Genomic DNA, 72,089 nt, shown 5'->3' with positions numbered 1-72,089 from the left:
GATTGATTATCGAGTCCTGACAGGACTTCATCATTACTACAGGAGGCATGCACGATGGGGTCGTCTGTGCTAGTGCGAGAGAGTTGGACAGAGACAGACTTTGTTCTTTCAACATGTTTATTGCCGACACAGGAGGCATCAAAATTAACATTTTCATTTCCCCGACACGGGGTACCGAAAAACGCCCTCGTTTGGGGGGAGGGGGACCGAGAGACACCTCGGACCCCCGCCCCAGCACAATTCCCCTCTTCAGAGTGTCATTTGCGCTGTCCCCTACCGCGGCCACCGCGGTATGAAGACTGCTGCCTGCCATCCTTGGACGGGCGGCGCGGCTGAGCGCGCTCGGGAACCACAGCCTTGGTGCGGGGCCTGTCAGGCGCCCTGGCTGCAGAGGCTCCCCTGGAGGAAGACGAGTGCTTCTTAAAAGAAGCAGAGCGGCCCCTTTCCTTGGCGCGGGAGGAGCGGGACGTCCTCCTAGCTTGCTGCGGTTCATCCTGTGGCACTGTGGTGGACTCGACGATGTCCTTAGCCGCCTTGAAGAAGGTAACTCTACCCTGCAGCAGCTCCAAGCCCCCACCCATGAGGGTGGTGGGACTGTTCTCCATATTTATGAGAGACTTGTACATCTCCCCGCGAGGACCTAGAGGCTTCTCGCCCACGTCCCTCTTAGGCTCGAGGTCGACATAGTCGAGCCAGCGGGCTCTCTCAGACTGGAGGTTGTAGTCCATGGACCTGCCCATCCACTTAACCGCATGCCAATTGACCTTCAGCATGATGTCAAATAGAGTGTTCAGTTCAGCTGTGTGCTCCCCCGTGGGCAGACCTTTGACCAGGTCCTTGGAGGAAGCGAGCAAGAGCTGGATCAGATTTAGGTCCTTAGCGGCCAGAGCAGCGGACCGGTAGGCGTTACGAGCCCTGTCCGACTGCAGCTTGTCCTCCAGGACAGTGAACCCCGGCGGGTTGGTGCCGACGGGGCCAACAAACGGCCCGTTTTTAGCCGTGCCTACATCTTTGTACTGGGGTCTGACGGAACTCAGAAAAGATTGTGCCAACAGGTGGTCCAGGTTAGGGCAGGTGGACATGCCTGCCTCCGCACCGCCCACCAAATCCAGCACAGAGAAAGGCAGCTTCCTGGGGTCTTTATGTGTCTTCCATGAGGAATGGAGGGCCTTGGTGAAACCTTTCACCAGCGGCAGCCTGGAGAGGACATACGGGGCGGGAACCGAAGGCTCCTGCCCGGGCATTTCATCATCATCCTCTGCCTCTTCAGAGGGGAGAGGAGGTGGCAACTCCTCTCCAACTCTGGCCAGAGCTCTCATGTAGACTGTGAGATGATCCAGCATTTCTGCTGCAGAATCGACGTCCTCTGCTCCCGCTTCACTCGCTTGACTGGCGGGTGGAGGGGCAGTGGTGCCTGAGGAGGCCTGGGAGCTCCCTGCGGCGTCCAGTTGACGTGCTGGAGCCGCAGGGGCATTACCTTTCACAGTGACCGTGAGTCGAGAACCCTCGTCCTCGACGGAGTCCTCCTCCTCCTCGGCCGTGTATCCAGAGTATTCAGAACCAGAACCCTCGCTCTGACCGGAGCTCAGGTCCGACTCTCGCCTGAAGGTCTGGACTGTTTTGGTGATGCTCACGTCGAGGGGGACGTCCCCGACGGTCACATCCAAGCGTTTCTTTTTGGGCACCGCGCCCGAAGGGGAAAAGGCTACCGGAGATTTCGTCTGGGTGTTAGCCTTCTTGGTCGCCTTCTTAGCGGCGACTTCACCAGACCCGCCAGCTCCAGTGACAGTGGAGCTAGCTGCGGTCGGTTGCGCGGCAGGCGGTGTCTCATGTAGCACGGCGCCATCTTGACTTGGAATGGCGCGCTGGTTGTCAAGCGGATCTCCAGAAGGCAGCGCCGCACCTTGACCAACGGTGCGGGTCGCCTGGGGAAGGAAAGACTGGGCTGTGGGGTTGAGAGCAGTGGACCCACCTGGTGGAGCGCAGGCCCCGAGGCCTGCCCTGGCTAGGAAGAACCGGTGTATCAGTACATCGTGGTCGTAGGCCACGCAGCAGTCACAGAAAGGTCCTGCTCTCCCCTGAGGACTCAGTGCAGAGAAGGCGTGTGCAACGCCCATGCAGCCGACACAGAGATGGTGAAGATCCTGTCCGTCGATGAGTCCTGGACAGCCTGGACATTGCCTCGGCAGGAAGGCCAGAGGATCCATGGCGAAGCACTGTAGATAGAGTTAACCAGAAGCAGACGAGCTAACAAGCTAACGGCTAAGGCTAGGCCACGCTTGATTCGGGCAGGGCCTGAACAAGCGGTGAGCAGTGTAGCTAACGTTAACAATAGCAGACGAGCTAACAAGCTAACGGCTAATGCTATGCCACGCTTGCTTCGGCGGAGGCCTGAACAAGCAGTAATAATCCTTTGTTATAAAAGGAAATAACCGTCGATTTAGGACGGAACAAGAATAAGTATTCTTAAGTACGGGTTAATTCAACACTCGCCAGTGGGCGACTCCTAATGCCACCGCTTTAGGCTAATGCGCGAAGAATAATAATACAAAGGCTGAGTTTCAACTTATCTGAATGTGATATCGCAGAGAGTGAAAAGAGGATGTTACTTCCGCCTCCGGGGGCTTATATAGCCTGGAGGCGGGTCACTCCGGTTTGAGTGACAGGCCCTTCCTACCTACGTTAGTACGGGAGCTGAAGTAGTTTCTCTGAATGATCGCCAGGGGGCGTCATTACCCAAGTGGGAGGTCATCCTGGAATATTGACAGTAAACAATGGCTTCCACTTTAACATTGCAACTTTTCAGGAGTAGAAAGCCTGCATTTTCTATTAGCTTGGATTCCCAATCGATGATGTCACAAGACGATGGGTTTGTGACCTGCCCACAACCCTCCTCTGAGGAAAAAAAAAGAAAAAGCTATTTTTTAGTGAGGACCAATTATATGAAGATAGGTTGAAAAGTGGTGAAGTACTCCTTTAAGTGGTTAATCAAGTATAGACAAATCGCTAAGGATATAATCGATATAGTTGCAGCCCTACACACACAGTAGGATATGGTCAGTACTAGTAGTATTATTATGCACCGTATAGCATACTATAGGGATCATTGTTCACATTGTAGTACTTTCCCTTAAGCCTTAGCATTCTTTATTCTAGTCTGAATAATATAATGTAACATAAGTATGACGATTATAGCTTCAGGGAAGACCAACAGAAGGAGAGGATGGAGTCTGTTGTGTGTGTGACAACTGTTAGCACTCCATGCACAAACCTGTGTAATGAGTTTATTGCACAGTTGGGCTATTCATGATGGCTGCCATCCTCATCAGCTGTTAAGCACCTGAACCCCAGCATCCATATTCTGGGGGGAACATTAGCTAAAAGATAGCATATCTACAAGGTCACCACATGTTGCGTTGCGACGCGTTGTGAGCTTGTAGATCGGCAATCTGTAACAAAGAGATTTGGTGTAGTACAACTCAGGTTTATAGGGTTTAAATTGTTAATTGCAGACAGGGCTTTTGGTAACACTTAACTTAAAGGAGTAGTTCACCCCCAAAATGACCTTTTTTCTATTGATTACTTATGCCATGGAGACTTGGGTTCAATAATATATTTTGGTATTTTTCGCATTCCTAAGACAAAAAAATGGATTATAGTAAATGTACCCCCATGGATTCCAATTGTAATGAAATTATTGTCTTAGGAATGCGACTAAAACAAAAAAATATGATTGGACTCAACTCTCCATGGCATAAGTAGAAAGAAAAAAAGTCATTTTGGGGGTGAACTACTCCTTTAAAGGTCGGGTCTATAATGCATTATGATCACATTTATAATGCATTAGAATACGCTGTGAATGTTAATAATCATGTATGAGAACTTAAACTTATAACCTATTATAAGTGCTGAGTGGAACAGCACATTATGAATACCTTAACATAGTTATAAAGTGTCTTTGTAACAAGTGTTATAATGCCTTACAAGCATTATCACTACGTATTATAGACCCAACCTTAATATAACGTCTTACCGAGCTGTTCAGGCCTGATTTTCCTTCCTTTTTCTTGAGTGTAATCACAATGACTCCACTCAAGGCTCGCTTGTAGGGCAGTGAAAAGGTCAGCCAATGATATTGAATGACCTCAGAGTCCCCGATTCAGAGCTTGTAGAAATGATCGACCTTTTCCAGGATCCAAAAACGTAATTTTTAATTAAGTGCACAGAGAATATTGGCAACCACTCATGACATGTATATTTGATGTGTAAATTGGTTGGTAGTATAATTGTCTGTATGCATAATATCAAGGCCATATCCCGAGTCTGTGGGCCCCTGAGTCTGAGACCAGGCATGTGCACACATAGGGATCAAAGGGGGCTTGAGCCCCTGCCCTTTTATCCATGTGTAAAAAGTGCCCTCTCAAGACCATGAATGCAGTTTTTACTAAGGTGAAAGAAACGCAAATGCCCTCTTTCCATGCCATACCTGAAGGCAGCATTCAAGAGAATTAATTGCCTTGTTAGTCAGGGAATTTTAATAAAACCCTGGGAATAAATTCCTTACCAAACAATTTCTTCACCAATGTGTTCGTAAAGGTGTCTAGTAACATATTTAACAAAGATTGAAATTCAACATCCCTAGCAAAATATTTGACAGCTAGGGTAATTCTAGATCTCATTCACTTACTATACACTGTACTATAAGGGAAAAAATCACTCCCAAAAATATGCTTTAAGTAGCATGTTAGGGTTCTAACTAGGTGATTTTAATTATTCTGAATCCATTGCAAGCATTTGTTTTGCACGAAAAACAGTCATTGGGCCAAAATGAGACGCACAAAAACAATGGTTTAGTGATGAGTCATCACTTTTGACAAGGCGTATGGGGTCCATTTTTGGCCCAAGGAATGTTTTTCGTGCAAAACAAATGCTTGCAGTGGATTCAGAATAATTAAAAACACCTAGTTAGACCCCTCACATCCCACTTAAAGCATATTTTTGGGAGTGATTTTTTCCCTTATAGTACAGTGTATAGTAAGTGAATGAGACCCAGAATTACCCTAGCTGTCAAACATTTTGCTAGGGATGTTGAATTTCAATCTTTGTTAGATATGTTACTAAACACCTTTACGAACACATTGGTGAAGAAATTGTTTGGTAAGGAATTTATTCCCAGATTTGACAGATATTCTGCTAATTTTCCCTGACTATGTCCAAACTCTCCTGAACTTTAATGCAGCTCTTATGTTGAAAGAATTGCCCTCTCTGTGTAGAAGTCAAGCATTGAAAATACCTCTAAGTTGTGAGCTTGGAGGTCTGCTATTTTCAATATTTTCTCCAAAAGGCCCTTTTAGAAATTTCAGCCCCTGCCTCTCTAACATTCTCTACAGGTCCCTGTCTGAGACCACCTCAAGGCCCCACCAAACACATACACTACACCCAGAGCCAACTGACTGTGTTAGACCATCGAATGTGCACACAATCTACACAACTGTAGAAGATAACAGCGCTTAAAAACACGGATAATTTGAAATGGGATTAGCCTAATACAAAAATATTCAGGGTCTGGAACAGTGCCCAATAGTTGGCAAGGAATGGACACATACTGTATACTGTAAGAAGGTTCTAAAATCTCCTTTTTCCTAGACTAAAACACATCTTGCTGCAATAAATACACTGTGTTTCATTGGATGATCTAGCTCTAGTCACTGAAATCAGAGGGATACAGGTACAAAATAAGTCCTGTGTCTTGTTCCTCATTTTGTATCGCCTTCCTGTTTCCCTTTGGAGCAGAGCGTTGTTTTAATAACAAGTGGAAAGGGTTAGTGTTTGTGCTACGGGCAAGGAATAGACTTTGTTGACCTTGCTTTCTCGCAGCAAGCTCATGAGTGCATGATGAGTTCTGAGAGCTGGTGTCATGAGGAAGGCATGTCCAATCAGTGCAAAACACAACTCAGGGGCGTCACAAGGGGTAGGAAAGTGGGACTGAGCCCAAGGTGGAGGGGCCCTAGTAACTTTAGCTATTGAAAAATAGCAGATATACAAGCTCACAGCGCGGCACCGAGCGCCGCGCTGCAAGCTTGTAGATCTGCAATTTTTTGAAAAGTTGTTAAAATGTGTGCAAATCTTTGAATATGTATTTTTTAAGCGAACATTTGTAACTCAAGTTTTGGAAGTTTCTGGAACTAAATATTTAGAGATGGGGGTCCGTGGCCAAATTCATATCATTTTTTTGGGGGGGTCCTTGACATGAAAAAGTTTGAGCATCACTGAGATAGAAACATAAGTTTATTGCACACATTTTCTCAATTTTTCAAAAATAGCAGATCTACAAGCTCGCAGCGCGACACTCGGTGCCGCGCTGTGAGCTTGTATATCTGCTATTTTTCAATAGTTAACATTCATGGGGGGCCCACAGTGAATCCTTGTACCCACCCAGGGCCCAGAATTTGGTGTGACGCCCCTGCACAACTCCTCACTGTTGGGTGGAAACCTTGTATGTCCAAAACAAAAAGTACCCGACTGTGTTCAATGGATCCAATGTAGTTATTATTCAGTCACAAGCGCGTGTTAAAGATGGGGTGCCATGATTTTTCCCCCCCTCTAAAACATGATTATCAGCTATTATGATTATACTAGGAGGAATATTTTTTTTTTCCAAAAAGGTGTACAGAAAGAGTTAAAATTAGGTTTTTATGTGGCCACACCCACCAGTTCATTAAGTATGCCTGGTTGTCATGGTGGGTGGTGAGCCAGCTGAAGTTAGCCACACCCACAGTGTTGGGTGAATGGTAAAAGGGGAGGGGTTGATTATATGATGTAATTGTATCTGTGTTTTTGGACCGGCACTTTTGACCCACAAGGTGGCAGCCTCCAGGAAAGAAAAAAAAAATACAAAGGGAATACATAGTTGCTCATAACAACCACACCAGTGGGTCTAATGAAGTATTGTCAACCTCCTAGACACATGTAAACCAGAAAAAGTACAAAACTATGGCACCACCTCTTTAATACTTTTCACTTGTTCAACATTTATAAAACCACCACAAACACACAGTGGCAAATGCAACAAGATCTACGGTCCCGGCTTTCAGCCTTGCCGAGATAATGAAATAGTATGTGTTCTAACATGATCTGTCACTCTTGCTCTGTCTCTGACTGACTCTCTCTCTCTCTCCTCTCTCCCGCTCTATCTAGTTCTCTCCCCCTCCTTCTTTTACTCACAAACACACTCGCAGTTAAAAGAGCCAAACAGAGAGCAAGATTCATCAAGGCTGCCCTAAAAATGTCAAATAGCATTTAACACCTTCCAAATTCTCAGCAGGGGCCATCATGAATTCATGAATGAAATTACGAACGTAATGACACCAGAAGAAATATGAATTCATCCTCATTCATGAATTATTTTACATGATAGGAAAGATATTAATATACTATTTGAAATATAAATATTAATACCGCTGAGAATGTTAACATTTGCTGATTACCAAGTTTCATTCATTAGTCATTGGTTTATCTTTTAGAGTTTTAGACTTTGACCATCTTGTTTGATGAATATCGCATATCAAACTCTCCTCAGTGTTTTTATTTCCTCTATGGATTTGATTCAGTAAATTTATAGAGAATCATATTAAGTATAATAAAAGAACACTCACGATAAATGTTGTGTTGTACTGATTGTAACCAAACCATGTCTCTACGTTTTGTTTTCCAGGCCTACTCGTGGCTCCAGAAAGAGATGGGCCCAGAGACGGATCCAGTGGTCATTGTCCGTTTCATCGGCTCCACCCAGCTCTCCAGTGACCTTCGCACCCTCTTGCAGAGCATCTGTGAACAGATTGCCATCAACTACCGCTGCCTAATCCACTTCCTGCCTAACAAGATCGAGGAGATGAGGGAGCTCCTGATCAACTTGCTCGGGGAGTCGACCTTCCACAGGCCCCTTGTCATCGTCCTCGACTCCCTGGAGCAGCTCTCAGACGCGGACGAAGCTCGCAAGCTGTGGTGGCTCCCTGGCCACCTGCCTCGGACAGTGCGCATCGTGGTGTCAACCCTGCCCAACAAACACGGAATCCTCCAGAAACTCAGAAACCTCATCCACGATGAGGGACGCTACGTGGAACTAATACAGAGGGACCGCAAGGTCTGCAGTCAGACTCTTAAGCAGCAGCTGCTGGGCGTGAAGAGGAAAGTCACTTCAGGACAGCAGATCTATGTCAACGAGGCACTAGCCAAATGTACGTTGCCCATGTTCATCAACCTGATCTACAGAGAGGTGGTGCACTGGAGGTCCCATAAGGATGTGGACGACAGGTCCCTGTGCTCCACAGTGCACGAAAGCATTGAGCAGCTCTTCTACTCAGTGGAAAATAAGCTGGGCCAAAGATTTGTCTTCAGGGCACTGGGCTACGTCACCATGGCCAAGGCCGGCTTAACAGAAGTGGAGCTGGAGGACATTCTGTCCCTGGATAACATTGTTCTCGGTGATGTCATTGTGGCCTCGTACCTTAAAAACCCCTTGAGGATCTCTTATGACTTGGTTGCCAGGCTTAAAGAGGAGCTGGAGGGTTATCTGGTGGAGCGGCAGGTCCATAATATCACCCTGATGGTCTGGGCCAACAGACACCTGCACCTCATTGCCCAGAAGTTGTATCTCAGCAATGAGGAGGATGTCCACCAGATGCACAGCCTCCTGGCCGAGTACTTTCTTGGCGCATGGTCAGGAGGCAGGAAGAAGATCTTTACCTACGACAACAACCACTTCACTTCCCTCAATATATCCCATCATAAAAACCCCCACCACCAGCAGTCCCATGAAAAAACATCCTCTGACAAGTACTCCTATGACAGGCAAACTCCCGAGCAGCCCTGGGTGTTCCAATGCAACCTTCTGGAGCCTGACATTTTCTTTGTCAACCATAGGAAGATGACAGAGCTGGTGTACCACCTGACGAGGAGTGGCCGCACCGATGACCTCATGTTCGGGGTCATCATGAACTTTAGCTGGCTCTATACCATGATCAAGATTGGGCAGTTTGAAAAGGCCCTGACGGACATTGATCTAGCCTACAGCTATTCCCAAGAAAAGGAGCTGAAGTTTCTGGCCGCCACTCTCCGTTGCATCAAGGTGAAAGTGATGAAGAACCCAGCGTCATTGTCAGCAGAGCTGCAGCAGAGGTTGCTGCCGGTTGTCACCTCCCTCCCCAAGCTCAGGCACCTCCTCCTGGAGTGTGACAAGGACGGCCCAAAGTACTGCTCTATCGTGCCTCTCCACTCCTCCATGGACGTCTCGTACAGTCCAGAGAGGCTTCCTCTCTGCTCAAGCTACATGCAGATCGTGGAGATCCTGCCGACTCTCGCCCCAAACATTGTCATAGTAGCTCTGGAAGATGGATCTGTCAGCACCTGGGATGTAGAGGGCAGACAACTCCTAAGACAGATTGACACAGCCAGGTCTGTTGTGCTGGGCATTAGGCTAACTACAGATGAGAAGTATCTGGTAGTAGCCACGACCAAAAACACACTGCTCATCTATGATAATCACAAGTCCTGCTTGCTGTCTGAGGTTGAAATCAAGGGGTCCAAGCATGGTAGCATTGCCGGAGGGGTGGCATTCATCAATGGTTTTACCTTGTCCAGTCACCATGCTTTGGCTTGGCTTGAGGCAAGTAAAGATGTCAATGTCATCGATCTGCTCTACGGTTGGCCTCTCTACCAGTTCCACTGCTGGTATGAGGTGACTTGTGTGCAATGCTCTCCTGATGGAATGTACGCATTCTGTGGCCAGTACCTCAACACTGCATCCATCTTTCATCTAGGAAACGGGGATAAGTTGGCCACGGTGACATCTGAGTTTTCCGGGGGCTTCGTCAAGTCCATCCTCGTCCTCGACACCATTCTGCAAATGGTGATGGTTGATAATGAAGGCAGTTTGTCAGTGTGGAACACCAAAGAGATCACCAACCCAAAGCTGATGGAGGATTACGATTGTCGAGGTGATGACAGCGAAGTGGTGGGTATTGAGTTATCTGAAGACCAGCGATCCATCCTCATCTGCAAGGCCACGAGCATTGAGGTCCTGGACACCAAAGTGTGGAAGATGGTGGAGAAATTTAAAGCCAAACGTGCTGAGCGATTTGTGGCTGCTGTCCTCTCCAAGAATGGACAAAGCATCGTGGCGTCCATGGAGAACACCTCCTCCATTTTTGTCTGGAGGAGGGACAGCGGACAATGCATGGCCAGCCTGATTGAGATCTCAGGGGCTATTGTCAAACTCATCAAGTCCACCCACCACAATTTGCTCCTGTCTGTGGCCAGCAGTGGAGTGTTGTCTGTATGGGACATTGATATCATCACTGCCATGTCCAACATCGATAAAACAGGCAAGAAGATCCAGACCTTAATGTTGTCTGGCCGAGAGGACTATGTCTTCACAATGGACGGTTCAGAGTCTATCCACAAGTGGAACTTCAGCACTGGCTTTATTGAGACCATCTTCAAACATGAGGGCTTGGTGGAGAATTGTGTCCTTACCTCCTCCGGGGATCTCATGGTGACATCGGATGACAAGTGTAGTCAATACATATGGCAGACAAGCACTGGGGAAAATATCTTCCGCATCAACGGCCAGAAAATATCACAGCTCCTGATGACACACAACGATCAGTTTGTAGTGTCCCTCTGTGAGCAGAATGCCTCGAGAGTCTGGAGGCTTAATACTGGGCACAAAGTGTGCAACATTCTGGTCAGCCTGCAGAATGCCCTGATCACCACCGCAAACACCTTCCTCGTTGGAGTCTCCAAAAACAAACTCCTCGCCGTTAGCCTGTGGTCAGGCAGCGTGTCCAAGAAGTTTGTTTGCGACGATGGCATTAGCATTGTCAACTTTAAACTCATTCCTGACTGCCCTGACTGTGCAGTGTTCATCACATCCACGGAGACGGTCTTCATCTGGAGTGTGGCAGATGAGTCTGTCTGTAGGCGAGTCCAGCTGCCTGCCAACTTCCTCAAAAACCTGGACGACTTCCAGATCTCGCCCAACGGGAAGCTAGGAATTGTCTCTAAGGGCGATGAAAACATCAATGTGCTGGACCTCCACAGTGGGAAACTAAGGCTCGTCCATGCCGCCGGTATAATCTGGCGGCAGAAATTGTCAAGGGATGGCCGTTACCTGGTGTACATCTGCTTCAGGAGCTGTGATGAAGATGACGAGGCTGGTGTTGTGTCCAATCTGATCGTGATGCGCCTAGCAGACGGCAAGAGCATCGGCACATGCTCCCTCTACAAGACACCCACTTTCCTCTGCCTCTGCCAGAGAGCGCTGAACATCATCATTGGCTTTGAAGACGGCAGCATTGGCACATACACGGTGGTGGACCGTGTGGACGCTGCCCTCAAGATCAAGATCGCCACCTCAAATAGTCGACAGATTGTCAACAATGCCTCACAGAAGGTACGGCCCAAGTGCGGAAACCATTCCTTTAAGTCCATCGCCGACTGCGTATGGCGGGAGTCAACCGAGGTCTTCTCTAGGGATAGCCCAATCAACGTCTCCGATTCGGGAGAAGCAGAGACCACCACCCCAACGAAAAAGAGCGAACTGCTGCAATGAACCTGGGTGACGTGGATGGAGTAGTGGGGATAAGCAGGGGCAGTTGATTCGTGTTTACAGCCACCTGATTCAGCTGCAGACGTCAGCCCATCGGAGTCGTTTATGGGCCGACCACTATAACGCTGCACTCAAGTCATGTATTACTTACTTCCAACCTATTGTTTCTGTATTACACAGGGAGACTGTTATACAACAGACTAGTTTTTTATCCTTGAAGACAAAAAAAAGTGGGAGATACATTGTATTAGAGGTATTAGTTTGCCATTATGTGTCCTTCTGCATTTGAAGAACGGTTATAATTCAAGTGTCTATATGTTGAACATTTCCAAAGCCATTCCAGTGAGCTTAACCACTCTTCCTTGTAGATTATTTATTTACATTGTGCACATCAAGCCATATTGTTATTATTTATGAAAGAGAAAAGGAAAAAAGTTTATTTGTGTTTGTTTTTATTACATCAATTGGTACTGTACAAAAAGGAAGAACTATGAATATGTGTACATATCTTTTTGGCTGCTGCAATTTGTGCAACTCCTTAAAAATGTTTCCGTTGTGCTTAATGCAATCAAAATGAGTGCCTGGAATTTAAGATGTTCTTTAATGTGCAGATTACAAGATTTATGAAGATGCAGGGAATTTGTAAAAACACAATAATACGTATAGTTATACAATACAATACTTGCATTCATGTCAAAATCTTAATGATCAATGTATGGGAGGCCAGTCAAAAACATGAGCGACAAATGACATTGTTCATTGTTACTTTACTATAAGTTGGAAGATTATTTATATTATTGAACTGTTTGAATGCACTTGATGTGAATTTATCTGCAGTTCCATGAATTTCTGTCTTGTTTTGTGGGGATTTGGGGAAGTGCCACTATGGAGCATACAGTGTAGCATATTATCATTATACGCATTCACGCCTTAAACAGTGTTGTTGCTTTAGGTTCAGTGGAGTTGAATTTGTTCTATTTAGATGTTACAATAGAAAAGGACAGGGTGATTAGTCCATTGTTCCATTGAAACAACTTGGCCATGTGGATAGATAGCAGTTTAAACTGTAAGTGGAAGCACTTTATGAGTGATTTGTGAGAAAGATTCCTTCATATAAAGCATAAACAAATGGCTAAACTTGTTTTAATTGTTATAGTGTACACATTTAACATGGGTGTTGTTTTAGCCTATGGATACACACAGGAAATACAGGTTCATGCTGGGTACAGCTCATTCACTGGCAATCAGGAACGTGCACACATAGACATCAAAGGGGGCTTGAGCCCCTGCCCTTTTATCCATCTGTTAAAAAGTGCCCTCTCCAGACCATGAACGCAAGTAGTGAAAATAGCCGACCTCCAAGCTCCCGTTGTGAGCTTGGAGGTCTGCTATTTTCACAATTTTCACCAAAAGGCCCTTTTAGATATCTCAGCCCCTGCCCCTCTAACATTCTCTGCACGTCCCTGCTGGCAATGCAACCAGACAGTATAGTTTGTCTATTAGCATCAGTGGTGGAAAAAGTACTCTCGTTTTACTTGAGTAAAAGTATCAATGTAGAAATACTCTGTTAGGGTGCCCTACTGCCCTCACACCAAAATACCTATGAGAGTGGAATCCGCGTTCTGCCAATGCATTTCAATGAGAATGGAGCGGTTTCATGCCAGTAGAGGATTTCTGCAAAAACCGCTCCACTCTCATTGAAATGCATTGGCAGAACGCGGATTCCACTCTCATAGGTATTTTGGTGTAAGGGCACCCTTACAAGTAAAAGTACAGAATTCAAAATGTACTTGAGAAAAAGTACAAAAGTATTGCCGTCAAAATGTACTTAAAGTACCAAAAGTAGAAAGTATTAATTATGCAGAATGTCCCTTTTCACAAGTTTTCAAATGTATAAAAAGTATTCAAATATTTTGAAAATGGCAGACCTGTAGATCAGCTATTTTCAAATGGCCAAAATGTATATACAGTATGGCTGAAGTGGTTTTATGTTTTGCAATAGTACTCAAAAGTAACTAGTAACAAAATTGGACATCAGTACAGTACTTAAGTAAATGTTACTTTCCACCACTGATTAGCATTACAAAGTTACTGTCTATTGGCAGCTGAGGCATGGATGGCAGGCCAGCACATGACAGGCCAACAAAAACACAAATCGTTGGCCTCATAACATAAATGCCCACGTTAGTTTTGGCCAAATTGAAATTTCTGCTAACTCTACTCCCCTAACACTGCTGCTTCGTTTCCCTTATTTCCTAGCCTATCAGAAGGCTTGTTACATTCCAAAATGACTTAGGCCGAAAGAGCTTTTAAGTAAACTCTTTGTTAATGTACGTAAGCATTCTGATAGGCTGAGGACATCTAGGCAATAAGGCAGGATGAATCAGCAGTGAAAGTAGAGTTAGGCGCATATAAATAAAGGCAGATACACATAAACATTGATTACCCAAGTCACCTATGACGTTGACAAATTTTCATTCTTCATTTCTTCTTTCATGAAAACCTTAAAAATATGACTTAAAGGAGTAGTTCACCCCAAAATGACTTTTTTTCTATTGATTACTCATGCCATGGAGACTAGAGTTCAATAATATTTTTTGGTTTTTGTCACATTCCTAAGACAAAAATTTGATTAGAGTAAATTTACCCCCATTGATTCCGGACGAATGGGGGTACATTTATTGTTATCACATTTTTGTCTTAGGAATGCGACAAAAAACTAAAAATATTATTGAACTCTAGTCTCCATGGCGTGACTAATCAATAGGGGGAAAAAAGTCATTTTGGGGTTGAACTACTCCTTTAAGCTATTATGCTACGAGGCTAACACAATTAGATGCTTAGCTGCGGTTAACCGACAATCTAAAAATATGTGGGATGGTATAGGGCACTTTATGTGCGCGTGACAATAGTGTACAGTACCTTTCTATTGTATCTTTTGGTTTATTTGCGCTTAGCCCCTGCCTCTCTCTCTCTGTGTGTATCTATGGTTAACCTCAACTCCCAGTTGAATTGTAGATTTCTAAGTTGTGATTGGACAAATCATTTGTGAGGGATGATCAAAAAATACCCACACACTTACAGTACACGCATTCTCTTCGACGTATACTTTTTAAGGGCTACTCTTGTCTACTTGTGTGTTTACTTTGTCTTTAGCTGTTTGAGATGATGGCCCTCGGATAATTTCAGACCAGTAGCTGTACTAAGCTTTAAATTGTTTCATTGTCCCCCAACTTAAAGCGTTTCCCCATATTGAGAAATACCCCTACCATGTAATTGCCAAAGTTCCAATCTTAGTTTGGTGTTTTAAGTTGTTGAACATTGATTTTTATTCTTTTTTTTTTTGGCTTGTACTGTAATGACATTGTTACCAAATTTCTTCAGTGTTATACCGTGATTATGTTTTAACATGATAGAGAAGATGTACGATCTTTACCAAGACATTTAAATGAGTCCACTTATGATATATTGGAATGCCAGTTCAAGAGTATATTTGAATGTGTCATTATGGAAAGCCAGTACATGGTATTATTATATGTTATGTAACTTGAATGACTTTTAATAACTTACATGTTTGCAACTTATAGTTGACATACTGGTAATGAATGTTTCTATGGTAGTCTTTGTATCGTCAGGACTTACTTACCTGTTTAGAGATTTATATTTTCATAAATGTTGTACTTACATTTTGTTACAGAGTTGTTTAACTGGAATTCTAACAGGAAAAAAAAATGTCTGAAGCAATATGAAGTAGTGTGTATGCATTGTTTGTATGAAACATTTTAATGTAATAAAATGGTTCGCTTTTTGCCTCCACACCTCTGCCTCCGGATATGTTATTTCATTTGTGTCTGTAAGTCACAAGTCTGGCAGCAAGACACTGCAATTTTGATTCCGCTTTTAGACATGAAGGTATTTACCGTGCTGTTTTTGGCTTCTACCTGAGTGAGTGACTCATGTGAGCATGTATTATACCAGAGGTAGGGAGGAATTTAGGTTGACGGCATCTCTTTTATGCAGTTCAACACATGTAGCCTACAATAACCTTTTTTCACGGCTGCCATATTAACATATTAAGGTTACTTCCTTTACAGGTGTTACCAATGATACTGTTAACACTCAAATGAGTTTAATTAATTGTTCAAATTAGTGTAACAGTCATTCCAGTGAGCTAACAAACTATAAGGCTATTGTACGAGAAGCCAGTCTTATACTCCCTACAAATACTGTACTACATACTGTACATGCTGCAGCAAAGTGGAAAGTCATTTAATTCACTTGCACATTGAGCCCAACATCCTCCAGTCAAAAAGTTAAAACAACACTGCTCCTATCATATTCCACAAACAGCCTTGGTTCCCACAGGCATTCACAGGAAAAGCGTGACACCCTGGAGGCAAATAGTTTTGGGATGTACAGTATAACCAATCAGCGAGAGGCTGAGTTGTGAAACTGCCCACTTTCCGGACCGGATGTAATAGATACGAGGGGCTCCACAGGGTTTGATGGCGAAATACGTTGGCAACAGGCACCTTTCTAGAAGGACCAGACAAAACTGGCTGTACCGTGGGGGGGGGGGGGGGGACGTAGGATATTGTAAGAAGGGTCAAATCGGGAGAAAATGGGCGTGGGATGAAATGATCGAAAAGCATCACAGACCAATAGTAACTGTTTGTGAAATGTTCAGCAACCAATAAATGATGAATACTCCCACTGTATTTTAAGGGCTGACAGAAGTCTTTTGGGAGAATTCGGTACGGCGTCCACTATGCTTAGCTTATAACTGCGATGCTATATCTGTGAATGCTATCTTTTCTGTCTCAAGTATTCTTGTCTTTGTTTCTACTGAGTGAATAAAGCTGACGGCCCGTCAGTGACGGGTTCACTCATACTCTCCATTGCTTCCCAATCTGATGACATATTAAGTAATGGTTCTTCCCCAAGAAGTAGACGTACATTACTACGCATCTACACTATTTTAAGAAGAAACAAATGACGTGTGCCATTACCCACCTGGGAGGCAAACTGGAGTCTGATGTTTGACAGCTCAGGAACAAACAATATTTTTTCAAGGAATGATTGCGACCTTTGCCAGATTATCAGTTGAGGAAAATAAAAGAAGACGTTATACTTGTTTTCTGATCTAGTGTTTTTCGATATGCACACTTTATAATTTAATTGAGGTATATCCATGCAGAGCACAGAGCAGGTTTCTGACTAAAGAGAATTCGCCGTCATCGTGAGAATTGGTTGACAGGCTGTCAATAATTGACAGTGTCACAATGACAGCGTATACTTACTGCACAGTCAGAAATGTGCGCTATGCTTTTAAGATACCTCATTAAAATTATATAGGGTGCACAGCTAAAAAACAAGACAGCAGGGATGATAAGTATGATAAGTGTTCTTTTGTGTTCCTGCCCTAATATTACTTAACATAATGTTGAAATCATTCAAAATGGTGTTTATTCATATACACTTGTCCACCCGGTTCTTATGCATTTCATTACATGTTTGGCTCCTTTTTGTCTGCCAGTAGGATTAGGCTCCATGCACAGCAGCCATACTGGAAAGAAATTGGGCCTCTTCCTTACTTCCTTCAAAGGTGTTACTGATTATACTAATGAAGACTAATTTAGTGTAGCAAAGTGGGGGCCCCATAACTCTGAGAGCAGGCCTGGAATTCCATCATTTTAGGGGCAAGGCCACTTGGCCTTTAGTGTTGTAAATTTCTTTATAGGACACAAGGCCAAATGCCAGGGCAGGAAGGCCATCAAATAAGACAAACGCTTTGTCCATTGAAATAATTAATTGAATTTAAGGGTAGACTATCTGTAGTGAAATAAATAATAATTTACAATCTGATCCATGCTAATTGCTAAGCCCTGCACCAATCAAATTCACTGGATTGATTTATATTGACAAGAAAAGATACAGAGGAGAAAGTGGTACAGTCAGCTGGGGTATTAAGGCCACTGTGGCCTCAGGTCATGCCATTTTTTTAGGGGCTCAAGGCCAAACTCAGGGCAACGGCAGCCATGTCCTTCATGGCCTCCCTGAAATTCTGCCCTGTCTGAGAGTGTACAAAATGGAACCAAATAATGGACTTGCTCCATGTGTACCCTCTCAGAGTTACACAGCCTTAAGTGTACATTTGGAACCCGCTCGAGGAACCATGAGGGTCCCTGGACCGCAATTTGAGAGCCACAGGTGTAGCAGAGTTTTTCCAGTGAGCCAGCGTGCACTATTTCAGCACCCTGACTCAGCTGTTTGACCAGAATGGAAAAGCACCTTCAGTATCATCGTTAACGCCTACACCATGGCCTTGGAGTCAATCTGCACAATAGCCCCACCATGCCCCTGTTTAGTAATATAATTAGTACTAGTGGTAATTAAGGTTGGGCGTTCTCTTATGACCGCAAATCACTATCACAAATATTTCAAACTTTTGCCCTGATTGCGATTAATGATTAATGAAAATTTAAATCACAATGCAACAGGGCTTAAGTGGTTAATCAGACTAATACATTTAGTCGATTATTTAAAAAAATCTATTCAATTTCTTTGTGTTGTTCGTTAAGAAAGAAAAAAAAAACCTTGTTCTCGATTATTAAATTATATTTCCAGTTAATTACCTTACTGGTAACACCAATTTAGGCATCAATATGGCTGCCTTGAAAAAGGCCTACTGCGAACAGTGCAGCGATGGAAAAGCTGCAGGTTCTCCATTCACACACTCAACAATGAGTCACAGCTACCTCTGAATAGCTCACTTTTTGATCTCTTTAACCCTGACATCCCTGTTCTGGGCAGGATATCATACCTGGAAATTGTACATGTTTGCTATACATCATACTATATTGTTGCTGTTGGCATGGGCATCATCCTACAATGTCGCACAAGCAGATCCACACGCGATGCGTTTTGAGCTTGCTATTTTTGTATTTATTTTTCATTTTTTTCATTTGAATCCTGTAGTAGTAGTTTTGTACATACCGTACAGTCTGACCACCCAACAGAGACGATATAGGGCTTAAACGGTGAACGCTGACATCTTAACCTCTTGAACCCTCTAGGTCAGTGGTCCTCAAAGTGGATTCCAGGGACTCTGTGGGTTCATTTAGGGGGTCTAAATTGACCCATAGAAGTCTGTAACTCTGTCAGTGTACACATGGAACCAAATGAACCCTGACGGGTCCATTTGGTTCCAATTGTACATCGTCAGAGAACCATTGCTCTAGAGTAGACTTAGTAAACTGGACCTGAATCGGCCCTGAACTTGGACCACTTTTTTGCTACCTAATAATAATAATAATAATCTTTTTGGGTAACTTTCCCCCTTAGAATATGGATGCTGGGGTTCAAGTGGTTAACCAAGTTTCCCCAAGTGTGAAAATTCTGATAGATGTTGACAGCCTCTGTTGACCTCATGGTTGACACATATCTCACGCACACGCGCACAGCCGCACACACACACGCACACACACACACACACACACACGCACACGCACACGCACACACACACACACACACACACACACACACACACACACACACACACAAATACATGACGTGCACAACAAACAGTGTACACAAACACCTCTCTTTCTCCATTTACCGAAAACACAGATGTAAAAATGATTTGACGGGCCAGTAATTGCTCTTTCTGTGCCTGACACGGCGAACCAGACAAGCGTGCCGAATATTTTTCCCCGCACCGGCTGCTGACTTTGTCATTATAATTAGGCAAGGCATGCACATGCAGAACACCTGGATTGTCAAACTGTCACTTGCACTGCACACATGCATACAATACACGCAGGGGCGTTACAAGGGGGGGAAAAGTGGGACTGAGTTACTAGGGCCCAAGGTGGAGGGGCCTTCATTATTTTATACTTTAGGTATACTGAAAAATAGCAGATCTACAAGCACCGAGTGCTGCGCTGTGAGCTTGTCGATCTGCTATTTTTGAAAAGTTGTGAAAATGTGTGCAAATCTTTGAATATATGTATTTTTTATTCTGGAAATAAATATTTTGAGATGGGGGCCGTGGCCAAATACATATCATTTTGGGGGTCCTTCACGTGAAAAGGTTTGAGTACCACTGACATAGAAACCTTAGAAGGATTTGAAATGCACAAATTTTGTATATTTTTCAAAAATAGCAGATCTACAAGTGCCGCGGTGCGAGCTTGTAGATCTGCTATTTTTCAATAGTTAAAGCACAAAATAATGCGAAATAATGCGTTCCCAGTCTAAATGGGTTAATCCCCCTCGCCCTATGAGGAACATTCATGGGGGGCCCCGCAGTGAATCCTGGTACCCAGGGCGCAGAATTTGGTGCGACATACACCCCTGCACACACGTACGCACACACAGAAGCACACAACACAAGCGCATGCAAGGCAAACCCATCTGGGAAGGGAAGCGCCAGTGATTGGCCAATAAAGCCTGTTGCTTCGGGAAACCCTTTTAATTTCCCCGTGGATTTCTCTCCAAGCTTGTGTGTGTGTGTGTGTGTGCGCCTGTGTGTGCGCCTGTGTGTGTGTGTGTGTGTGTGTGTGTGTGTGTGTGTGTGTGTGTGTGTGTGTGTGTGTGTGTGTGTGTGTGTGTGTGTGTGTGTGTGTGTGTGTGTGTGTGTTTGTGTGTGTGCTGTCTCCACGGCAACCGCAGCCGTTCCAGAGCGGGGTGGCTGCCATGCAGGCATACACGCTGGCCACGCCCTTCATTGTAGTGATGGTGGTGAGGTCATGTCTGTTGGCTGGTAACGCTGCCTCGGTCCTTATGACAACACGACCGGCCCAGCACACATTCCACACACACACACACACACACGCACGCACGCACGTACGCACGCACGCACGCACGCACGCACGCACGCACACAGTGGCGTCAGTTCAGCAAAAGCTAAGGTATGGTTCTCTTGCGCTCATGCAAGACACCAGTCATGTTGCCATACCTTATAGCAACAGGCATGATGAATTTATTTTAAGAAGTACATTTAATTTACTTTCCCCTGTAGCCAAGTATACACCTTGCCATACCCAATTGACGCCTCTGCACACACACACACACACACACACACACACACACACACACACACACAGGTGTCCTTCCTGCTTCCCGCTAGAGCACCCCTGGTGGCCGTTAGCTGTACAAATCTATATATAAATCCTTGTTAAAGACCATTGTAAAACTAACAAACTGGCCATTATTAGCTGTAAAAATCTCTATATAAGCCGCACTGTTGTATAAGCCGCAGGGTTCAAAACATGGGAAAAAAGCTGCGGCTTATAGTCCGGCAATTACGGTACATAAGTATTGGTTATCAAAATGTACTTGAAGTGGCAAAAGTTGAAATGACTCATAATGCAGAATGTCCCATTTTCAATTTATACAAATCTGATCGGCTATTTTCAAATGACCAGTGGTTACTATGTGTTTTGTAATAATAATCCAAATCCGCAAAGTAACTATAGTAAACTAAATTTTTCAAATAATTGTAGCGGAGAAGAAGTAAAAATACTGACATTTTTAAATGCTCCATTAAAGTAAAAATGCCTAAATGTTTTAGTTACAGTACAGTACTTGAGTAAATGTACTTACTTTACACTACTGTTTAGAGTACAGTGAAAACAGGACAATAACCCTGGGATCAACGAGTACAGTACGTACGGTTTAAGTGGTTCAACAGTAGGACTCGCTTGACCGCCAAGTCTAAGTGTGTGTGTGTGTGTGTGTGTGAGTGTGTGTGTGTGTGTGTGTGTGTGTGTGTGTGTGTGTGTGTGTGTAACCTGCAGTACTGTAGGTACAGTATGACATTGCCTCTTATTTGCCCATAGCTTAAAATAACAACTTACTTCATTGTTGATGGCATTTACTGCCTGCCTTTCGTCATTGTTATCTCTATCTCATCCATGCATTTTACAACCTGTATTTTCAGCAGCAGGATAGGCTTTGAGTCACCCTAATCTCTCTCTCTCCCTCTCTCTCTCTCTCTCTCTCTCTTTCTTGTGCACTCTCTCTCTTTCTCTCTATGTCTGTCTGTCTCTCCTCCCTCCCTCTGCCCCCACCTCTCCCCTTCTCTCTCTCCCCCTCTTTCTCCCCCTCTTTCTCCCCCTCTTTCTCCCTCTCCCTCTCCCTCCCTCCCTCTCCCTCTCCCTCTCCCTCTCCCTCTCCCCCTCTCTCTCTCTAGCTGGCCAGATTAAGCCAACCAAGACTAAACACATTAATCTTGCCGGCAGGTGAAGTTTTAATGGAAGCACTGCCCTATACCTATCTCTCCACCTGAGAAAGAAAAGCAATCCCCCTCCACACACACATCCTTGTTGATACCAGCAACTGTCTCGCAAACACCTGTGTTGTGTTTACAATGCATGCACGCACGCACACACACACACACACACACGCACACGCACGCACGCACGCACGCACGCACGCACGCACGCACGCACGCACGCACGCACGCACACACACACACACACACACACACACACACACACACACACACACACACACACACACACACACACACACACACACACACACACACACGCACACACACACGCACACACACACGCACACATGCACGCACACATCCACAATTGCATGCACGCACAAATTTATGCACACACACACACACACACACACACATACACATGCACACGCACACGCACACGCACACGCACGCACACACACACACACACACACACACACACACACACACACACACACACACACACACACACACACACACACACACACACACACACACACTTGAGCACGCACGCACCTTGCCTTTGTTTGATTATGTAAAAGCCCTGACGGAACGTGGAATGTTTACAAAGGGCATTGACACCAATTCTGGGCTACACCAAGACAAAGCTGACATTCTTACAAGCTGATCTACTCCCAGGCATGTGACAACTGCCTGTGAAGAATTGGGGAGACATCAAGTTGCCGGTTAGTACAAGCGTGCACACATCTAACGTTGTGTGGAGGCCGGGCCCCAGTAAAACACAAACATTTGGGACAATTAGCAGGCCATTTGGGCGGCATGTAGTGTCGTTCTTCTCCGCAGGTCGCTGCTGCCCCAGAACTGGAACTGTTGGGAGCCATAGCTTGCCACAGGCCTCGGCCTAATTTTCCCCAAAGCATGCTGAGAGCTAAGACGTGTGCAGTGCAGTGCTGGAAAAAGTACTACATTTTTTTTTTTGAGTGAAAGTCTGTTATTATAAATTTACTTGAGTAAAATGGTGTCAGCTACTTGACGTACTACCTACCAAAAGTAGAACGTTTTCAAATGAATAAAATGTATAAAGATCTTTTGAAAATAGCACTTCAAGCTCACAATGAGCTTGTAGTGGAGTAGTACACCTGAGGTGTAATGGAGAAGTACTGAAAATTGGAAATGCTCCAGCAAAGTAAAAGTACCTAAAAATTACTTTCCACCATTAATGTCTGTGTGCGTGTGCGCACTTCTGTGTTTGTGTCCGTGTGTGTGTCCGTGTGTGTCCGTGTGTGTGTGTGTGTGTGTGTGTGTGTGTGTGTGTGTGTGTGCGTGTGTGTCCGTGTGTGTGTGTGTGTGTGTGTGTGTGTGTGTGTGTGTGTGTGTGTGTGTGTGTGTGTGTGTGTGTGTGTGTGTGTGTGTGTGTGTGTGTGTGTGTGTGTGTGTGTGTGTGTGTGTGTGTGTGTGTGTGTGTTTGTGTGTGTGCGCACGTTTGTACATGCGTGTCTAGCCCATCTGTGGATCTATTGCTCTGTTTTGATGTGGAGTGATCAGTAGGAAACGTAGCAGCGTGTGGGAGGTCACAGAGATTACAGCCACCACTGTGTGCACTGCTGCGTTGACACATCTGGGGCTTTGGGCAGAGACGCAGAGGTCGCAAATGGAACACAGCGTGGGCTACGCTACTCCTGGCACTCCTGCCAAATGGCCAGCGAATGGGTCGGGACCCTTTTGTGCATACATGGGCAACTGGCGGCCCGGGGGCCACATGCGGCCCCCACCTTCACTTAATGCGGCCCTCAGGTTAATACCGGAATACTGATATATTATTTCAGCTGTTACAGTTCCAGACATGACCTGCTTTAATTCCGTCAGTCTATATTAGTAGCTTAATGACTAGTATAGTAGTATTAAATTGTAGTTTTTATGTCCAATGTATTTGTATTTAGGTTCATAAAGTTAACATGAGTACCGTATATAACTAAATGCGTTTGAAATTGAATCAAAATGTTAAATTTCAGGATACCAATTAAAAGAAATAAAAAAATAAAATCAGGATTCCAATTCAAAAGAGGCAAAAATAGCCGATCTACAAGCTCAAAACGCATCGCAGCGCGATGCGTTTTGAGCTTGTAGATCTGATATTTTTGCTTCTTTTGTATGAGATATGACAAAGTAGGATGTAGCAATATGCAATGTGGCCCTCTGGAGTGAAGGTGGAAATATAGTGGCCCTCGCCATCATCAAAGTTGCCCACCCCTGCGTATGTGGGTCACAGACACATTTTTATGGGTCCCTTAATTTTTTTGTTTTCTACATTTAAAAAAATATGTTATTTCAAAACATTTTGCTATAAAGCTTAAGATTTTCATGAATAAAAGAAAAAGTCAATGAAGTAATTTCATTAATAAATAAAAGAAAAATCTAAGAAATTCCATAATAATTAGAAAACAAATATTTAAGAAGTAGTGAAAATAGCCAATCTACAAGCTCACAACGCGACGCTTTGCTGCGTCTTTGCGTCATGTCGTGAGCTTGTAGATCTGCTGTTTTCACGAGTTTGGGTCCCGAGCAAACGTCTAAAGTACTTAGCTAAAGTACTTCATTGCACTTAGTATGAAAACCTGCAGATCATGTCTGTCTGTCTGTCCGTCCGTCTGTCTGAGCGTCATGCCTCATGTCACGCTCCATATATGACCAAGATCCCTGATGTAATCAATATTAAGCCCATATCAGGGAATGCCCATATATGGCCATATTTTGTCAGTCTCGTGTGGTCTATGACGTCATCATACATCTATGATGTCAGTCATCTCCATATTTGGACCGCAACGCGAGTAACACTTACAAATTAATTCCGTCTATGTCCCTTTTATGCCCATATATGGAGATCCCTGAAGTCATCAATATTAAGTCCATATCTGGGAATGCCCATATGCCATGGACTCTGCTTGTCAGGGGCATCCTCATCCATGAGCCAAGTTTGCACCTGATCGCATACCTGAATGGGACTAGGTGTTACTGTTTATGCAGCAGACACGTGCACACATACTGTAGACATCAAAGGGGGCTTGAGCCCCTGGCCTTTTATCCGTCTGTAAAAAGTGCCTCTCCAGACCATGATTGCAGTTTTTACTATGGTGAAAGAAATGCAAATGCCCCCTTTCCACGCCATACCTGAATGCAGCATTCAACAGAATTGCCCTGTCCAAACTCTCCTGAACTTGAATGCAGCATCGTATGTTGAATGAATGGCCCTCTCTGTGTAGAATTTCATGCCGTACGCTACATCTCTATTCACTTGATTATGCTTAGTTTGGTGTGGTATCATGCGTCGGAAATAGCCGACCTCCAAGCTCACAACGCGTCGCAGCGCGACGCGTTGTGAGCTTGGAGGTCTGCTATTTTCGATATTTCCACCAAAAAGACCTTTTAGAAATTTGAGCCCCTGCCTCTCTAACATTCTCTGCACGTCCCTGTACAGTACCTTGAGTACCTAATAGGCTGGTAGGCTCCTGGTGTAGCTATTCTGATGGAAGACCCCTGGCCAGTGTTGGTGGCAAGTTTGGCGCAGATCGGAGCAACAGTGCACTTCTGGGGGTCCCTGGCATGAAACTTTTTTCAGATGGGGGTCTGCGGCCACATAAAATTTCGAGAACCACTGCTTTTTCTAAATCTCTTCCATTCTCCAGAGTTTCATTCTGATCCTTTTTTAAGCTCTATGCAATACTTTGTGATACAATGGTGTCACAGTCCTGCAGTGACAATAGCCAATCTACAAGCTTACAATGGTACTGTGGCATGTTGTGAGCTTGTAGATCTTCAATATTTTAGCTATTTCAGTTTTTTTGTTTTTTAATTATTATTATTCGTTAGTTTTTTTGCCTTTAAAAGACAACTTAGTTTTTTTACAACAAGGGTTCATATTTTAGATTGTAATTAGAGAAAAGAAAAGATGAGTGTTAAAATGTTTTCATGTACTGCTTTCTATCGTTTTAGCGATTTTAATTACTTTGATTTCAGTGTTTGGGGCATGCATGCAAGTGGCTAAATGTGTCTTTTTAGACACAACAAGCACATTCCCAAGATGCACCACAATCTTTCATGGGCAGATGTGACTTATGGGGGCTAGTAGTTTTACTGTAAAGAAATCACCGGCTTATTGTGTTTAAAAAGACACATTTAGACACTTGTACGCATGCCCCCACCCACTGAAATCAAGGTAATTAAAATTGCCAAAATGAAAACATTTTAACACTCATCTTTTCTTTTCTCAAATTACAATCTAAAATATGAACCCTTGTTGTAAAAAAACTAAGTTGTCCTTTAAAATGAAATGCCCAGAAAGGACACCAAAGTTGAAAGTACAAAGAAGCTTTTGCAGGAGGAGGCAGCACATTAAAATGAGGTGCCAATGGCGGCAGACTCTTTGAAGGTGTCTGGAAGGGGCCTGTTTAGCATCTCACGTGTCTCATTGTTGTTGCCTTGTGTCTGTGCCAAGTTGATGACCGCCGTCCCTGTCGAACCACAGCTGAGTGGAAAAACATCTCGGGTGTCATGAGAAGAAAATCTGATATTCTGTTTCTGTCTTTTCCGCACACTGTCAGAACACACACACACACACACACACACACACACACACACACATGCGCACATGCACACACGCACGCACTGGCGCGCGCGCGCGCACGCACGCACGCACGCACGCACACACACACACACACACACACACACACACACACACACACACACACACACACACACACACACACCACAGTATACCACACACACACCATTATACCAACAGCAACATGGGCACAGTTCCACACACAAAACACTTTCATATGTATGAGAGTGTATCAGTGGTGTAAAGCAGTGGTTCTCAACATATGGGTCGGGACCCCCAGGGGGGTCCCCAAATTATTTTGGGGGGTCCCCAGATGATTAACTTAATGTGCAACATTGTTTTACAGTAAACAAACCAACATAAAGTTTAAGTGTATAGAGCATATATGCACATTTCTAAAGTGACCATTTAAGGACATTTTAATACTTCTGGCCTGGGTGGGTGGGTGGGGGGGGGGGAGTCCCCAGTTAAAATGTGATTATTTTGGGGGTCGCGGCCTGAAAAGTTTGAGAACCACTGGTGTAAAGTAACTTGTTACATTTACTTGAGTACTGTACTTAATTACAACATTTTGGGGAGTTTTTACTTTAACAGGGTACTTTTTAATTTTCAATAATAATTTTACTTCTACTCCAGTACATCTCAAGGGCAAATGTTAGCACTTTTATGCCACTATAATTATTTGAAAACTTTACGTTACTTGGTAGATTTTGATCATTATTACAAAACCACTTCAGACCTATACTGTAGTGTACACAGTATATTTTGGCAATTTGAAAATAGACCATCTACAAGCTCACAGCAAGAGTACTTGAGCAAGACTCTGAAACCCTAGTTGCTCCCGGAGAGCAGGTTGGTGCCTTGCATGGTTTCCTATGAATGTGTGTGTGAATGGGTGAATGTAATGCGCAATCTCTGTAAAGCGCCTTGGATAAAAGCACCATTTACCATTTACAGTACACACACGCACACTGCAATAATAAGTAATACAGTCCAGGGCAATCCAGTCAAAGTAAGACTATGAAACATGAACCAGAAGAAATGTGGTGATGTCATCAAAAGGTATGTAGACTGTAGTGAATTTTGAATCTTGTCTGTTGACCACAATCTTCTAGTCTGTTGACAAACAATATATATTTATTCTATATTAAATAAGATTTTTTAGTTTATTCCTAAAAATATAATATTCGAGTGGTTTTAACATGTCAGTAAGCGTGCTTGATTCAAATGTATTCAGTGAGAATCTATGTCAACTGAACAACTTTCCTTGTTCATTTTCCTTTTATTTTTAATGTCCTGCTGACATCACTGTTTCAGGTGTCAGATCACTGGTTCTTGCTTCAGAAGAGAACAAGGTTACATTTCTGCATGAGAACCTGATTATTATTGACTAAAGGAATAATGTATTTTTAAACTGAAAACCGATACTGTGTCTAATACTGTCCTACACTTACAGAGTGGAATGGTAATTCAATAAAAAAAAAAAAACAAGCTTGAAGTACATCTTCCATTCATTTCAGTCAAAAGCAAAGATCGAACCAAATCTGATAAAGGTGAATTCCAGTTTAAGGATACAAAATAAATTGCCTGCTTGGGTAAACAGTAAAACAGGTTGGCACAGAAGCTGTCATCTCTTCCATAGTAATTTGTCTATCTGATCATGCCTCACTGCATCCATACAAGACAAGTTCCCTTTACCTCGTGCCTATGTAAATGTTGGAAGTGGAACCGTGTTTTCTTTTTAGTTGTACATGTATACACAGATCACTCCTGTTTTGGATCTATTGGATTGGCAAACAAGTACAATTTAGCCATCGTTTATTTTCAAATGTAACCTTTTGTTTTTAAAGACCTTAATGGATTAGCTCAACTATACATCACTGATCTGCTATACACCACTTTCTGGTCATCCTTTCAACACCCTTTCATTTCCCCTAAAAAACAACGATGATAGTGGTGCATTCAAGCTTATTATATTCACAATATAATGTAATGTTTGTTTTATTCTGATTTTCTCAACCTTGAATTTGACTGTGTTTTAAACTTGCTTTTGTGGACGAGGATGTATTATGTATGTATTATCCACGATCGTAAAGCACTTTAGTTTAGTCTGTTGATTTTAAATGTGCTATATAAATACAGATGACTTGACATGACTATTCTGTCTCAATGAAATGAGTACAGAGGACCCCAACAACTAACAAGCCATAGTGCTTTCTTGGACTTAAAGGTCATAGCTCAGTGGCCTTGTGGTTAGAGTGTCCGCCCTGAGACTGGGAGGTCGGGGGTTCAATTCCCCGGCCGGGTCATACCAAAGACTATAAAAATGGGACCCAATGCCTCCCTGCTTGGCACTCAGCATCAAGGGTTGGATTGGGGGGTCGATCACCACCGGACTACAGATGAAAATTAGCCTGTGGCTAACTCTGGCTCATTTACATTGAAGTGAAAACTGACATGTCCATTAATGAGTACTGTCCCTGTCAAATAAACAAACTTTCAACTTTCATATGACATCATTAATTATTATTATTTTTTTTAATTTGTAGGCATGTTTCCTGACCTCAATTACACCCAAAAAAGCAGAACTTTCAACATTCAGTGGTTTTTCTGCAATCTGTAGTTTTAGGCTCAGAAAAGTGAGTTCATTGGCCTCTGGACATACGCATCATCGTCCAGGGGAGGGTGTGGTTTTTATCAACTTTGCTGTTACTTTACACTGTGTTTGTATCGTTCCAATTTACCATTTACCTGTTACTTTCCACTGTGTATCATTGCAATTTTTACCATTAACATTTACCACTGTGGTTGTTACGTTCCAAAAGAGGCGACAGGAAAGCTCCTGAACTACGACACCTACAGGAATCTAGATATATTATCTTTGCAAGTCAAAATGTAACAGAACACACAGAGAGAGAAAATCCTGCCATGGCTCATGTGGAGTTTTCAGTTTCTTTTTGTAAGTACTGCATGTCATAATTCCTTTATTTCCTATTAGTATACCTTGTATCTGAACTGTACTGTCTTGTGCTTTTCCCTTGAAACTGCTAATAAAGTATTCCATCAATCAATCGATCAATCAATCAATCAATCAATAAATCAATCAATCAATCAATCAATCAATGTCATATTGTTGGGCAGAAACCTCTTAACATTTTATGTTTTTTCCCCCAAATGAACGCCCTATTTGATCATACTACACTAACTACAGCATCACAGAAAAGCATAAAAAATAGCAGATCCACAAGCTCAAAACACAGCAAATCAACCCGCTTTGAGCTTGTAGATCTGCTACTTTTTAATATCATGAAACAGTCCCAATCCCATAGTCTGGTGGGACAGTCTGCACTGTGATTGGCTAGTGTCCAAAATGCTCTGCACACATTAATATTGAAACTATTATGGCATAACCTAATTTAATTTGTTCACTTTAATAAAGTATTCATTATGCAGAATGTCCCATTTCACAAGTTTTCAAATGTAGGCCAAGAACATGAATAGAAATTGATTGATTGATTGAAGGCTTTATTAGAAGTTTGCATAGGAAAAGGTACAGTTTCATGACGGTACAGTTCACTGGTACAAGGTCTACTAAAAGGAGATCCTGAAAAGACTAAGCTTATTTCAACAGGAAACCATTAAAGTATCTCATATAACATTGAATGACAGACGAATAGAACACAGTACTATGCAGTAGATATGTAAATAAAAGAAAATGAGAGAGAAAAAAAAAGAGAAAACAGTAAGTCTAAACAAACAGTAAGTATATACAAAGAAGGGGCAGGGGAAATTAAGTCACCCAGAGGCGGCACAGCAGTTAAGGTTACAGGACAGTAAGAAAAAGAAAAAGGACTGTTGTGTACAGCCGAGCGACAAAAACAAACAAGAAAGAAGAAACAACAATACAGGAGAATCAACCATACAGAGCAAATTAGGCTATATAAGTCTGGATGAACTGCTGAAGTGGGTAATAATAGGCCTATGTATTAATTATATCAGTGTTTAGTTCTATATTTACTTTGTTAGCCTACACCACTGTAGGCCTATGCCCTATTACAAATAGCTACAAATACAAAAACAAACTATTGTTGATGTTTACATCTGGATTCAACTCAAGCACTAGTGTTTGGGACATCAGAAGCAATTGAAAAATATTTGTGCCCCTGTAATATATTTTATAAATGTGTGCTAAAATAAAGAAATAAAATGTGTGTGTGTAAAGCCAGAGTTGACTACACTTGACACACACATACGCACACAGCGGCCCGTCTCTCCGGGCTATGGGATGCTACAGCTATAACACCGTCTATTCAAACGGAGACATGGGACTACAACAGTCCACACACACAACAGTGAGTCACGGGGGGTTCCAACCTACTACTGAACTACACAGCAGCAGTCACACCACAACAACACGGCGCTCTGTCTGAGTGAGCGAGCGCACTGCTGTCTACAGCAACATGACGGCTGCCTCACCGTTCAGGAGCACCGACTCCTCTTGATAGTTGGTCGTTGAACTTCAAAACGGGACTATTCAATGAACTTTATCTAAATGACAACTGAAGTTATCCGTGAATTTTTGATACCTAGGGCAAAGTGCCACACCTTGGCTTGAGAAGCGCAACAGGTAAGTTGAAACTACAAAACATCACCGTAGTGTTATTATAATAGCCTATAGCTGCGGTGTTTCCTCTCCGCTTTCTCTTGTTAAACGTTTATACGTTTATTTCGGGAGTGTTGTGTGATGATACACCGGTATAAACTGTATAGTTGCTAACTACATTTACTCAGTACTGTACTTGAGTACAAATTTGAGGTAGCCCTACATTTACTTAAAAGTATTTCCAATTTAATTTTCAATATTTCTACTTCTACATCGCTGAGGCAAACATTGTACTTTTACTCCACTATACAAATATGTGTAAACTTAAGTAGTTACTTTGTAGATTTATTGTAGGCTACATAGCCCATTAACCTTATACATTTCGGCTATTTTAAAACAGCAGATCTACAAGCTGTAGATTTACTATTTTCAAAAGGTTTTTAGACATTTTACACATTTGAAAACTTGTGAAACAGGACATTATGCATAATGACTACTTTCTATACTTTTGGTAGCCTACTTTAGTACATTTTGATACCAATACCTTTTTTGTACTTTTACTCAAGTATATTTTGAATTCCACCAGGCTTCTACATTGCAGTATTGACACTTTTAGTTGTGACTGTGAGTACTTTTTCCACCACTGATTATATAGTGTGTTGTTACAGTCGTATTAGCCTGATATTAATGTGATTCACAGCAAACAGAAAGTTTGTGCCACTCTGGTGGTGACACCTGTTCACCATGGAAGAATATTATACAGTTGTATTATGACTCACTGAAGTAGACAGAACAATAATTGTAGGCTATTACCAGTATACTCAAATAAACATGCTAAAAGTCTCTCTCTCTCTCTCTCTCTCTCTCTCTCTCTCTCTCTCTCTCTCTCTCTCTCTCTCTCTCTCTCTCTCTCTCTCTCTCCTGTAAAACTACAGCAAATACTAACAAACAACCTACTAACTAAACAAAGACAAACATACAGGCTAACTTGTTGGACAACAAGTGCAGTAGTCTATGTTCCCCTCATGTGTGACATCTAAGCTAACATCTAGGAAAGAGAGTGAGAGAGGTTACTTCTAGCTGTATGGCATATGGCAGCCATGTCCAGAATGTCTATCACCATATACCTCCAACAGATTGCAAATAGGTAGCTGCGGTTAATGGTTTGGCTTGGCTGGCCAACCAGCCAGTTCATTGCGCTCAGGTGCTTTGTATGTGTGTGTGTGTGTGTGTGTGTGTGTGTGTGTGTGTGTGTGTGTACACATGTAGTCTGTACCTGTGTACATGGCCTTGGGCTGTGTTTGTATTTCCAACCAGTAGACCCGGGTCGATGCTTTTCCTGTTGCTTGTCTGACTGCAGCATACATACAGCAATGCTTCGCAAGCTTCATATTCATGTCAAGGACTCTCATATTGATGCATTTATTTTTTATTTTTTTATTTTTTTATTCAGTACAAACATTCAATCCAACATAGTGATACATAACACTTTCCCAGTGCACTTTTTTTTTCTTCCAAGCTGCCGACAGACAGGCCACAAAACACAGAACAAAGCAAAACAAACAAACTTGACTTACTAAGTAAACAAAAAACAAAGAACAAAACAGAAACTAACAAACCAAGGAAAGAAAAAGAAAAGAACAAGTACTGAGAAAATAATAATAATAATAATATTATAAATAAATAACCACAAAATAGGGGGGGGGGGGGGTGGACTCAGTGCATACCAGCTCAACTATACAGTATTTATGGGTATAGATGCAAAATAATCCATGTGAGGTTGCCAAACCTGCCAAAAGTCCTGCTGTTTGTTTTTGATATTATAATAAATTTTGTCCAGAGGGGTGTAGCTGGATAGTTCATTTAGCCAATGTGAAACTGTGAAAGGGATAGATGACTTCCAGTGTATAGTGATGCATTTCTTTGCTGCTAAAAAAGCTAAGTCCATGTATTGCTTTTGGTGTCTGTTCCCACCGTCCTCTCTGCCAGTGCCGAAAAGGCACAGGCGAGGGGAGTAGGGGACAGAAATCCCCAAGCAGGACGAGACAGCATCCAAAACTGCGTGCCAAAAAGATGACACAACACTGCATGTCCAGAACATATGAAAGAAAGTCCCCCTCTGTTTCTTACACCTCCAGCAGAGGAAAGACATCTCTCACTATTCATCTTATGCAGCTTCTCTGGTGTATAATAAACTCTATGTATAGTTTGGAATTGATAACCTCGCGTGAGGGACAGGTCCATGTCGTGTGCGGCGGTCCACGGTGTGAAGTGTGAAGCGCGAGGGCGCGCTCCAAAGATCAGGGGGGTGATTGTAGCCCCCACAGTTAGTACCAGCCATGAACCAGCGACAACAGCCCTGCTAATCGGGCTCAGCCCTATTAGCACGACTGGTTGTGCGTTGGACTGGCGAGTGGGAGTCCCGGGTTCAATCCCCGCTTCCGCGTCTCACTACAATAGCATCACAATTATCTTAACCACTTCATCCATTTATGTTGGCTATATATGTTAGCTAGTTTTGCACCTCACTTTGAGAACAGCAGTGCACCAATGGAAACTAACTCCAATCAACAGTTAGGGGTTCAACAGCTCAAACTAAATTGATAATCAGTTACGCTATGAAAACAAAACAAAACTTGACAGGCAATCATGTAATAAAAAGAATCATTAATGTCATTATAGGCAAAACACTTTAAGTTGGTACATTTCAAAAATAGTTTCCAATGTACAAGTTCACAAAGCTTGTAGATGAGATATTCTGACTATTTTGCAAGACACTGTTGTGCAATTAAGTATAAAATGACTCTTAAATGCTTTATTGATTCCTTGATATAACAAAGATTCAATGATTCCATTCCATAGTCGCATGCAAACTATCGTAGAGAAAATGATCGATATTTGCAGGCTTGCAGCCCTAATGTACTGTGGTTATCTTAACTTCTAAGTCATATTATATTATTATATTACGGTTCCCACTTAGATTGTATAATTGAAGGTGTTTTAACAATACTATTTGTATATGTCTTAGTAATAGTAGTAGCTAGTAGGCTATCACTCCTCCTTGCATGTACTGTAGCCCTGGCAGTGATTCTCAACCCTTAGTTAAGTAATCAGATGGGTGGGCAGTGAATGGTTTTGAGATTTTCAAGTAGGCCACTGCTATGTTACTTTCCTCTTCTACCCCGGATTTGAACCCCTTTTCATCCGCCAAGTGCTGACATTAATTACCATTGAGCTAATAGAGCCTGCATGCTTTGTAGATTATTATTATAAACCATAGCCTAGATCAGTGGTTCTCAACCTTTTCAGTGATCACGTGGCCATAGTTGGCCTACTGCGTCCGTTAACATTGAGCTAACCATTAGCGTGGGTCCGTGTGCGCCACGCGCGCGCTTGATGGTGTAAATATTATGATGGCCCATCGGCTGGGACATGTATCCACGCCACAGACACTTCAAACCGGGTCAAAATCCGACGTAATGACGCAGCGTTATGTATTGTAGTGTGTATTGAAACCAACGGCTAGCATAGGCGATTTTACACAGAGGAGGCCTGAGCTAGCGGTGACGTCACGAACCAATCCTTACTTTACACGATCACTCAATACCATCGTACAAGGTAGGCAAGACCATTTATTCAGCAAAAAATATCCAATAAATTGCTATAAAATTGCAGAGAGTCTCCTAGTGAGGAAGTCGTTCTGAAAGTCGACCAGCAGGCAATAAGTTAAATTGTCACTTTAGAAATGTGCAGATACCCTCTATACACTTAAACATTATGCTGGTTTTGTTTACTGTTGAGAGAGAAAACAATGTTGAAAGTTAATCATCTGGGGACCCCCTAAAATAACCTGGGGACCCCCCTGGGGGTCACAACCCACAGGTTGAGAACCACTGAGTTAGAGAAACAGATCAAGCCGAGGAGATGCCATACGTATATTGTGTGTATGTGATTTCTCCAGAGACTGTCCCTTGATGAGAATGGATTTTGTGATGCTTTGGTCACGATGACAACCCGCGGTCTCCATGGCTACGGCCACCCGTGCGGGCAGGGCTCCCACCTGGCTGCACCTGTTTTATTCAAATGATTGATCCTGTTAATGTGCTCCAGAGCGCTGGGCAGCTCATGGAGCATGTCGGTCAATTACAGACTCAATACCAAGACACAGACTGAGAGGTCTTAAGCTGTCCACTGTCCACAACATATTTAGGAACCAATTAAGCAGTGGTGTAAAGTAACAAAGTACATTTACTCAAGTACTGTACTGGACGCTCACAGGTGTGTAACTCTTGAGAGTGTACAATTAAATGGACCCATGTGTACACTCAACAATGGAACCAGCTGTACACTCTCAGAGTTATGGGCGTCTGATCTAGGGAAAATATTAAAAAAATATCAGCTAAAAGTTAGTAAATATAATAATGTAAATTATAGTACAGTAAGAGTATAAAAGAGTAGAGCAACAACAACTGAAGCGTTCACAATATTACTGTAAATGTGATAAATGATGTGGTAGTGGAATGGCATAGACTTGCAAGTCTTGCATACTCCGATACCAGCATTTTAAGCAGTATCGTCAGCTTTTTCCATACTGTGGTATCGGAATAATTACTTAACCTGCTAACACCTGAGGCCGATTCCACAAATGCCTTCTAAATCGGTAGCTCTCACACTTTCAAGACTTTTCAAAAATAGCAGATGTACAAGCTCGAAGTGTGGCACGAAGTGACGCGCTGGAAGCTTCTATGTCTGCAAATGCAGTCCTCCAGAGGTCTGTCCTTTCCCCCCCCTCTACACTAAATATCCATGCCGAAAATTGCAGGTCTACAAGCTCACAATACATCGCAACGTAACATTCATTGTGAGCTTGTAGATTGGCTATACCTTCACAGAATGTTCGCCACCCCTAAATAAGGACGCTAGGGGTTCATGTGGGTTCACTTTTAGCCTACTTATACAGCTTTGCATAGCTTGGTAGCTATAGTGTCAAATCTTAGGCTAGCACTGCACGAATGAGGCTTAGCTTTGATACATTTACAGTGTTGGTTTCAATGAATAGTTAGCTGGTCTTAATAGTACAGTAAAGTGTTATCCGGGTTGGTTACATTATCATCTCTATGGAGGTTGTTAAGAGCAGAGCAAGGGAAGGTGTGGGAAAAATATATATTCTTTTGCCACTTGAGTCATATTGTAACAATGCATTGACCTTTCAGATTCATTTATAAAAGCAGTATAAGCTGATAAGGCGCCTAAATTGAACACCTTATCAAGATGTGGCTGTTTCCTTTTGAGCAGGGGAATGCATGTAGTCACACTGCACAGAGCCACCAACTTCCTTGAGTTCCTTGAATAATGGCTTTGTTTCCACTTGCTGTTATTGACCTAAAACCCAAACCTCAATCCCCCAAATAAAGTATGTAAGCAGGGCCGTCACATGGGGGGGAGAAGTGGGACTGAGTTACTAGGGCTCAAGGTGGAGGGGGCTGGAATTATTTTATACTTTAGCTATTGAAAAATAGCAGATATACAAGCTCACAGCGCGGCACCGAGTGCCGCGCTGCGAGCTTGTAGATCTGCTATTTTTTAAAAGTCGTGAAAATGTGTGCGAATCTTTGAATATGTGTATTTTTTAAGCGGACATTTGTAACTCAAATTTTGCTTCTGGGGGGTTCCTGGAACTAAATATTTTGAGATGGGGGTCTGTGGCCAAATACATGTCTTGGGGTCCTTCACATGAAAGAGTTTGAGCACCACAGACATAGAAATATAGGTTTTTCAAAAAACCTCAGACGGATTTGAAATATTCAAAGACTTGCACAAAATAATGATCTACAAGCTCGCAGCGCGGCACTCTGCTATATTTCAATAGTTAAAGCACAAAATAAGGCGTACTAATGCGTTCCCTGCCGTCTAAATGGGTTAAATCCTCTCCCCCTATGAAGAACATTCATGGGGGGCCCGCCGTGAATCCTCGTAACCAGGGCCCAGAATTTGGTGCGACACCCCTGCATGTAAGTAGGGAGTATTTAACATGATGGAATGGGCTGTGCTCATGAGACTTGGCCTGCTCCATTAGTGTGTGGTTTGTACTTATTGTACAGTGTACAATGGGACCCATAAGGGGAAAATTCAATTAACAATCCAAAATGAGTCAATATAAGAAAAAGTATCACGAAACCCCAAACAAATCAATACAAAAATGTTTTTCAAAGGATTCTGGTAGTATTGGGCAAGCGAACAGATATAATAGATTACAGTATTTTCCGGACTATAAGGCGCACCGGACTATAAGGCGCACTGTCAATGAATGGTCTATTTTCGAACTGATTTCATATATAAGGCGCACCGGACTATAAGGCGCACATAATAGACGCTACCGTTGCGTTATGCATCCAACAGATGGAGCTGTGCTAAAGGGAATGTCAATGTCAATGAATGATCCATATATAAGGCGCACTGGACTATAAGGCGCACACAAGTTTTTTGCGAAAATTAAAGGCTTTTAAGTGCGCCTTATAGTCCAGAAAATACGGTATGTGAAACTGTCAGTGGTGGAAAAAGTACCAAGTATGAAATACTGCAATGTAGATATACTGTTACAAGTAAAAGTCTGGAATTCAAAATGCACTTGAGTAAAAGTACAAAAGTATCTGCATCAAAATGTACTTAAAGTACCAAAAGTAAAAGTACAAAATGTTTGAAAATAGCAGAGAATGCGACACGTTGTGAGCTTGTAGATCGGCTATTTTCAAATAGCCATGGTATAAAATAAGGCTAAAGTGGTTTATGTATGTTTTATAATATTATAATTTATATCTGCAAAGTAACTAGTAACTAAAGTTTTTCCACATAATTGTGTTTGAGTAAAAGTGCAATATTTGGATCCGAGATGTAGTGGAGTAGAAGTAAAAGTATTGGAAATTGGAAATACTCAAGTAAAGTACAGATACCTCAAAACTGTATAAGTACAGTACATTACTTAAGTAAATGTACTTAGTTACATTACAGCACTGGAAACTGTTCTGTATGTGATATAAATATGTAATGGATTATGTGTACAGTGAGCAGCTCATTATTGGAAAAATAAAACCCTGACAGAGGGGTTCTGCTTAGTGAAGGGGATTCATTTTCCAATAATGACCGTCTCACTGTACTGTAGTGTACATTATCCTGCTCGCTACTGTATGTAACAGAATCAATGAGTTGGCAGGAAATACTGATTTAAAACAGCTTTTATTAGCACGCAGGCTTCCGCCTCCGTAGCAAAAATAAAGCTTGTTATGCTATCGGTAAACAACAGAATGATTGTAGTGACCAATCAGAATTCAATATAACATACTGTACTGTAAAGCAGTCATGGTTCTAGTCCAAGGGTACTGCTATGAAGGTTCACCTTAACTCCTCATGAAAGACAGTACAAATAAATGTCAACTAATAGGCCTAACTACAGTATTATTTTCATAGTTAAGAAATAAAATATTAACAATGAGGTGAATAATTGCCAGTTCACATACAGTACCACTGTCTTGGCCATACATGGATTCTGTTAGTGTGGTTCTCCTAACAGGGAATCATCTGGGATAGAATCCCTTTTATGCCCATATATGGAGATCCCTAACAGAATCCCTTTTATGCCCATATATGGAGATCCATTAGCCTTGTAAACCAGTAGATGGGAGGAGTCAGTTTACTTGGCTAGAGATCCCTACTCTGAGCTGGTGGCATTCAATAAAATGAATGTTGTATAGAGTCTGGAACCACACATCCTGAAAACCGAGAAAGGAAGCTGTCATAATTCCGGCATTTCCGCTCAATAAAATATGTTTTAAAATGTAAGGATTTAAAATGTCCATTTCTGATAAGCATCCGGCTATATATACAGTAGGCTTTGATTTATAAATTTGGACAAATTTGCGAGTCTGTAGAGATAAAATGGAAGCGGGAGGAGGCATCACATCCGCTTTATGCCTGCATCATTTTCAGAGCTTCCGTGCTCCTGAGCAGCCCTTTTATTCGTCTGTAAAAACTGCCCTTTCCAAACCAAAAATGCAGTTTTCACTATGGTGAAAGAAATGCAAATGCCCTCTTTCCATGCCATACCTGAAGGCAGCATTCAATAGAATTGCCTTGTCCAAACTCTCCTGAAAATGCTGCATCTTATGTTCCATGCCGTTATCCATGTCGTTACACCTCATCTCCAGTATTGACCTGATTATGCTTAGTTCAGTGTGGTTTCACACTGAACGATGCGACGCGTTATGAGCTTGGAGGTCTGCTTTTAGGTGCTTCCACCAAAAGGCCCTTTTGGAAATGTCAGCCCCTGCCTCGCTAACATTCTCTGCACGTCGCTGCTCCTGAGTGAATGACGGAAGCATTCCTGAATTGTGTGAGGCAACAGTCTGGCACACGAGACTAGTGCGTGGCTAGTAGTGGTTATAATATAGATGTATTAAGGGATAGAACGGTGAAGGTCTCGCACATGTGTGACCCACAAGTGTGCGACGTCTGGTGGAAATGTTTCATTCATGTTCACTTTTCAGTAGAAAAGAGGGTGAAGTCTTCACTTACAAAAGTTGTTTTATTGAACACAGAACAACGTGTCGGTCCAAATGACCTTCATCGGGTATCTCTTTTCGGCAGAAGGGTGAGCAGACTGAGGGCAGGTTTGAATGACACATCAGGCAGGGCTGTCTGCACATGCATTGCTCATGAACTCAGGACGTGAACGCGGATAAAATCAGGAGCACAGCAAGAGAAAGGGTTAAAAAGTATATATATATATTTTTTTCATTTCAGATGTTCTTAAAATAACATAGTTATGGATGATGGATTGGAAAAATATTCTGGGAATGTCTTCCCTGGCCTAGTGCGCGCGCGCACATGCACGCACACACACGCACACACACGCACACACACACACACACGCACACGCACACACGCACACACACACGCACACGCACACACGCGCACACACACACACACACACACACACACACACACACACACACACACACACACACACACACACACACACACACACACACACACACACACACACACACACACACACACACGCAGGTTTGCAATTGCTACTTTGTGGGGACATTACACATAGTCTACTATCTTTGTGGGGACATTCCATTCATTTTGAACCCTAACCCTAACCCTTAACCTAACCCCTAAACACCTTGTGGGGACCTATTAATAAGCCCCCACAAGGTTTTTTCCTCTGATTGTACTATCTTTGTGGGGACATGAGGTCCCCACAAAGTAGTAATTCCCTGTCCACACACACACACACACACACACACACACACACACACACACACACACACACACACACACACACACACACAGGTACACACACACACATACCGGTACACACACAGACCGACGGTGTGTGTTCAACCAACCAATTTCAACCAATGCTATCACAATGTCATCCACCCTTTAATCAACCTTCAACTTTTAAGTGTAGGCTAATTCTACGCGTTTATTATGGTATCCCGTTTCATTTCATCTGGACTTTTAAAAGCCAGAAGACACACGGGGGGGAAACAAACACATGCCCATGATTAATACCCCAGGGAATTCCCACCCAACATTGGCACCATTGTTCTCAGCCAGGACATCTCAAAGGTCGGCATGCGCACAGGAGTAGAGGTAACGGATGAGGCACGCTGCAGACAGATTGAGGTGAAGAACCAGAGAGATAGAGAAGAGCATGAGAGGGATGTCAGACCAGTTAGCCCACTTTATCATCACCACACCCTCACAAGTCACCCACATGAATATGATCTCCCTTCTCACTGTCCCTATACACAGTTACACAGTGACACACACGCACTCACACTCACACTCACACTCACACACACACACACACACACACACACACACACACACACACACACACACACACACAGCGAGAAATCAGACCAGCCATCATGGCATGTGTCAGAAAAACAAACGACTGCATAACGTAATAATGCCTTGCGTAAGCTGGCCTCTCTGAAAAACCTGTGACAAAGCAACAGTAGAAGTGTTCTTGTCCGTTATGGCTCGGTGTCTTTGTTCCACAGTCGACCAGAGGCCTGCCACATAAAGCAAGAGAACTCATACCTACGCCTCGAGCATCATCACTCTCCGACAACGCCAGCCTGTCTCTTGTGTTCAATTACCGTGGACAGAAAGGACAGGGAGAGGGGAGATTCAGTGATTTATTAGAGAAAGCCCCAGTTTCTCTTTGCAATTATCCCAAGCTGACGTTCCATTCTCTTGTGCGGTACATCGCATGCCTCTATTTGGTATTACTCCGTCGGTATGTGCAATGTTTAGACCAGCAACTCAAACCACCAGTTGCACAGATATGGTGGACGAAAACCGTCCACCAACAATACAACAATACAACAGTTACCCACATATGGGATATGATAGATGTTGCTCGTAATGAGCTGAGACAGAGAGCGTGTTGATCAGGCAAGACAACATACATTTATACGACAACATACGTTATCCTGAAAGAAAGGTGAGCTATTGTGCAACATACAACCCAAGCCAAGCCAAATAACTTCCAAAGGAATACATATTATCCACACAATGGAAAATAAGCTTCCAATATTGAATTGGGGGCAGCAGTGGCTCAGGAGATGGAGCAGCCGTCTTGGAATCAGCAGGTTCCCAGCTCCACCTGGCTGCGTGTCAAAGCGTCCTTGAGCAAGACACTGAGCTGCTGAGCAGGCTGGTGCCTAGCATGGTTTCCTCTGCCATCAGTGTGTGAATGAGAATGAGTGAATGTGAAACACATTGTAAAGCGCTTTGCAGAAATGAGCTATGCTATAATGCTATTACCAACTCTCTATTTAGAAAACTGTGAACTTAATATTGAGAGCTTATTTTTCAGTGTGCAGATAGTTCTTCCTTTTTAATCATCAATATAATAATAACTAGAACTGCACTCTGTCGAGGTGCCAACTTGCGCATTGTGCACAAGTAGGCGCAAGGAGGCCATGTATGGCCAACTTGTGCGCCAGCAGAGTGCGCCATGAGGTGCGCTCACCACTTGCATCACCACTGGCGATGCCAGTGACATCACCACTGGCATCACCAGGAATGCTGGTGCCTCATTGGCTGTTAATGATGATGTTGCCAGAAATGCTGGTCCCTGATTGGGCTACGGGCTTAAACAAAGAAGGACACCGACATACATACCCAGCCGATCGCAGTACTTGCGTGCTCTGCTGGCTCAAGTAATAACTAGACTGCACTACTCTGTCGAGATGCCAACTTCAACCTTATGCACTTGTGGCCAAAAATGGCCTACTTGTGTGCCAGCAGAGCGTGCAAGTACTATTTTCGGTGCTGTTCGGTGCTGTGTGTATGTATGTGGGCAAGTTGGCAATCTGTCGAGGTGCCAACTTGCGCCTTGTTATTTATAGCAGGTCGCACTTGTTAGTGGTGACGTCAACAAGAAAGGTGCTCCCTCAGTGGCTAATGGCCCTGCCTTTGTACTGTCGACCAGAAACAGACGGCACCGAAGTAGTACTTGCCCGCTAAGTAATAATAATATCTCAAATTTATATAGAGCTTTTCTAAGTACCCAAATACGCTTTACATGGGGGCATAAAGAAACCAAAAAGAAAATCAAAGTTTTTAGGGAAAACACTAAGGAAGGGCTAAAGCTAAGTAATGAAATCAATAAAAACAGTGGAATGATACGGAGGAGGGGGGAGAGGCCAGAGTTAGCTTGGGAAAGCCATGTTGAAGATGTGGGTTTTGATGGTGGTTTTGAAGGTTTGTAGGCTGTGGGGGCTTCTCTGAGAGTATTGGGGAGTGTGGTGCATTCCACAGGGTTGGGGCAGCAAAAGCTCTATTTCCCCACGTACGGTACTTGGTCCTGGCCCGGGGACCTCTAGGAGATTTGCGTCACCAGCCCTGAGGGAGCAGAAGTGTACCTGACGTTTGAAGAGGTCGAAGAAGTCGGGGGAGACAGATTTTTCAGTGCCTTGTAGGTGTTGAGTATTTTGAAGTGGATTCTTAGTTTGATAGGGAGCTAGTGGCGGTTGTGGAGGACATGTAAAATGGTCTCTGGAACGGGTGCTGATTAGCAGGCTGAGTACTGGACATAATGATGTTTATTGATGACTTTGGAGGTGGTGCCCTGGAAAATACAGGAACAGGAACAGGAATTTCGTCATTTTAGGGGCAAGGCCACTTGGCTTTTGGTGTTGTCCATTTTTTGAGGGCACATAGGCCAAATGCCAGGGCAGGAAGGCCATCAAATAAAGTTGATGATTGTAATACTGTATGTAGACTATGCCGTGAAATAAATGCATTCTAGAATTTACAATCCGATCCATGCTCAGTTCTGCACCAATCAAAGTCACTGGATTGGTTTAAAGATGGGGACTCGGGGGAGTCAAGAATTCTCAACAAAAAAAATAAACACTGGTGTCTACACAAGAAAGAGACAATGATGTCACTGGTGTCTACATGGCAAGAAAGATAAAGAGAAAGTGGTACAGTCAGTTGGGGCATTAAGGCCACGGTGGCATCAGGTCATGCCATTTTTTGGAGGGGCACAAGGCCAAATTCAGCGGCAACGACGGCCATGGCCTTGATGGCCTCCCTGAAATTCCTGCCCTGGATGTGATGAAAGCATGTATGAGTGTTTCAGCTGCAGAGAATGACAGAGAGAGGTAATGTACTTGAGGTGGAAGAAGGCGGTTTTGGTGACCTACAGTATTTACATGATGCCCATTTCCCAAGTTGCAGACATGAGTTGAGGGTGTGACATCGGAGCCATCAATATTGAGTGAAAAGTCTTCGGTAGTGTAGTTGAGGGAGTTGGGGCACATTATGATGATTTCTGATTTATTGCAGTTGAGTTTGAGAATTTTACTTCTGTGAGGCAAGCAGTGAGGGTGGAGTTGGGTGGATGGCTGCTATGAGAGGTTAAGCTGTGTCTTATCTGTGTAGCAGTGGAACTTGAGTCCATCGTGTAAGATATATCCAAATTCATGGACTTTAGTAGCTAGATATCCATGAACATCTACTGTACTAAGCCTACAATGTTAAGGCTGTTGCCTTAAAATATTCTGTTGCAACCAGACTATTGTCGCTTTCGGGTAGAAACCGGGCAGAAAAACAATCTCCATTTTTCAACTTGTTTCCTGAAAAGTATATATTTTGGACAGCTGGTTTCTGCCCGACTGCATGCAGAGATATGGTGGAATGGTTGGATGTTAATGTGAAAATGACCCCCCTATTTATTTAAAATTATGTTGTAATTATTCTAAAAGAAACTAAGAAACTCACATCAAATATTTTGTGTAAGGTATAGCCGCAAAGAAGAATTTTCCCACCTACAGCAATTGTTCAAAATGGCCTCGACTGCCATGCGGCTGCAGGCTTTCCCCAGACTTCAATCGAATTCACATTCAGGGAACAATCTACAGCAATCTCGCTTTTATTGCACCTCTTTTTCCAAGATGAAACGTTTCAATTTCCTCTGAAGAAACCTGTGTGTGAGAGAGAGTGAGGGAGCACAATACAGAGAGCCTGGCCAAGCTGCTACCGCTGAAATTCCTCTCTGTCGGTAATCCGCCACCTCTCTTCCCTGCCATAAATACAGCGGCAATATAATCGTCTGGCATAAGGGGCAGAGAAAGTGATAGTATTACCTATGAACAATGGCCAATATCTGAATGAATGATCGTCATTTGACACACAGATTGAATTCTCAACCTCATTATGACGTTGGAAAACCTCCAAGGCCACTGCATGATTTGGTCATTTGGATGTTCCCGATCCGATGCAAATCTGAGTCAGCTATTATTGGTTACAGTACGGGCTGGTCTTTTATTGACAGATTTGTTTTTTGAATCTCTGACTAATCCTGCAGGTCTTTTATTCTCCTCTTATCTAGTTTAATGCATTACGTTACACCATGACTGTATTAGGTTGCGCCATAGCACTCAGTCAAGTGTTTAATCATCAGAGCACTTACTGTAACTGTATGGTCACAAAGTAGCGGTCAAAGTGCATCCAGGTAAAAAAAAAAAAAAAAAAAAAAACGATAAAGCCTGTGCTCGGTTTCTGTCTAAATAAATCCAGTCTAAATACATCCACAACTGCAGTTCCGCACAGTGCAATACTTCAGCTAACTGTACAGCTTGCGTACATCAAAAACTGAACACAGAAACACTACTTGGGGAGGAGGAAATCTATTGGTTATAGTTTGTTTCAAAGTGAAGGGTGTTGTCATGGTACAGTACTGTTGTACTTGTGCCGGCGGATATAAAACTAATAATATAGAAGTTGCTGGTGGTGACTTCCCTGCTGTCATGCGGTATAATTCACTGTTGTAGCCTACAGGCCAAGAAGACTGTATAACATCGTCAACACAAGGGCAGACAGTGTCTCATTCACAGGCCCAATATTATTGTGTGAAATGACTCTTGCTTGTTCTGTGGCTGTACTGTAATTTAATTGCTAGTTGATTTAGAGTAACCACCTGAATACACTGTTGTATCCGCAGGGCGCTTTAACTCAGTGGTTCTCAAACCTTTTCATGTGAAGGACCCCCAAATTGATATGTATTTGGCCAAATCTAAATGATTTTTCTTTTTTAACAAAAAAAAGTGTGATCGTAATTGGTGTTTCAAGGTGTGCATGTAGATCTTCTGTTTTTGAATAGTCAACATATAAATGGATAAATGGTTTAAGTGATTGTGATGCTGGAGATTCCCGGACCCCACTTTGAGAACCACTGATTAAAATTGAGTGAAGTTTTATTAGTCCAGCTTTGACCAGATTACTGGTCAATTTGAAACAACAAGAGATCTCCTGCTCACGCAGTGCCTACATTTACCAGGATGCATTAATTTGCGTCACAAAGGTCTCATTGGCCGAAATGTGCATTACAGTGGCTGCTGATCGCAGAATGAATGGGGGAAGTTGAAGATGAAAATTATGGTTTTGGGAGCTGGTTGGGATACTTCCTTCATGTTCCATCTACAGCCACATGTAGGTGAAACACCAGTAGTCAGAGATGGGCGTAAATACATAAAATGGTATTGTACTAATATAGTGTGTGTGTGTGTGTGTGTGTGTACAGAGAGAGAGAGGGGTTGGTTGCCACATAATCTATATTCATATTAGCACAGCATGTCCTGGTCACTTTCCTGTTTCTCACTGCGTAACTAATAAGTATTTGCCCTTTAAACACACAATGTGACAATGATGTCACGGTGTCACCTGCACGTAGACGCACTGGAGCCAAACTAACGACATTAACTCAGCTTAAACAGGGAACATTTGTCTTGTTCCGTCCCCGTGTGGAGTTCTTGGGAGCGGTCCTTGACTTTTAGAGCCAACACTGTTTGGTTATCAGGGCTGTCCTAGGGAGTTTCTTTAGCTCCAGGCCTATAGCCTGGCTAAGATTAGTGTGTTGTGTCGTGTATGTGTAGGGCTGTCACAATTATTACAAAATTGTGTAATCGCAATTATTTGACATAATCGCAATTATTTGACATAATCGCAATTATTTTGTCATAATCGTCATAATCGTTTACATGTTGAAAAATTTTAATATATTTTCTGATTTATTAAAAAAATAGTGGAAATGGCAGATCTACGCGTTGTGAGATTGTAGATCGGCTATTTCCACTATCAATGTTCTTTGTTTAAGTATAAAATTGTCTAATATGTCAGTAATTTCTTTGTATATTTAGGTTATAGTATGTGTCATATATCTGCCATGTGCAACATCAAAGCCTACAAGCCAAACAGAAATGTAATTGTCAACGACAAAAACGCAACGTTAAGTAAGGGATAATGAATGGCTCCGCGGTGAATGACGATATATAACAGACTGACGGCCTGATAACTCCCCAAGGTGCTAGCCGAGGGGAGTTATCAGGCCGAAGGGATGTTATATATCGTCATTCACCAAGGAGCCATTCATTATCCCGCTTATTACCCGGCTACTAAATAAAATTTATAATTTGACTCAAAACTAAAAACAAAACCAAGTATTTCCTTGTTTACAGATGGCTGGAAGTGTTCCACAAGTGTTGCGCTGGGCGTCCCCCTAGCGCGACATGATCGCCTTGGAAAACAAGGAAGTGCTGATTAGATAGAATTCATTTTCTGACACGTCTTCTATTTCTCGCTTAAAATATTTTTTAAATCATTCTTGAGAGCAACGTTTAGTTCTAAATGTCGCTGTGTGTTTATTTACATGGCTGACATACTGGATACAGCACAAGATTCATGCAGTGCAGCTTGACTGCAGCAGGTGCTCTGAGTCTTTGATTAGGCAGCGGTCTGTTATAGAGCGGAGCGGTCTGTTATCCAGAAATAACAGACCGCTGATTTCAGCAACTGACCAATCAGAATCAAGCATTCAAACAAGCCGGGTAATAATCGCAATTATTTGAGTGACAATTAATCGCCATGTAAAATGTCATAATAGTGACAGCCCTGGCTAAGATAGTGTGTTGTGTCGTGTGTGCGTAGGTGCGTGCGTGTACGTGCCTGCATGCGTGTGTGTATGTGTGTGTGCGTGCGTGTGCATATGCGTGTGCATGTTGTCATCCTGTGGCCCTTATGACTTTGTGACTTTCAGCTGACCAGCAGCAGAATGGCCTCCCCGAGGCAGGTAACACTCTGCAATCACATTGTCAGCACCCAGCCAACCAAAGGAAAACTTTTGCCTTGCAAATTTGCAACCCAACACTTTTTTTCCGACCTGACTGTACACACAGACAGCCAGCTATTAGCAGACCCGTCTGCTGGCGTACTAGTGCAGTGGTTCTCAACCTGTGGGTCCGGACCCCCAGGGGGGTCCCCAAATTATTTTGAGGGGTCTCCAGATGATTAACTCATCATTGTTTTCTCACTAAACATTAAACAAACCAACATAAAGTATACGTGTATAGAGGGTATCTGCACATTTCTAAAGTGACAATTTCTAAAATGACAAATTAAACATTGGCCAAATTGTCAAATATTAGAGGCAGAAATTGTGAAAATAGCCGATCTACGTGCTCACAACGCCTCGCGTTGCGAGGCATTGTGAGCATGTAGATCTGCTATTTTCACAATAGGACCGTGTTATACAAAGTGTAATTCCTCAACTCTTAGTGCTCGTCAGGGTGGGGGGTCCCCAGTTAAAATATGATTAATTTGGGGGTCGCGGCCTGAAAAGGTTGAGAACCACAGACTGTACTAGTGTAAATAAATAAGCATTGTGTCTTCAACCAACAAAGTGTTGTACATACAGTCATAGGGCTGTCACAATAATGTATTTGCTTGACGATTAACTGTCAAATAATTGCGATTTAATTGTGTGGCTTTTAGACCAAAGTAAACAAAGTTGTACAGGGCAGACATGACAACAACAACAATAACAACAACAACAAAAAACGTTAATACACAGAAATTACTGACAATGGCCGATACCAACAATAATCAAAATCAATAATGTACGAAAAATCTATAATGTCTCGATAATGGCCAAAATACGCCATTATTTAATATTTTATACTCAAAATCTGTTACAAAGTAGTCGAAAAAGACTATCTGCTACTTGCAAAGGATTTGTATTTACATTTATTTTTGTTAATTTCTCAATAGGGGCGGCAATGTCTCATATCCATACATACTACACAGTGTATGTGTCTGATTATAACTTAACACCAGACACAAACCTCTAAGGTAAACAGCCATTAATATAAGAAAAAACGTTTAATTAATAACATTATATTATGTTATTGAATATAATATAATAATATAATTGATTGATTGATTGATTGATTGAGTATTGTATTAGACAAAAGTGGAGAACATAACAAGTATAGTCAACATTAAAGAATGTAGTACAGTACAAGTACAGTTAAACACCCTGCCTAAAAGGAGCACCCCAAATAAGTCTTTTTACTGTCTTTTTTGTGTCAGAAGTCCTAGGTATTCAACTCGTGGAAATAACAAATAGCAAAAAAACAAAAACAAAAAAACATTCATATATCATCACAGTTATAAAAACAGTATATGTACAGGGTAGGGGAGACAAGGGGGGTGGGGCTAAGGTAAAGGGGGGCTCACTTCTCACCTGTCTATGGGAGAAGTGATAACTACCTCCGCCTCTGGCCTCCTGAAAGATGAGTTTTCAGGGCTGTCTTGAAGGAAGCCAGCGAGCTACATGTTTTAAGGGAAGTAGTCAAGGAATTCCTCCACACTTGTGTGGCAGTGTTGTAGAAGGAGAATTTACCCATATTTGTCTTATAGGTATGTGTTACCAGATCGTTGTGTGCGCTACCTCTGGTGTGGGTGTCGCTAACTTGAATAATAGGCCTTGTAGGCTTTTCTGATTTCATACTAGAATGGATATTGTGAAGTGATGTGGTGAATAATATTAAGTTAAGTAGATTGATTGATTGATTGAAGACTTTATTAGAAGTTTGCATAGAAAAAAGTACAGTTTCATGACGGTACAGTTCTCTGGTACAAGGTCAACTAAAAGGAGATCCTAGGAAAGCACTTGGCTTATTTAAACAGGAAACCAATGAAGTATCTCATATAACATTGAATGACAGACGGATAGAACACAGTACTATGCAGTAGATATGGAGACTTTACTTGAAAGCAACTTTGGTTTTATCTGTTGTGTGAAAGAGTAAGCAGGGTAAAAACGACTTAAGCGGATTTGCCTTCCAATATAAAAGTGCTGAGTCTGCTGACATGCAGAGATTCTTCTTTTCCACATCCAGTTTCAAGACACTACAATCTTTAGTTCCAGGCCCTTCCGAGGTCTGACTGCACCCCTATCATTTTGTCACTGTTAGGCAGAAAACCTTTATCTCCATTTTCATCTTTGGATGTTTTTTATTTTTTTTGTAATAAATGAAAGCCCTATATTTTATACTTTGTCTTGTCATATGACAGAAAATAGCCAATCTACAGGCTCACATTGCATCACATCTTCCTTTTTTCCTATTTTTGAAGGTTTTCTAAACATTTTGCCTATAATGACATGCCAACATGTGGATGTAAGGTTGAGAGTGGTTATGCCTTTTTGTGTTTTTTACACATAATTTATTAAGTCAATGAAAAGTATTGACAAGAGCTAGTTGTGACTGAATAATAACTAAATTGAATTCATATGTACAAGCTCGCAGCGTGGCACAAAGTGACCCGTTGTGAACTTGTATATCTGCTATTTTGAAATAGCCAACTTATAAAATATGGATAAAGGGTTTAAATGTATTAACAGATTTTGCTGGGACTCCTGGCGATCCCCGAAACTCACTTTGGGAGCCACTTAGGCAACCATGTGACTTTTGAGAGAACGATTCAGGCCCCCATTTGGGGCCTGAATCAATGAGACGTATAGTATGTGGGGGAATAAGGTTTCCTATATGATTGATGTTTCCCTTTAAAAGGAATAGAGCCAAATTACCTTCAATGTTTATGGCATTGGAGAGATTCAAAAAGCTCAGACAAATAGTGAAAATAGCCGATCTACTTTGCAACACGTGTGTGGGCTTGTAGCTATCGTTGCTATTTTTGAAGATCTCTTTTTACAATTCTTGATAACAGGGCTTAAAACTGACACAGCTTTTGGCAGCACACCGCACGCTATTTTTGCCAAAGAGATTTGAAGTTGTATTGCCATTCATCCTACGTATAACCTGGTGAAATGTCAGGAATGTATGAACAAAATCCATACTGGCTAATCCTCTCCATAGCATGTATTGTAGCCCATAGGGCAGGAGCCTATCTCCTGTTTGAGCTTGTACTGTAGATTGGCTCTTTTCAAATGCCCAATTATATTAATCTGTTTTGTAATAATAATCGAAATCTACAAAGTAACTAGTAACTGAAGTTGTAGTGGAGTAAAAGCACAATATTTTCCTCTGAGATGAGTGTTGGAAACTGTACTTAGTTACTTTACACAACTGGTCTAGGCGTGCACAAGCGGCTTCTGCCCGACAGTGACGATATAGAGGCCGACGGAGGAGGATTAATGAGTGAGGGGATGTTTACGGTTGCAAGAGTTTAGCTCGATCCATCATAGTGTTTTTGTATAAACGTCACTGGTCTTGATACAATATGCTGCATGCATGTGTGTCATTTCATTTTACCGTCCACGACCACAACAGCTGGCTTTCAGGTCATACTAAACACCTGTCAATCTGATGGTGTGTCTGACTGACACAGTACAGCTTCTGATAAGATTAATCCCCCATATGTAAAATATGACTAGGAAAACACTGAATGAAAAAAAGAAAATAAAAATGGCTAGCATTTGAATTGTGGTGTGTGCCATATATTTTCTGGCTTGGAATATTAGCACTTGCTGACAAAACGCTTATGCCCTTGTTGTACTTAGTTAATTGCGTCACACATGAAAAATAGCCTATTTATGTCTATGAAAATGTTTTGAATAATTAGGATTTTTTTTTTAAACAAATCTTCTCTTTTGGGGGTCCCTGGCACACAACATTTTCAGATGTGGGGTCCACGGTGTCCAAAAGCTCGTAGCTCTAGCTAGTTTCGATCTGCTACACCAGACCAGCCACGCAACCAAGTACAAATCAGCCCGTTAATGTCAACTGACTGGCTGCACCATGCAATGACACCCGAGTCCTCGAGACAAATTCCCTGTATATTTATCGTACTTTCCTTGGCGCGCTCGTGATTCCACTTGTGATTCTGTTATGTGCCGCGAGTTACACAAGAGGTAACTGATATTGTCCACTGCCCCACAGGGTCGGGGTGTTGGGCTGGTTAAGATTGGAAAGCGTTCCGTCTTGTGGGTACATATATCGTCCCCTGTACGCTACAAAGAGAGGCTGTGTCATCTCTCCTCTCTGACTCTCTCTCCCTGGCAGACAACCTATTTGAGACTTTGGTGATTAATTATTTACCCAGACAATGAAATGCCAAAGCCTCCTGACACACCGCCAGGAGAGAAAAGGTCACCACCATCCTCGCACACGCACGCACGCACTGCCTTAGACACACGGAATAGTGATGGATGACAATAACATCTTTATCAGTGATTCGGGGAGACACCGTTTTCATCCTGATGTACAAATGCCGTAGAGACCAAGGACAAAGCAAAGCCTGATGGATGGGCGGAAATCTTCAGGATATCTCCAGAGAGCCCTCTTAAAAAGAAAGAAGAAAAACAAAATGATTGCATTTAGGGTAGGGGTGCAACAGTTAATCAAACTAATTTTGATGGATTTAAAAATAGATTTTATTGCGACCATCAGGTCGCAGTTACTATCAAAACCTCCACCGGCTGGCTGTCAGTCCGTCATGTCACACTTTTGCCATACTCATATCTCCGCCACCGTTGCCCCTATCCACGTCAAACTTTGCACACACACTCACCACAACCTCCCGCCTCATTTTGGACACTGCTCCTACAGATTTTGCCCTAAAATCACACAAAGCGGTACACATTATCTCTAAAGTCATGTCATCAACGTGGATCTGTCCCATTTCCCATATTCCCTCCTGATATACCATATGCTACCATTGCATTCTAAAGTTTGTGTATGCGACCTGGTGGTCGCTTATCTCCCGATTAGGGAGTCTTACTGGTTGAAATAAATTTATTTTCTAAAATTGTCAGCTATTCTCACTAGTTTTGCACGACACCATTGTATGATGAAGTATATCAATTATTCAAAAAAATGTATTCGGAAACATAAACACAATTTAATATGTTTTAAAAAGGCACTTCTCGATTATTCAATTCTAATCAAAAGCGTAATCAATAGGATAACCGCTAAGAATATAATCCATAGTTGGAGCCCTGGATTGCATGTGAGGGAGGGGAACGTCTCGGTCAATAGCAGACAGTCACTCACTAAGTCCAAGTGTGTGCTGTGATGTTGATTAGGACAGGCCAGAGACTCCAGAGTGAATCATGAGAGGGGCTTTTGCAGTAACCTTTCCTCGATGAGGGGAGAGACCCAGGCAGGCATCATTGCGAAAATGTCACTGATCGAAAATGTCACCTACCTCGAGGCTGATGGCACATGGCCTGTTTTGAAAAGTCCCATCACTGTGAATTTGGGGGGGGATTTGTGCCTCGTCTTGCATCTTTCAGCCTTCGGGTGTGTTTGTGAGATAAAAAGTTTAAATGAATAATGCTTTTGTGTCCCCTCACAGCTCCTTTACACGGCTGGCCAAATGGGGTGCCGATGCTGCCGGATGATAAAAAGGTGAGAAGTGTGTGCGTGTGTGCGCGCGTGTGTGTGTGTGTGAGTGCGTGCGTACGTACGTACGTACATGTGTGCGTGCGTGCAACGTGCGTGTGTGTGAGATAATTGAATAGTTATTTAATTATCTCACACGCACAGGTGCATGGAAGGATATTTATTCACACATCAGTAAGACTGCTTTAAAACCACATGAAACCTTGTGCCCCTATTCTTAGGGACAAACAATCAACAAAAACGGGTGAGCTGAACGCAGTCACCGCAACACGTTTGGCTTGTAGATCAGCTATAGCTGATGGACAACCTTGGCGTGGTGAAGCCATTTTCGGCGAAGAGAAGGAAAAAAGGAGGGGCCTAGTATAGAAGCCTGGGGGACTCCAGTTAACGTACGGTATATATGGTTTAAGTCAGGGGTCTGCAACAGGGGGTCCGGGACTCCTAGGGGGTCCTCCAAAAATAGCAGATCTACAAGCTCATAACACCACGCGCTGCGAGGCGTTGTGAGCTTGTACATCGGCTAATTTCGGCAAAGAGGTTTGGTGTTGAGGGGAAAAAGGGCAGACTAAGTACAGAGTGAAAGGTCAAGTTTATTAAGTATTGATGGTTCAAGTGGTTAAATATCTGAATACACAAATTGACATGAATCCAAAATACACTGATGATTGTGCTGTCAAACGATGAAACTACAGTATACCAGTAAGACTCCCTAATCGGGAGATAAGCGACCGTTGGTCGCTTATCTCCACAAATAGGGCAAAAATTTGTTTTTCCAAAATCTTCCTGATGGTGGCGTTAGATGGGACAGATGCGTTTTGATTACATGACTGTAGAGATACTGTGCGATTTGCGTGATTTTAGGGCAAAATCTGTAGGAGCAGTGTCCAAAAATGTGTTTTAAGAAATCGGCCTGCAGGTGGCGCTAAATGGGACAGATCCATGTTGATGAGATGAGTGTAGACATACTGTGTACCGATTTGCGTGATTTTAGGGCAAAATCTGTAGGAGCAGTGTCCAAAAATGTGTTTGAAAAAATCTCACCTCATGGTGGCGCTAGAAGAGGGCCATGTGAGAAATGAGGGGTGGGGTCTCCGCGCCGCCTTGGCGGACGAATAGGTACCGGCCCCGGCTCTCCCTGACGCTCCTAGCCCGAGTTACGGCTTTTTATGGGAGCTGCAGTGGAGGGGGTCCTCCACTGGGGGCGTCACCACTTTTGCATCCGTTCTGGAGCACCAGGAGTCGGTGGTCCCCGGGAATTCCCCCGTGAGCAGCCCCGTTGGGGTGGTCATTTGGTCATTTTTGCACATTTGGGATGTGCTCCAGGGACCTGGGGGTCCCTGGAGCTCCGGGGGTCCTTGGAGGTTGTAGTTTGGCAGGTAAGGAGTGTGTGTGCACAATTTGGCATGGATCGGGGCAACGGTTGTGGAGATATGAGCAGGGCAAAAGTGTGACGTGTGACGTGTGTGACAGACTGACGGAAGGACGGACGGACGGACAGCCGGTGGAGGTTTGGATAGTATAGGAGTGCAAGTAACTGCGACCTACGGTCGCAATCATGGAATCTATGAAAAGGTTGTGGGGGTCCCTGCTTCATCTCTCTCTCAACTAAGGGGTCCTTGGCCTGAAAGCCTATGGTTTAAGTCGTTAATCACAAACCGCGACCTTCAATCGCCACTACAATTCCCTATGCCCCGGCATCTGTTCGTAGCAAACGAGACAGGATTCTCCCCTGCCACGCCGGGCCAAATATCTTCTCCCCCGCGTAACGATTTTTTGTCCTGTTTCATGCAGATAGTGAGAGGTCCATTTATAATGTGTCTGGACTCGGAGCGACCTCACTTGGGCTCTTTGTATAAACGGCGGGTCAATATGCCAATATCCATCACCCGCTGGCTACTGTAGTTGCTCTATAGGACTGTCCCCTTTGTTGGGAGCCAACAAAGCCTTGTCACTATCAATGTTCTTTTGAGGTATAGCGGGAGATCGAGTGAGAGTTTTATTTAAGTTCACATACCAGCCTTGTAATCTCTCCTCCTCAAGTAACGTGTCTCTCCCTCTCACACAACACACACACACGCGTGCGTGCACGCACACACACACACACACACACACACACACACACACACACACACACACACACACACACACACACACACACACACACACACACACACACACACACACACACACACACACACACACACTTTTCCTTCTCTTGTTGCCAAACAAGGCGTGTTTCTTGTTTTGTGTTTTGTTTTGCAAGTTCATGTCCTGGGATGACACAGAATTTCTCTTTTGGGTCTTGAGCAGAAAAGGTGCGCGCACACACACACACACACTCTGAACCCCTAATTGCTGCCGATGGGCAGGTTGGTGCCTAGCATGGTTTCCTCCGCCAGCGGTGAATGACTATATAAATGCACTATTTACCACATGATAATAATAATAGTTACCTACTTCCTCCCGCGAGGGAAATTCAGTATTTTCAGCCCAACCCAGCTGATTCGCTGCCCACAAGGAGCGCGTGAGCAATTAGGGGTTAAGAGTCTTGCTCAGGGACACACATTGATATTGCTACCCTGGCCTGGAATCGAACCTGGGACAACCGGGGGCTTTGGTTCCCCAGGCAGGCTCCCTAACCATTCAGCTATGACACCCCCAATGTGCACCCTCTTAGCACATTTCCTTCCTCTTTCCTTAGTGTCACACATCACATTCCTCCCTCCTTCATTGACTGGCTGGGGAGGGGTGTCACATTTCTGGGCTTAGCGGTGCGTGGGGATTGGCAGGGAGGGTCAGGGTGGGTTACTAGGTCAACTCCCACTTACACCAACATGTACCGGTACAGTAGGTCTCCCAAAGCCAGTGGTGGAAAAAGTATTCACATTTCTTACTTAAGTAAAAGTATCAATACTGTGATGTAGAAATACTCTTTGTAATTGAGTAAAATCATGAAAGTGTTGGCATCAAAAAGTACTTTAAGTACCAAAAGTAAAAGTACAAAATGTTTGAAAATAGCAGTTCTACAAGCTCACAATGCCGTTGTGAGCTTGTAGATCGGCTATTTTCAAATAGCCTAGGTATAAAATAGTGCTAAAGTGGTTCATGTATGTTTTATAATATTTTAATTTATACCTGCAAAGTAACTAGTAACTAAAGTTTTCAAATAAATGTAGTGGACTAAAAGTAAAAAGTATTGGAAATTGGAAATACTCAAGTAAAGTACAGATACCTCAAAATTGTACTTAAGTACAGTACGTAAGTACATGTACTTAGTTACTTTACACCACTGTCCAAAGCCTCCATCAGGCGGGCGTCCATTTGCAAACAAACAAAACAGACGGGAGAGACATTTTCTCAACCACGAAGCCCTATATCATTCTTTGTATGACAAAGTTATGAGGACAGCCATGATTCTACAAGCTCATAATGTATCACAACGCAACATGGTGTGTGCTTGTAGATCTTCTATTTTTCTGTTTGGAATAGTTTGAAATAAAATAAAAAATTGCCTAAAATATGTGGTTACCATGATTTTTGTGTTACATTTTGTAATTGTGATAGTATCAAACATAGATATCAAACTTATCAGACAATCAGCATTTCCCAAAAGTAAATGTATGGCCTTAATTATTTTATACTTAAGCTATTGAAAAATAGCAGATATACAAGCTCACAGCGCGGCACTCGCAGCACGGCACTCGGTGCTGCACTGTGAGCTTGTATATCTGCTATTTTTCAATAGTTAAAGCATAAAATAATGATACACAATAATGTGTACCCGTTCTATTAACGCAGTAGCAGTGGTGTAAAGTAACTAAGTACATTTACTCAAGTACAGTATACTTAAGTACACTTTTGAGGGATTTTTACTTTACTGGAGTGTTTCCAATTTTCAATACTTTTACTTCTACTCCACTACATCTCAGAGGCAAATATTATACCTTCACTCCACTACAATTATTTGAAAACTTTAGTTACTAGTTACTTTGTAGATTTTGATTATTATTACAAAACAGGCATTAACTTCAGTCAGCCCTATACCTTTCGGCCACTACGTTTTGCTACTTTAATTACGTTTTGATACCAATACTTTTGTATTTTTACTCAAGTACATTTTGAATTACGGCCCTTTACTTATAAAAAGTATTTCTATATTGCAGTATTAATACTCTTATTTGAGTACTTTTTTCCACCGCTGCTTAGCAGCATGACATTGCTTCATGGAAAACTTCAAAAACAAAGTGGGCGTGGCGTGCAGAACAGGAGCTAATTCCGTGTGTGAGATCATTATGCTAATCAAAACAAACACACCAGACGTTCTAACTTTGTTTGGAAAACGGACTGCGATTATCATCATTCCAGTTCTTGGAACGGAAAGAAATTGGATACGAGTAGTGGTGTTGGGCGGCAGCTCAGGAGGAAGGCTGCATTCACACTAGAGAGTGATATGTCCTTTGAGAATGAGGGGGGGAGGGTGTCGTCCAATTCACCCTTTGTTAGCCTTCTGGTTGGTTCCTGACTGACCAATCAGCAGGCTCTATCTGCCTTGTCCCGCCCTGGTTCCACCTTTTTTATGTTGAATTTGCTAAAACATATTCTTTTGGAGAAATAAAAACATTTAAAAACATGCTGAGTCACTATACTGCCACTGAGCAGCTCCATTTTACTGAAACCAAGTTGGAAATTAGAATTGAACACCCAGAATAACAATATGAAGAAACTGAATTAAAATGGTAGTGGATGGAGTGTCCCACCGAGTGTCCCACCAAGACACAGCAACCAATGGGTGTGAAGAGGGGTGGGACAACGGGCGGGACTTGACAAAGGGTGAATTCATTCTCTATGGAAGTCCCATGGTTTCATGCTTCTTCCAAGCCTCTTGGCTTGAATCAAGCCAAGAGGCTTCGAAGAGGCTTGGAAGATGCATGAAACCATGTGACTTCCATAGAGAATTAATTGGACGACACCCTCCCCCCCTCATTCTCAAAGGACAGGAGAGGGCAGGTGACTTTACTGTTTGTAGGAAGCCATAGAGTGGCCGTTTGGGAACCAGAAGGTTGACGGTTCGATCCCCTGGCTCCTCCTGGCTTAGTGTTGATTCAAAGTGTCCTGAGCAAAGCGCTGAGCCTTAACTACTCCCAGGGGTGTCGTACCAAATTCTGGGCCCTGGGTACTTTAACTATTGAAAAAAAGCAGATATACAAGCTCACAGGGTGGCACTGAGTGCCACGCTGCGAGCTTGTAGATCTGCTATTTGACATAGAAAAATATGTTTCTATGTCAGTGGTGCTCAAACCTTTTCATGTGAAGGACCCCCAAAATGATATGTATTTGGCCACGGACCCCCATCTCAAAATATTTAGTTCCAAGGACGCCCCCAGAAGCAAAATGTTATAGTTACAAATGTTCGCTATAAAAATACATATATTCAAGGATTTGCACACATTTTCACGACTTTTCAAAAATGTAGATCTGCTATTTTTCAATAGCTAAAGTATAAAATAATTCCAGGCTCCTCCACCTTGTGCCCTAGTAAACCTAGTAAATCAGCCCCCCCCCTTGTGACAGGATGCGTTAAAATGCAGAGGACAAGTTCCACATGTGTGCAAATGTACTCTCAATTCACCCCCAAAATGAAAAATGATTCTATCAATTACACACCCCATCGAGACTTGAATTAACACCCAAGGGGCCAAACTCGTTCAGTAACGAGATAAGGCCACTAGAGGTCGCTCTGCCAAAAGGAGTTGTCTCGTTCCTCAACGAGACAACCTCAACGAGACAACAAAGGGTTAAGTGTGCAGCGTGTTGCGCGCATGCTGTGTGCCCTGTGAAAGACCCTGGTCCATATGTCATAATGTGACGTTCACAGAAACAAAATGGCGCGTCTAGGCTGCATTGATTTCTATTCTATGCTGAAACATAAAAAGGGCTGGTAGCACTTTATAATAACTATACACTATAAAGCATTAGTTAAGCATTAGTAACTAATGAATTCATCATGAACTCATCATGAGTTCATAGTTTATTAATCATGAATTCATCATTAGTAAGGCATTATTTATACATTAACTGAACATTAGTAAACACAGTAGTTAAGCATTAGTAACTATTGAATTCATCATGAGTTCATACTTTATTAATCATGAATGTGTCATTAGTAAGGCATTATTTATACATTTACTGTACATTATATAACCCAGGTTCCAAATAAGGGTCAATTATATGGTGATAAAAAGTCAAATAAATGACTACCGGGTTAATTCATTGCATCATATGATTTTGCTTAAAAACAACATTAAATAGTTGGTTCATCTACAGTAATAAATATGCTTAAAAAGGTTGAAAACTCATGCTGTATTGCGTAAAATGTGCCAAAAACATTTTATATGTGAGGTTAAAAAATCGGGCTTTGAACAAATCCCTTTAAGTCCACTCCACTATAAAAGGAGCACTGCCCCTTTAAGAGTCTCTTCCTGATACAGACAGAGTGTATGATCAACAGAACAGTGAGTGAACAGAGAGAAAAAACGTCAGACAAAAGACAGTTTTGAGCATTTATTTTCGAGAGTTTAAGTGTTATTTTTGTACAATATGAGTGTTTAAAGGCCTAGCCAAGTTAGCAGGAGTTTGAGCCAACAGAATCCAGTGCTTCAGTCAGCAAAAACGAACTTTGTGGCTAACAGCTAAGCTAACTGGCTGCTGCTCATCAACAAGCCTGACCAGCAGCTGAAGAAAGACAGGAGAGATAGTTTTGAACTGAGTGGGTTCCTCTCCATGTGAGGCAACACACAGACATCGGATGGCAAGCTATAGACCCAGGAACTGAATCTACAGAAAACATCTATTGGACCAACTGCACGGTTTGACCAAGTGACTTGAACAGAGCTCTGACTGACTATTTTTTGGAACTGAGATTTGACTTTGAACAGAACTCTGACTAACTAATATTTTTGAACTGAGACTTTGGACCGAGCAACTGAACTGTTTTGATCATCCACTGAGTTAACTGAACACAGATCTAAGGAAGAGGAAAAGACAGTGACATTTCATTTGGAAGTTAGATATTGACAATATTGCACTGTTTTGTTACTAAAATTGATATTGCACTATTTTTGATAATTGATTGTTTTTGATATTTTATTTTATTATTTTCTGTAAAGGTTGAACTTAAAGGTCATATTAAGGTTAAAGGGGAGTTTAAAGGTACTTGCCTGCACTTTTTATTTTGAAAGCATACTTAACCTGCTGAAAATAGCTCAAATAAATAGGTCTTACCTGTTTAAATAGGCTGGAAATATAATAAAGATTGACCGGTCCTAAATAGAAAACTATCTTTAGTTTGAATTAACTGGATTAAATATTTAGTTGGTAAACTAAATAGAAAAACTGACCTAAGAACCTGCTCTAAAAAAGAAAGGTGTTGAATGGTTTTTGAGAATTTTGTCTACCTACCTCCATCATTGTAAATAGTTTATTGTATGCATACTATTTTTGCTTCATTATTTCATTCAGTAAACTTGACGTCTTTATTATTCACATTTAAGCTCTTGTCTCTGGTCTATTCTTTTAGTCACCTCCTCACGAACCTAGAAATACGGTCATTTTCTACATCACTGCTTCTATCTCATTTATAAATGCTTTATAAGGCATGAATAGTCCTCACTTTAGATGGGCTCACGGAACATACTTAACTAACGAGTAGTAACTACCTTAATAAATCATTAATTGATGATGAATTCATGATTAATAAAGTATGAACTCATGATGAATTCAGCAGTTACTAATGCTTAACTACTGTGTTTACTACTGTGTTTACTAATGTACAGTAAATGTATAAATAATGCCTTACTAATGATGAATTCATGATTAATAAAGTATGAACTCATAATGAATTCAGTAGTTACTAATGCTTAACTACAGTGTTTACTAATGTTCAGTTAATGTATAAATGATGCCTTACTAATGATGAAATCATGATTAATAAACTATGAACTCATGATGAATTCATGATTAATTCATTAGTTACTAATGCTTAACTAATGCTTTATAGTGTATAGTTATTATAAAGTGCTACCAAAGGGCTTTATCTCTGAATAAGGTGCAAAGAACGCCAGGGAAGCAGAGATCTGATTGTTTTCACGGCGACACTTTACCGCGATGGTCGGCCCCGGTTTGGATTTTAGTTTCGCGAGCGTTTGTAAACAAATGGATTATCTTCCTCAATCGTCAGTGGACACTCACGTGCACACGCACAAAGCTTCCGAGGCTCTTCAAAATTAAAGCGTAAGTGAACGGCGGCACCAGCAACAGCTAGAAATGTTAGAAACCTTGGCTTCCCATTTGTTAATGTATATAGTTTAGTTTTTGTCGCATTCCTAAACCAATAATGTGTTGATAATAATAAAGACCCTCATGTATCCGGCAGGAGACACAAAGGAGACTCTTTGTTTCTCCTACCGGATACGCAAGGGTATTTTTTATTATCATCAAATTATTGGCTTTGGAATACGACATAAAACTAAAAAATATCCATCAATTCAAGGCTTCACGGGGGGGGGGGGGGGGGGGGGGGGGGTAATAGGAAATAAATCAGGGTGAACCGCTCCTTTAAATACCCCAACACAACAGCATCTGAAAGGCGACCCAATAGATATCATTACCATTCCTGTCCAAAATAAAAAATAAGTTGCTTCAAGACAACTTATCACTGCTTTAAACTTTTTCCTTCATGCCTTAAAAATGAATGAATGCTTTGTGCAGAAACCCCCATTCACTTATCGAAACAACGTAACATAAATGGAACACTCCACACTGTTCATCCTAAGCGTAATGGTACTGTTGGCATAAAATCCATAGGCATGGCTATCTGCTGCATTCTACATGAGCATGGATCTGATGGCCTGGCTCTCTGCGGTTGGAGGATGTAGGGGTTGGTATTGGGATCACATCCTGGGGGCGTGGCGGTGAGGCATCCCCTAATCGTTGCCTCTGTCACCATGCTAATGGCTTCAATTACCAACAAATGGAATGGTTTTAAGTTGAATAAAACACTTGCTGCATAATAATGTATTGGCTACGGCTGCGAACACGCAAATTGACAAGGCCATGGCGTTGTTTTGTCGTGTTAATAGGACTGGGTATCGTAATTGCTGGACTATAAGCCGCACCTGAATATAAGCCGCACCGGCTAAATTTAGAACAAAAAACAAATGTTTACATATATAAGCCGCACCGGACTATAAGCCGCAGGTGTCCTTCCTGCTTCCCGCTAGAGCGCCCCTGGTGGCCGTTAGCTGTACAAATCTATTATAAATCCTTGTCAAAGACCATTGTAAAACGAACAAACTGGCCGTTAGCTGTAAAAATCTTTATATAAGCCGCACGGTTGTATAAGCCGCAGGGTTCAAAACATGGGAAAAAAGCCGCGGCTTATAGTCTGGCAATTACGGTAATCGATATTATATTGATATTGTGACACGAGACTTGAATGATATCTCTGGCATTTTCAGTGATGGGCAGTAGCGAGCTACAAGTAGCGGCGCTACATAGCTTAACTACATTTCTCAGTAGCGTCACGGTAGCGCAGCTCCTTTTGAACCAGCGTAGCTGTAGCGTAGCGGAGCTATTTTTAGACTCCAGTAGTGACGTAGCGTGCAACAAACGCTACACGTTACTATCCCGGCGAAATTTGACTGCTAAATAACGTTTGTGAGGAAAATAATTCCCAACAGATCCCCAAACATGTTGTTCTGCACAGCGCTGCATGCTTTCACTTCACTGTGTTGAGTACGACAGCGACTGACACTTCAGCCCGCATCTAGAGGGATGTATGGCTCTTTGAAGTGAGACCGAGCCAACGATCTGTCTCACTATATGCGCTCTCTACTACGCACTCTCTACTGCGCGAACCGGATCCCATCGTTCACTTCAAAGAGCCGTTCAAAAGATTCAATTCGTTCGCGAACGTCCCACCTCTGCATGCCCGCACCATGTTCAGGGAACGTGTGAGAAGTGAGACTGAGAACAACTGACATACAAGCTCACATCGCGTTGCAAATGCCAACATTGTGAGCTTGTAGATCTCCGGGGGCGGAGCATAAATCAGGCTTCAGCCAGAGATGGACAGTACTCGAAGTACTTGAGTAAGAGTACAGAGTACTCCTGGTCACACTCCAATCCACAGTAAACTCAGTCAAAATGTTACAAGTAAGAGTAAAAAAAGTACTTGCTTTTAAATAAACGTATGTATTCAAGAGTGCATACCGGTACATGCTTTTAAAAATAAGCTACTTGAAGTACAAATAAAAGTAAAAGTACTCAAGTACATTTCCACCGCTGGCTGCAGCTAATCAACTGTTTCGACAAAACAGTGAGCACACAAGTCACTGCAGTGCACTCTTTTGTCCACGGCTAACTAATGACAGTGAAGTGGCAATTTAAGGACCTTTTAGACATTTTTAATACCTAAAGTGGGGTCTTCAACAGGGGGTCCGCGACCCCTAGGGGGTCCGCGGAGGTACTGCAGGGGGTCCGCGAAATTATTGCTTAAAAAAAAAAGATTTCAAAAAATGTTTTTGTTTTTTTACATTTATGTTAAAAAAATAATCATGATTCTATCCATTTTGAATAGCTTGAATACATGATTACTATGCAATTGACAGATTGTTGATATTATTGACATTGGTTCTCAGTTAATAAGTAGTATGTTTAGAAATGGTAGTGGTACGGCCCACCCTGCTCGCTGTAACTTGTACATATTTAAAATAAAAAATATGTCGTAGCCCCGACCCCCCCACCCTACGAGGTGGTAGGGTAGGGGGTCCCTGCTCCATCTTCCCATCAGTTTGGGGGTCCCCGGCCTGAAAACGTTGAAGACCCCTAAACAAATATAAATAAAAGACCAAAACTACATCAAAAGTTATCGTCAAATTGACTATAGTAAAAGAGGCACACATTGTGAAAATGGCAGATCTACAAGCTCCAAACGTGAGCTTGTAGATCTGCTATTTTCACAACATTTATCGGTGGAACAGAGTGAAACTAAATGTAATGCCTCAACTCCTAATTCCAATTGATTGTCAGGGTGGGGTCCCCAGTTCAAAAAGGATTTTTGGGGGGGTCACAGCCTGAAAAGGTACACATTTAATGTGTACGTAAAGTAAATTAAAAAAAGTAAATTAAAGGATGACACAAAAAGCCAGACATAAGGGCTTGTTTCCAGTTTTATAATAATCAACCGAACTGAGCATTTTTTGCCTGCCTATTTGTTTGGTGGAAAGTTGTACTTGATCATGAAGTTGATTAAAAAAAAAAAAAAAAGTAGCTTTGTAGTAGTTAGCTACTTTTTCCGTGTAGCTTGTAGCTTGCTTTGCTACATTTTCTGTGGGTAGCTTCGTTGTAGCTTAAGCTATATTTCATCAAGGGTAGCTTGTAGCTTAGCTTACTACATTTTCCAAGTAGCTTGCCCATCACTGGGCATTTTGGATATCATAAGGCATTACTGGCGATTATTTATCAAAAATCTCATTGCGGCAATACTTTCTGGAAGCAACCATAGACATGTGCACCCCCACCCTTCTCTTGCATATGCCTTTAGATTTTAACCACTTATTAACCACTTATATAACCATTATTTTATGCTTTAACTATTGAAAAATAGCATATGTATTAATAGCGTTTTGTCTTTTGTCTCAAGCTTTTTTCCTGTTTTTTCTTTTTTGTAAAACAGCACAGTGAGAAAGTGACTGATGCATAGGGCTGTCACAATATGACATTTTACATGACGATTAATTGTCACTCAAATAATTGGCGATTAACGATTTAATTGTGTTTTTGTCGATAATTACATTTCTGTTTGGCTTTTAGGCTTTGAAGTTGTATATGACACATAACCTAAATATACAAAGAAATTACTGACATATTTGACAACTTACTACTTAAAAAATTACTTTGATAGTGGAAATAGCCGATCTACAAGCTCACAACGCGTCGCGATGCAACGCGTTGTGAGCTTGTAGATCTGCTATTTCCACAATTTTTGACCTTTTTTTTATATGAACATTTTTCAACATGGAAACGATTATGACGATTATGAAAAATAATCACGATTATGTCAAAAAAAATCACGATTAGACGATTATGTAATAATTGTGACAGCCCTACTGATGCACTCACAGACTCACTGTTCTTCATTTTTATGTCTGGCTTCATAAAGCAAACCTGAAGCACCTAATAGAGCAGTGGGAGTGACGGCGAGGAGCAATTTCCTCAACTAAGTGCTGTGAAGGTGGTGACGGGAGAGGTGATAAAAGCAGAGAACACTTGACAGGGTTCATGTTTGTGCGATGTCTAGAAGGAGCAATTCAGGCCACTGTGATCTTTCTCTGCAATATTATAATGCATCATTTATGCTCCGGCGTATGACGTTGTCTCATGCCAAAAATAGCAGATCTACAAGGCAGTACAAGCTAACAACTTGCGACAGACGCCGTTGTAGGACAAAGTATAAATTGGTTTTAAAACGGTTTCGTCTTCGTTGCAAATCTTTGGTCTGAACAAGGATAGTAAAATGGGGGAGTATCAATAACTCTGTCAATGCAGCAAAATGTCACCTATTTCCCATAGGTACCTATGAGTCACTTGTGAGCAGGCGTACAGTCCAGGCAGATACAACTTTCACATTCAGTTGCGTATGAGAGATGAGTCAGGGTTTGACACTAACGGTTGCCCCATTGCCCGTGGCAAGTAAATAAAACAGAGTTTGGAGTTTGCTTTCAGGTTGCTCGACGTGCAAGTGCATTTTGAGTGGGGAAACAGCTGTCTTTTGTTCACTTTCACTATAAACACAACACAAGATGTCTGTGGAATTTTAAATAAGTCATATTGTATAGCTATTGATATATTCCATATCGCACAGCCCCGCAAGTAAGGTTAAAAAAAACAATATGACCTTTGGGCAATTAGAACATGACCTGTACTTGTAAGATCAGGAACAAGAGATGGGGAGAAGGACGACTTTACCGGAGAGGAAGAAAGACGAGAAAGGGCGAGAAGATGAAATAAGAATGAATGAGCGAGCGAGGAAGGGAAGGAAGGATGGCAGAAGCGGCCCGAGGGAAGACGCTTCGAATGAGTGAGAAGTGAACTGCAAGGGTAGTAGATTAACGAGCACAGACTACATTAGAAAGATGGTGCATCGTGCTTGTGTACAAGAGAGAGAGAGAGAGAGATAGGAGAGGGGAGAGAGGTGTGATATCGAGGGGGCACTGGATGGGGTTATGATTCTTGGAGGGGGGTCCCGTAGCAGACGGCAAAACAAGAGGGAAGTGCAGAGCACACACCATACGGCACTCAGTGGGAGACGTCTGACAGCCTGTTACACTGTCCACAAAATAGACTCTAGTCTAGTTGTGCGTGTGTGTATGTGTGTACACGTGTATAGCGATCTGTGGGAGGGGAGGGTGGGGGATCTATCAAAGGGAGGTTGTTTTACCAGGCCCACAGTTCTTTACCCAGCCAGCACGGTCAGGACCTGGACCAATCAGTGACGTCTCGATTGGGGCCAGATCACAGCCCATATGGGGATGATCTTGACGGTCATTACCAGGACGTCATATGGACTTTTTTGTTTGAAAGCAGGTGATATTCTAGGCCAGATAAATATCATAACTAGTTAGATATGTCCCAGAATATAACCTTATATGCTAATTACAAACAATAACAATAATCCTGTCAAACGAAAAAGTCCATATGACGTCCTGGTAATGACGTCAATATCATCCCCATATGGGCTGTGATCTGGCCCCAATCGAGACGTCACTGATTGGTCCAGGTCCTGACGTGCTTGCTGGTTAGCGTTCAGGTGAGTGTTCAGGTTATATTAGGGTATGGAGCTATTATGAGAGGTGAATTGATGAAGTTTACGCTTAAACTCTTAAAATAGCCGATCTATTTTCGCTGTGCCACGAAGTGATGAATGTATGAAGAAGTGTATAATAATATCATCAGAGAACCGGGCTCACGAAAGTAACCTTCGGGCTTACATGGTTATGGCTGGAATCTCTGTGTTAACTGTATTATTTATTGGGTTTTATGCCAGCAAAAGCACCTTACCTTTGCGATGTTATAGACAAAGATGTATTCATTTTTTTTAATTATTATTATTTTCATTTCTCCTTAAATAGGTGTACTTTGGCTATACTAGCAGTAGAGGGCAGCCTCATGCAAGAATTAATGTGAAATGGGCCGCTGCAGCTTCCATACATTCAGGGCGCAGAGTCGCATCAGAGCAATAGAACGACAGCTAGCAGCCAAGAAGTGAATTTGGACATTATTGATGTTTACGTGAGGTGGAGATTTCAAAGCAGGATTACAGGAGATGCTTATACTGTACACACCCGCACGACCCCTCATCAGTTTACAGACATCAAAACAAGGTACAAAAGAACAAGCCAAAGAACCTACTATTGGCAACGCGCCGCCGGGAAAAATGGGGCGAACGGGAACCTCCAAAGCGGTAAAAGAGTTAAAGAATGTGTTTCTACAGTATGTGTGTACATACAGTCATGTCACAGTTCAATTCCTCCTGTCTACCCAGTTGTCCATCTTCGGCTGAGCTATAGGAATAACTGAAAACACAAACTAATTCTGGTCACATTATAGAAGACGGCATGAATGAGTGTTCCCCACACTGCACTGCCACCACATTGATGGTCCCATGTACTACCGTGCACTGTGTAAAGTCACACCAATGTGATGTGAAGATTGCGAACATCCCTTCACCACACAGTCTGTTTTTTTTGTTTTTTTTCTGTGGTGTAACGATGGCATCTGGTGAGGCGTGGTGGTGACTGCACGACACGGTGGCCTTGTTGTGTGACAGCGTGTGTCATTGATTCACAGCAGTTTCAGAGGTACAAATCTGACACCTGGAGTCCATGCCTACCGGTACATCAGTCCTGTGCCGTGTTTTGTCTTTGGTGTAAGTAGTGTACTGTAGAGCAGGGGTTTTCAAAGTGGGTGACGGGGCACCCTGGGGTGCCGCGACGTCAGTCCAGGGGTGCCGTGAGATAATTTGATAATATTTGGAATTCATTTGGATACTTGAAAAAATATTTAGTATCATTTTAAACTAAAGTCAGTTCTAACCAAAATGGCTGTTATCTCAACGTTTTCCTCACAACATAATCACTAAAATATCGCCACTGTCGGGCAGAAACCTCGTATCTCCAAGTTTCAAATGTGTACGTCTTTTGGTAAAGCAAAGCCCTGCTTCATCATACAAGACTGTCGCACAAAACTAGTGAAAACAGCCGATCTACAATATGCTGTTTTCACTAGTTTAGTACATTTAGTACATTTTAAAGACGATAAATACAAAACGAACGGTTTTGGACATACAAGGTTTCCACCCGACAACGACGATATGCTATAAATATAAGGTGCTGGGAGTGAAAATTATAATGTAGGGGTGCCTCGGATTAAAACAATATTTATGGGGTGCCCCGAGACAAAAAAGTAAGTAAGCAAGTAAAAAAATAATCATTTGAACTGAGGACCCCCCCCCCCCCCCCCCCCCCCCACCCTGACAAGCACTTGGAATTGTAGGAGTTGAGGCATTATATTTAGTTTGACTCGGTTCCACAGATGAATATTGTGAAAATGGCAAATCTACAAGCTCACAAGAGTCACAGCGTTATACTGTATAGTTTGTTGAATACTTTTGTTGCAGTCCTTTTTCATTTAATTTCTTTTTTAGGTATATATTTAAAAGGTCTTAAAGTCCTTAAAGTGATCCCTGGCTAATAAGACAAATATGCCTTAATACATTATAATTGTCCTCTATAAAAACACCTTAAATATTTTATTTTATTCTAGAAATAGCTAATCTTTCACTCAATAGGGGATCTGCCCGTCGCAAGTTGATGATGTCATAAATGTCATGTGTGATCTATCCCTATGGAATTTATGACATGTGAAAATAAAAACAAACTTAATACTTCCTATGGTTAATATGAGCATCAAATCAATATTTAAAATGTGTTTTTTGCACATGCATGCCATAAATTCCATAGGGATAGATCACACATGACATTTATGACATCATCAACTTGCGACGGGCATTTCCCCTATTGTGTGAAAGATTAGCTATTTCTAGAATAAATAAAATATTTAAGGTGTTTTTAATTTTACATTGTATTTATAGAGGACAATTATAATGTATTAAGGCATATTTGTCGTATTAGCCAGGGATCCTTTTAAATTGTCAATTTACTTTAATCTGGGGCTTTCTTTTATGTGGACTAATGTGGCATGATCTCGAGGAATGTATTGCTAAGCCACTGTTCATAATTATATAGTGTAGGAAATGGATGAACTGAACATGTCGCCGGTGTGAAGATGATGTTATTGTCTGGGAATCTGGAAAGTTCTCGATTCCCTGTCACGGTGTCCTTGAGCATTGCCATCAGTGTGTGAATGTGTGTGAACAGCGACTTGCAGAGAATGTTAGAGAGGCAGGGGCTTAAATTTCTAAAATGGCCTTTATCGAAAATAGCAGACCTCCAAGCTCACAACGCGACACGCTGCGACACGTTGTGAGCTTGGAGGTCGGCTATTTTCGGTGCTTGATACCACACTGAACTAACCATAATCAAGTCAATACTGGAGATGTGGCAACAGTGGCATACAGCATGGATTTCTACACAGAGAGGGCAATTCTTTCTGCACAAGTTCAGGAGAGTTTGGCAATTATCAAGGCAATTATCTTGAATGCTGCCTTCAGGTATGGCATGGAAAGAGGGCATTTGTGCTTCTTTCACCATAGTAAAAACTGCATTCATGGTCTGGAGAGGGCACTTTTCACAGATGGGTAAAAGGGCAGGGGCTCAAGCCCTCTTTGATGTCAATGTGTGCACTTGCTTGTGTGTGAACGATGGTCAACCCAATGCATACATCGCAAAGTGCTTTGTGCCATATAAATGCAGACCACTTACCATTCATGTGTCTCTCTCTCTCTCTCTCTCTCCGTTTTGTCTCCCTGTCTGTTTCTCGCTCGCACCACCACGCAGCTACATCTATGACCCGACGGTGGCGGGCGACGGGAGGAAGAGCGACTCGGCGGGCAGCTCCCTCTACCAGCCGCACCACCTCTCGGGGGGAGGAGACACCCTGGGCCCCGACCCTCTCGGCGGCCACAACAAGCAGAAGCAGGGCTTCCACAACCTGGGCTACAGCAAGTCCAACGACGGCACCCTCAAGCTAGAGGCCGACAACAACCATGTCAACAGGCTGCACGGAGGCGGCGGGGGCGGAGGGCCCGAGCGGGAGCTGGCCAGGCAGGGGAGCGCGCCCTGCCCCGACCCCGGCCGCCTGTACATCATCCAGCCGGAGACCCCGGGGCCGCGATGGGCCACGCAGGACCGAGGCCCCAGCCAGGTGCCCGTCTACCCCAGCATGCAGGACTACTCCACCCCCTCCCCGTACGACCACACGGACAGCAGAAAGAGCCACTACGGGGACGGCGGGGGGCACCGGGCCACCACGGGCAACGGCTGGGACGCGTCCATCGGGGACCGCTGCGGGACGCGCAGCGAGAGCCTGTCGGCGGACGAGGGCGTCGGCGGGACGCCGGACCCGTGCGACACGGGCGACGAGGGGAGCGTGCGCTCGGTGGACATCCACACCAGCACCACCAGCGTGTCCTCCTCGGACGAGCGGGGGCCGCCCAAGACCCCGGACAATGGCACCATGACCCCGGACACTGGCACCATGGAGAGCGGGATCTGCGTGATGAAGAGCGAGGAGGAGGAGGAGTGCGACGACGCGGAGAGCGTCACAGACTCCATGGTGGCGGAGGCTCTCGCCGCTCTGGAGGCGGCCACCGCCGGGGAGGACGACTACGAGTGTGACTGAGCAGTGGTTCTCAAACTTTCAAATGTCAAGGTCTCCCCTTAACTCTGGCAATGCACAAACGGAACCAAATGGACCCTGACGGGTCCATTTGGTTCCGTTTGAGCACTGCCAGAGTTACGGACTTGTAAGGGTCTTGTAATGGTCAATTCTGAACCCCCTAAAGGAACCCAGAATCCACTTTGAGAACCACTGATCCAGAGGACTCCACATCGACCGTCACAGACTCGTGAACACTTCCAGAGTGGTGACTCGGAGCGTAGCCTGCAAAACAGGCCACAAACACTGCCACAAAAAATAAATCTAGATTTTTATACAAGAACACGGCACGATAGATGAATGAAGATGAATAGAAATGAAGGAAAACCGGTTTACAAAATACTTCTCTCTCTCTTCCCGAAAACATTTTCCAAAATTGATTATTGTTGTTGCATAATTGCAAGTCACTCAGACATTACCGTGTCCATTTTGCTAAGGAAAGGACGGCACAGTCAACAACAACCACAACATTTGTATAAAAGCTACAAATGAAGAGAGGATCTGGTTTCACAGACTGTGAATACTGCCAGCAGCCAGCCATACAAAGCCTCTTTCATTTTATTTTGTGGTTCTTTTTTTTTAAAGCCCGTTTGAATCTAGCTTGCTACACACTCCTCGGACCCAGAAACTCCACAGTACTTCAAACGTCTGCCATCTTTGCCATACGACTACTGCTCTATATCATATAGATAGTAGAGAGCGAGTAGTAATACACTACAGAGGCAGCACGACTAGCATGTGCCCTACCCCTACGCCCCGGCTCATATTCAAGAGAGACAATATTTTCACAGTGGAGACACGGTGCTTGCCATATAGCCTTTTGATTCTTCAGG

The 72,089-nt window shown here is 42.7% G+C and overlaps 2 protein-coding genes across 2 annotated transcripts in view; both read left to right on the top strand.

Moving 5' to 3' along the window:
* nwd2 (NACHT and WD repeat domain containing 2) overlaps positions 1-11,611 on the top strand; it is a gene marked incomplete at both ends in the record, with an annotated part of 95,879 nt that extends 84,268 nt beyond the window's left edge. Inside the window, one exon of the mRNA XM_080742032.1 lies at positions 7,715-11,611. Coding sequence (XP_080598158.1) covers positions 7,715-11,611 — 3,897 coding nt within the window. The remainder of the gene's footprint in view (positions 1-7,714) is intronic.
* A 19,273-nt stretch (positions 11,612-30,884) lies between these two features.
* On the top strand, positions 30,885-71,263 carry LOC308298292 (uncharacterized protein). Its single transcript, XM_080741860.1, has 3 exons — positions 30,885-31,090; positions 53,255-53,307; positions 70,377-71,263. The coding sequence occupies exons 2-3, from the start codon at positions 53,276-53,278 to the stop codon at positions 71,218-71,220; spliced, it is 876 nt and encodes a 291-aa protein (XP_080597986.1). The 5' UTR covers positions 30,885-31,090; positions 53,255-53,275; the 3' UTR covers positions 71,221-71,263.
* The last annotated feature ends 826 nt before the right edge of the window (positions 71,264-72,089 follow it).

The sequence above is a fragment of the Nannobrachium achirus genome, assembly GCF_963921795.1.
Source record: "Nannobrachium achirus genome assembly, chromosome: 14".
NCBI lineage: Eukaryota > Metazoa > Chordata > Actinopteri > Myctophiformes > Myctophidae > Nannobrachium > Nannobrachium achirus.
Note: the sequence above shows the minus strand (reverse complement) of the source record. Positions and strands in the feature narration are given on the sequence as shown.

What these genes read in the sequence shown, in the direction of transcription:
- LOC308298292 (XM_080741860.1), top strand. Translation starts at nt 53,276, where the DNA reads ATGGGGTGCCGATGCTGCCGGATGATAAAAAG. An exon ending in TGCTGCCGGATGATAAAAAG is followed by an intron (nt 53,308 to 70,376) that starts GTGAGAAGTGTG and finishes ACCACCACGCAG; the next exon opens with CTACATCTATGACCCGACGG.